At 33.5% G+C, this 72,089-nt stretch overlaps 6 protein-coding genes and 1 pseudogene across 7 annotated transcripts in view; 4 read left to right on the forward strand and 3 right to left on the reverse strand.

Annotated features, from left to right (window-relative positions):
* Positions 1 to 4,084: 4,084 nt before the first annotated feature.
* Positions 4,085 to 5,776, forward strand: LOC105952351 (uncharacterized). The gene is made up of 2 exons (XM_088819045.1): positions 4,085 to 4,094; positions 5,382 to 5,776. Exons 1-2 carry the CDS (start codon positions 4,085 to 4,087, stop codon positions 5,774 to 5,776), a joined length of 405 nt encoding a protein of 134 aa, XP_088675171.1.
* Positions 5,777 to 16,826: 11,050 nt separating this feature from the next.
* LOC148770204 (uncharacterized) lies at positions 16,827 to 17,878 on the reverse strand. The gene is made up of 2 exons (XM_088819046.1): positions 17,513 to 17,878; positions 16,827 to 17,408 (listed from the first exon to the last, which is right to left on the reverse strand). The coding sequence occupies exons 1-2, from the start codon at positions 17,876 to 17,878 to the stop codon at positions 16,827 to 16,829; spliced, it is 948 nt and encodes a 315-aa protein (XP_088675172.1).
* Positions 17,879 to 24,830: 6,952 nt separating this feature from the next.
* Positions 24,831 to 26,147, forward strand: LOC148770205 (uncharacterized). The gene is made up of 2 exons (XM_088819047.1): positions 24,831 to 25,197; positions 26,089 to 26,147. Exons 1-2 carry the CDS (start codon positions 24,831 to 24,833, stop codon positions 26,145 to 26,147), a joined length of 426 nt encoding a protein of 141 aa, XP_088675173.1.
* Positions 26,148 to 26,379: 232 nt separating this feature from the next.
* On the forward strand, positions 26,380 to 29,005 carry LOC105962688 (uncharacterized; annotated as a pseudogene). The gene is made up of 3 exons (XR_016031850.1): positions 26,380 to 27,814; positions 27,933 to 28,562; positions 28,657 to 29,005. The product of XR_016031850.1 is annotated as an uncharacterized LOC105962688 (transcript).
* Positions 29,006 to 42,353: 13,348 nt separating this feature from the next.
* On the reverse strand, positions 42,354 to 49,924 carry LOC105962732 (Nucleotide-diphospho-sugar transferases superfamily protein). The gene is made up of 10 exons (XM_012987057.2): positions 49,552 to 49,924; positions 49,411 to 49,462; positions 49,090 to 49,196; positions 47,884 to 47,929; positions 46,415 to 46,549; positions 46,206 to 46,295; positions 45,528 to 45,650; positions 45,343 to 45,426; positions 44,865 to 44,929; positions 42,354 to 42,919 (listed from the first exon to the last, which is right to left on the reverse strand). The coding sequence occupies exons 1-10, from the start codon at positions 49,662 to 49,664 to the stop codon at positions 42,733 to 42,735; spliced, it is 1,002 nt and encodes a 333-aa protein (XP_012842511.2). The 5' UTR covers positions 49,665 to 49,924; the 3' UTR covers positions 42,354 to 42,732.
* A 5,067-nt stretch (positions 49,925 to 54,991) lies between these two features.
* LOC105962731 (ubiquitin-conjugating enzyme E2 7) lies at positions 54,992 to 59,496 on the forward strand. The gene is made up of 6 exons (XM_012987056.2): positions 54,992 to 55,294; positions 55,429 to 55,531; positions 57,411 to 57,508; positions 57,617 to 57,717; positions 58,929 to 59,006; positions 59,177 to 59,496. The coding sequence occupies exons 1-6, from the start codon at positions 55,246 to 55,248 to the stop codon at positions 59,252 to 59,254; spliced, it is 507 nt and encodes a 168-aa protein (XP_012842510.1). The 5' UTR covers positions 54,992 to 55,245; the 3' UTR covers positions 59,255 to 59,496.
* Positions 59,497 to 71,753: 12,257 nt separating this feature from the next.
* Positions 71,754 to 72,089, reverse strand: part of ITN1 (Ankyrin repeat family protein) — a 3,690-nt gene continuing 3,354 nt past the window's right edge. Inside the window, exon 4 of the mRNA XM_012987055.2 lies at positions 71,754 to 72,089. This exon is cut by the window's right edge and continues 733 nt beyond it. Within this exon, the coding sequence (XP_012842509.2) occupies positions 71,992 to 72,089 (98 nt within the window). The 3' untranslated portion in view covers positions 71,754 to 71,991.

The raw sequence follows: 72,089 nt of genomic DNA on the forward strand, positions 1-72,089 counted from the left end.
TGTTATGGTATTCCTTCAGAATGAGCGATTCCCGGTTGGAACGTATAGCAAGTTCAAGCCAAATAAGTATGGCAAAATCCTTCAGAAAATTAATGATAATGCTTGTGTAATCGACCTCCCGGTTCACATGGGTATTTTGAAGATCTTCAACATTTCGAACTTGTACGAGTATCAGGAGGATACTCCACTTTATCTCGATACAAGCTCGAGGTCGAGCTCTTTCGAAGAAGAAGGGATTTATGAAGAGACGACGGAGGCGAAATTGCACGAGGCCAAGTTTTTCCGAACCGGAACGACGAGGTTGTTTAGGCCCTCAAAATGACGTTTTTGCCATTTTAGGAAAGCTTGAAATAATTCATAATTAATTCTAGAAAAATCGGATTTGAAATCTGCAAGTTGGGATATTTCCAATTTTCGGTATTCTATTAGATTTAGGAGTTATTTTATTTTATTTTATTTTTATGCATTTTTTTGGTAATTTTCTCGTTTTCCTAGTTTGATTAGGGTTTTTCGTTTTCATTAGTATAAGTAGTTACTATAAGGCTTATTTGTTCAGCATCGTTTATCATCAATAAAACTTCTGAGTTTTCTCTTAATTTTCTGGTGGATTCCAGAGTTCTCGTGTTCTTTCTTATTAATTCGTGCAATTAGTTCTCTACCGTACTTCCGTTCTGCGTCAGATTCCGATGAAGCCCGGTGGTGGGTTCAAGTCGCGGGGTCCATCCGACTCTGCCACGGCCGTAAGTGTCCTTGGTGAGTCGTGTAGATCTGACGAACCTAGCGAAGGTGGTTGAATTTGGTGAGGGTTGTGATACTCTAATTGTCCGCCCTACCGATATTCTAGCTCCGATCAGGTGAAGGCCGGTTTGTCTTTCCCAGTGAAACCTTTTTTCTCCAACATTTCTAAAAAATATAGGATTCATCTCAATCAATTCACTCCTCTAGCAATTATCCAAATGAGTTGTTTCTCAATCAATTCACTCATCTTGGCTGGTCGCGTAAATTTTTCTTTGTCCGATCCCGTGCCTCCTAACTCTTTCCGACCTTCCTAATATACAATACTCCAGATGAAGATCCAGTGGGAGATGGTTTTCGATCTGAGATGGAGATAGTGAACCATTTCTTCCCCACATGCTATTATGTGTGGGTCGCGTGGTTGGTTAATCCCTTTTAATGCGAGGCTCTCGCCTTGCAATTCCTACTCTGAGTATAACCTGTGGTGAAAAGTGTGGTAATAATGCAACCCTAAACATGTACCGTATATTGTTTACATATATTTCTTTATGTTTTGAACTTAATATGTGGGACCATATGTTTGTTTTCTTTGTGGATTCACAGAGACGAGTCTTTTCAACAAGCCGAAGGGAAAAGGAAGCTCAGAAAGTGTCGTATGTAGTCGCTAGTAGTCGCCTGGTTACTGTTGTAACGAACCCGTCGACAGCGTTGGTCTCTTTTCCATCCCGCAGCATTGTAGGTGATTTTCTCGAGCGTCCTTCTGTTAGCAAGAAATTCCCAACGTTGGGTTATTCCTGTGATGAGTCCGCGCACGTAAACGAGCTAAGACGGTGGAACCCTAGACCGAGGTTAGGAGTGTCAGGCTCCCATCATCCCTGCTAGCGCCCTCTAAATCGGAGAAGCAAGTGATAAAACAGGCCGTCGTTTCTTTAGGGCAGGTATAGCGGTTGTTTATTCCCCATCTCTCTCCTTTTTTTTTTTTTTGCATAACATGATCTGGATGTGATCTTCCTTTGGCGATGCAGCTAAAGGCATTAGTGGCAAATCGTGCTCTTGCTTTGAAATGCACTGAAGAAACGCCAGACATCGCTCCTTTACATGATGTTATGGGAAAACTGGATGACATCGCCATGAGGTTACGAGATTCAACGTAGAGCTCAAAGCTAGCTATGTGCCCCTAAATGAGGCTAAAGCCACTACCCAAGCTCATACCGAGGATTTAGAAGGTCGTCCTTCGACAGCTGACCTCAAGGTTATCGAGCTCAAAAAAGAGCTGCAGAGATCTCAGGAAGAGCTCAACCCTTACGGGACTGATGCGGTCGAGGAGAGGGAAATCCGACGAGTAACTGCTTTTCTACTTCCCTGCTACCCGAGAGTGGCGAACTATCTTCGAGAAGGACCATCGAGTTGTACTAGGGGGTTATGTCAACTCAACCCAATTTTTGGTATAGTGGAAAACGATATAGGTAGGTATATTGAGAATGAAAGCAGTAGAACAAATATGTGCTTTTAAAAGGTTTTTTTTTCTTTCCAAAAAAGTTTTGTATTCCATTAAATGCTTATGGAAGTATAACGGGGCCTCTTTAAAAACCTTATGGACCCTCACAAGGAAAAGAATACCCCCTACAAATGAAAAGGAACAAGCAAAGACCTATACAATCTATTATAAAAAGGTCCAAAATAGGGCTACTAAAGAAAGAGATAAAGACTACAAAGCCTAAAAAGACTAAATCTCGAAAATTGATGTAAGGCCCCCAGGCGGGGTGAAAGTGAAAATACACAGAAATGTCGTTCCCAAACAGTTGCCTCTTTGCACCAATTACAAAAATTGCATAATAGTCCCTAGGCGGGGGTATTTATGAAAGACCAAAAATATGAAAACCAACAGTAGCTCTAACGGAAATTAGGAACACCCAACTTGTCTCCAATATAAGTTTCCTTGGCCTCGAAAGGTAATGAATGTCTGGAGAAATATTCTTGTGTCGATTTTTGGAATACGCCCAATTGGCAAGACGATCAGCCACCGTATTTTTCTGACGAACAACATGCTAAAAACAATAAGAAGGTTTTTCACCTCCTGCATATACTGACGACGAAGAACGAATTCAAGCTCTCAAGCAACACTCTAAGTTCTAATAGCCATAATCGCCAAAAGAGAATCAATTTCCACCGTAACTTGAGAAATACCGAGAAGCTTACACAACCGAAAACCATGAACTACCGTCAAAAAATCAGCAAAATTATTCGTACCAACCCCAAAAAATGATGAAAATCCTGTAATCATTTCGACAGCCGAATCCCGAATAACCCCTCCTCCAGTACGTACATCATCTATAGTAGAGCCATCAGCCATCAATATTGAGCTTAAACTCCCCTGCATTTGTGCCCCGGTAGTGTATTTATGCCACAAGCGGGCTTCTTTTTAGTTCATGCTAAGGCACGAGATTTCTTCCCATTTCTCTGACATTGAGCAGAAGGTAGTCACATCCGCCGTCTATATCTACCCCATGTGGGGTTGTTGGTAAGCTTTATCAAATATAATGGGCAAGAAGAAATGGCTATGGGCCATTCTTGGACTTTGTGGGCTTTCATTCTATCTGGGCTTTAGGGCAATTGTGCCTGTGTCAATAATTATTATAAATTACTAAAATATAACTCCGATTAAATAGTTGATAAATCAACTTTAGTTACATAGTCATAAACCATTACTATCCATCGTCTAAATTTGGAAATTCATGTTTTTCACTCTAAGTATAAATGGGCACATCTTATGCACGTGTTTATTTTTTTATTTATTTACTTTCCAAGTCAATTATGTAATTCCATGTGATATTTAATATGAGTACTATTAAAATCCTTCTCATTGTTGAACCATGAATGCTATAGCAACAGTCATCTCACAAGGTTTCTCCCGTAATTTCCTCTTGAACATAAAGTTATGTTTTTGCTGTTAGTTTTTATTTTATTTTAATGGCCCATTAACCTTTGAATTTAAATTTATTAATTGTGGGTAATTCAATTATGGTATTAAGGTGATTTTATGGTAATTGATTTGTAACGTTGAAGGCAATAAAAGACCATGATGGGTGGGATTTGTCTTCTGCCGTTACAAATCAATCGTGGCCCACTTCTCTCGTCTATAAAAGAAATCCACAACTCTTCTCCTCAACTATCAGACGCAATTTGAGAATTCCATCAATTACAGAAATATTTAGTGAGTTGTGATATTAGAGAGATAGAGAGAAGAAGGTGTGCTACGAATAAAGTTCTCAAGGAGATTCGAAGGAGGCCTGGCTAGGCTCGGCTTGTAGATTGCTATCATCCTTGTTCATCGTCTCTATCGGAATCCATGGCGAACGGTATGTCGATAATCTCTATTATGTGATATTATATTCTTAAGATGAATTTGATTTCAAGATTCTGTGATTAAGGTTTTCCGCATAAAATTAAATAAAAGTCTTTCAATTGGTATCAGAGCTTTGAAATCGATTCATCTTAGAACTTAAATATGTTATATGTTAATCTTACGAATTTATGATTTCATAAAATTGAATTGCGATTATGATTATTATTTGTGTTTGGATATTAGTTTTGAGTAATTGGGTGATTATTATTATTCCTGCAAAATCACAACCTTTCCACGAATTAATGTTTTGACAAAAGTGTCAGAGACTTTGTGGGTTTTACTGTTCTATTTTTATTTATTTTATTATTATATCAATGTATTGATTTGTATATGCCGATTGTATGAATTGTATATGGCTGTATTGTGAGTGTGTGTGTGTGCAGCGTGTTGTGTGTGTAATATGATAAACACACGTGATATTTAATAAATAAATAAATAAATAAATGTCCTGGTTAAAGTTGTTGATTGAAAAACCATCAGTGGTTTAAATATATTTAATCAAAGAAATATATTATATTTAACAATTGGTGTATTTGTATGTTATAACTGCATAACAGAATTTATACTTTTGTAAGCTGAATTATATGCGATCTGATAAAGTTTATTGTGCATGTATTGAATTTTAATCATTCTGTGACGTACATCATTTTGTTAATGTATCACATGCCGTAAATTATTTCTTTTGCAAAATGAATTGTTATTGTTATGATTATTTATTCCATGACTAATTTGCAATTAAAGGTATCACTTAAATTAAAATAACGAGAATATTATTAGTTTTATATTTATGAAATTTACTAATCTCGTAGTTGTTAAAGTGACCTAGATTAGTAAAATCTAATAAATATAAGAACTATATGAAAGTTTAATCATTTACATGATATTAAAGATTATAATATTCTCAAATTGCAGTCATAATTAAGAAATTGAGACTAGGTCAAAGGATAGTCGATTTTAATTAATTATGAACTGGGTAGGGTATCATAATTTGTATTACTTAGCAATTAGAATTGTTTACCTAAAGGTAACATGAATAATTGACGAGTGAGACAAATTATGTTAGACCCTACTTAGGTGTTATAAAAGATCTTTTACACCAACATAGAGTGAACAATAGGTATGCTGTATTTCACACAAAGGCGAACTTGTAGTGATATCGATAGTTCATCTTACTTGACTCAAGGCCTTATTCGAGCATCCTTTTATCTTTACCTTATTATATTTGCTATATTTATTCCAGTTGCTATTCCTACTTCGTTGTACTCGCATGCTTCTGGTATTAAGACTCTCAGTGGGTCAAATTTCTCCGAATGGTATAAACAAATTCAATTCACCTTGGGTGTTATGGATTTGGACCTAGCATTGCTTACTGAAAAACCTGGGGAAATAACGGATGCTAACAGTGAGGAAGAAATTAGCCTAATTGAAGCCTGGACCAAGTCCAATAGGCTTAGTCTTATGCTTATTAGAATGACTGTTGCTAATAATATTAAGACTTCTCTTCCTGAGGTTGACAGTGCTATGGAACTGTTAACGGCTATTAAAGAACGCTTTAAATCAGCGGACAAGTCGTTAGCAGGGACACTCATGGCTGAATTTACTACCATGAAATATGAATTCAGGAACACATCCTGAATATGACTGATAAGGCTGCCAAACTTGGAGCTTTTGGCATGAAAGTGGAAGAGTCCTTCCTTGTACAATTTATCCTTAACTCACTTCCATCAAAGTTCGGCCCATTCAAAATCCACTATAATACTCAAAAAGATAAGTGGAATTTGAATGAGCTTAAATTGGTTGTGGAAAACTCAGATTTATGTTTAATTCAATAATAATTGGTTCCGGTATTTTATGTGATAGTTTATATAAAATATCTTTGAATCATGAGTTTGAACAATCATTATTAACCTCTCATTCGGAAGTTGGCATAAAGCGAAGCCTAAATAACGAAAATTCTTCTATCTTGTGGTATAAACGTTTGGGGCACATCTCCAAGGAAAGAATCGAAAGATTGGTAAAAACTGGAATTTTGGAAAATCTAGACTTTACTGATTTTCAAATGTGTGTTGATTGCATTAAGGGTAAGCAAACCAAACACAATAAAAGGGGTGCCACAAGAAGTAAAGAGCTTCTTGAGTTAATCCATACAGATATCTGCTCACTACCTATTCCATGTTTTAGTGGAGAAAAGTATTTTATCACCTTTATTGATGATCTATCTCGTTATGGTTATCTCTATCTAATTCATGAAAAATCTCAAGCCGTTGACATGCTTGAGGTGTTTGTTACGGAAGTCGAAAGACAATTAGATAGAAAAATTAAAGTTATACGATCAGATCGGGGTGGGGAATACTATGGTAGATATGATGAGTCGGGAAAAAATCCTGGCCCATTTTCTAAATTCTTAGAAAAGCGTGGTATTTGTGTTCAATACACAATGCCTGGAACACCACAGCAGAATGGAGTTGCTGAACGTCGTAATCGTACTCTTATGGATATGGTTAGGAGTATGTTAAGTAATTCAACTGTACCCATTTCACTTTGGAATGAAGCCTTGAAAACCGCTATGTATATCTTAAACCGGGTTCCCAGTAAGGCGGTCCCAACAACTCCTTACGAGTTGTGGACTGGTAGGAAACCTAGTTTAAGACATTTACATGTTTGGGGTTGTCCAGCAGAGGCTAGAATATACAATCCAAATGAAAAGAAATTGGACCCTAGAACAATTTCTGGATATTTTATTGGTTATCCACTAAAGTCAAAAGGGTACAGATTTTACTGTCCTAACCATACTACGAGGATAGTTGAAACTGGAAACGCCAAATTCTTAGAGAATCGTGAAGTTAGTGGGAGTCTTGAATCAAGAAAGGTAGAACTTGAGGAAATTAGGGTGGATATTTTACCATCTTATTTCCCTCAAGATGAAGTTACTCTTCAACCTATAAAGCGGGTTGAAACAAATGATTCGCCACTCCATTCACCACTTCATGAAGATGTTATCATTGGCAATACTGTAGAACCACAACAACCGGTAGCTTTGAGGAAATCTCAAAGGGAAAGAAAATCTGCCATATCCGATGATTATGTGGTGTATCTACAAGAATCTGATTTTGATATTGGTATTCAAAATGATCCAGTTTCATATTCACAAGCCATGAAAAGTAAAGATTCTAGTAAATGGATTGATGCTATGAATGAAGAGTTGAAATCAGTGGACTATAATGGTGTCTGGGATCTTGTCGAATTGCCTAATAACAGTAAAAAAAGTCGGTTGTAGATGGGTCTTCAAGACCAAACGTGACTCTAAAGGCAATATCGAAAGATTTAAAGCTAGACTAGTAGCCAAAGGTTTCACTCAAAAGGAAGGCATTGATTATAGAGAAACTTTCTCTCCAGTATCTAAGAAAGACTCTCTTAGAATCGTTATGGCTCTTGTAGCTCATTATGATTTGGAGTTGCACCAAATGGACGTGAAAACCGCTTTTCTGAATGGGGATTTAGATAAAGATATCTATATGGACCAGTCTGAAGGATTTGCAAAACAAGGAAAGGAACACTTGGCTTGTAAATTAAAGAAATCCATATATGGACTTAAACAAGCTTCTAGACAATGGTATATAAAATTCAATGATACCATTACTTCCTTTGGATTTAAGGAAAACACTGTTGATCAGTGTATATATCTAAAGTTCAGTGGGAGCAAGTTTATCTTTTTAGTCTTGTATGTTGATGATATTTTACTAGCAAGTAGTGATCTTGGTTTGCTTCACGAAACTAAGAATTATCTTTCCAAGAATTTTAAGATGGTTGATATGGGTGAGGCAAATTATGTTATTGGGATAGAAATCTTTAGAGATCGATCTCGAGGATTGTTAGGCTTGTCTCAGAAAGGATATATCAATTGAGTTCTTGAAAGATTTAATATGCAGTTTTGTTCAGCCATTAATAGCCATTAATGCTCCTATCACGAAAGGTGATAAATTAAGTGAAAAGCAATGTCCAAAGAATGATTTGGAAAAGGAGAAAATGAAATTGATTCCATATGCATCAGCAGTTGGAAGTCTGATGTATGCACAGACGTGTACTAGACCAGATATTAGTTATGCAGTGGGAGTACTTGGTAGATATCAAAGTAATCCGGGAATAGAACATTGGAAAGCAGCAAAGAAGGTTATGAGGTATCTTCAAGGAACAAAGGATCACATGCTTACTTGTAGGAGATCGGACCAATTAGAGGTTATTGGTTATTCAGACTCCGATTTTGCTGGTTGTGTAGATAGTAGAAAGTCCATATCGGGCTTTGTATTTCTACTAGCTGGTGGAGCAATATCTTGGAAGAGCGTAAAGCAAAGTATTATTGCTTCTTCCACAATGGAGGCTGAGTTTGTAGCATGTTTTGAGGCCTCGAGTCATGCACTGTGGTTGCGAAATTTTATCTTAGGGCTTAAGGCTGTTGACTCAATTGCTAAGCCTTTGAAGATATATTGTGATAACACCGCAGCCGTTTTCTTCTCTAAGAATGGAAAGTATTCAAGTGGATCCAAGCACATGGATCTTAAGTACTTGGTTGTTAAAGAAAGAGTCCAGAAACAACAAGTGTCAATAGAAAATTTAAGTACAACTCTTATGGTTGCTGATCCATTAACCAAGGGATTGCTTATAAAGACATATGAGGAACATGTTATTAGAATGGGTCTTTTGAGCAATCCATGATTTGATGAGTTGTGATTATGTAATTGACACTTAATTTATTTAATCAAATGTTTCTGTTTTTCCTGTTTCCTATTATGTGTGCACATATTATATTTGGATTTAACAGGATTTGTCCTAACAAGACAAAATTAAAGGGGCTATTATGGATTAGAATAGTAAGGGTTATTAGTGGCGTGATACATAGAAGGGAATATGATGAATGAATCATATAACCGCTATGATTCACATTCATAACTCAAACTAATTCTAGTATTAAAGTACTCTATTTACCTATTATGGTAATCACCTTAATTTTCTTTTAAAATCGTGATCACGTGTCAAATGTTTTGTATGAAGAACCCACCGAGTCTAATAATTTTTTAAACTTGTTTTTCTTAAACGGTTCAATGGGCCAAGTGGGAGAATGTTAGTTTTTATTTTATTTTAATGGCCCATTAACCTTTGAATTTAAATTTATTAATTGTGGGTAATTCAACTATGGTATTAAGGTGATTTTATGGTAATTGATTTGTAACGTTGAAGGCAATAAAAGACCATGATGGGTGGGATTTGTCTTCTGCCGTTACAAATCAATCGTGGCCCTCTTCTCTCGTCTATAAAAGAAATCCACAACTCTTCTCCTCAACTATCAGACGCAATTTGAGAATTCCATCAATTACAGAAATATTTAGTGAGTTGTGATATTAGAGAGATAGAGAGAAGAAGGTGTGCTACGAATAAAGTTCTCAAGGAGATTCGAAGGAGGCCTGGCTAGGCTCGGCTTGTAGATTGCTATCATCCTTGTTCATCGTCTCTATCGGAATCCATGGCGAACGGTATGTCGATAATCTCTATTACGTGATTATATTTTTAAGATGAATTTGATTTCAAGATTCTGTGATTAAGGTTTTCCGCATAAAATTAAATAAAAGTCTTTCATTTGCTCCATTTTCCTGAATCTGGATTCGAAAAAGAAAAAAGGGAGAAGAGCTTATTCAATTAGTTTTCTATTAAAATGAAAATGAAATCCATAATTCACATCTTATTAAATTATTTTATTCTGATATTGTAAAGTTACAGTTTGCATGATAGTCAATGAGTTGATCAGTTTGATTTTAATTCATTTATGGGTTTATTGATAACCCCCTTGTTCATATTTTCTAATGAGGTAGATCCAATTTTTTTCCCCTTTTTGAGATAGATCCAATTTTGCCAACTTGGCAAAATATATTATATAATTTTCCTTTAATACCCCTGTTTTATTTTTAAAAGGCATTTATTTCCTTTACTACGTGATTTTATATTTGCTGATACGTTGCCTAAAATCACGGAATAAAATTACGTGAGATCATTGGCCGTTATATCAAATCGTGTACAATATTTTTCGAAGGTTCTCTTCAGCGTTCCAGCGGTTCTTTATCGTCTTTGAAGATTTCTGCACCGTCGTTGAAATAGGATCGAATTTGAGCGTTCGTTGTTGGACGTTGTTAACCGGGTATGAATGCGTTATTCGTTTTTATTTTTCGCTCAATGTCTAGGATTGTCGATTACGGTGGTTAGAAATTTTAAGGGTTGTGTTGATACTTGATTCTATGAAGTAGAACGTTTTTTAACAAAATTACGTCGTCATATATACATCGTTATTTTTGGCGGATGATGTTTGTTTGGAAGAGGATTGACAGAGTTAAAAGAGGATGCTTCACGCGGATCGGACCAGAGTTGTTTTATATGAGCTTCGTAGTTGGTTTATGCAATAATCGGAATAATTGTCCGTTGTGGTCGAGTTCATGTTTTTGATCCCGATCGATAGTTGGTTTATTTGTTTATAACAGTCGATTTAAGTGTGCTGGGTAGTACATTAAAATATAGTTCGTAGTCTTTTTTAAATTAGCGTATGGATTTTGCATTTTAAGTTTATTTTTGATGATATTAATGTATTGTCATTCAAATGTATTTGCAGTCTATTTAATCATTTTTTAGTATTCTGCATTTTTAATTTTGTTTCATGATTTTAGGTTTTTTCGATGGCGAATTTCGTAAGGATTTTGTTGAGGTTTGGTGGGTTGGTTGCTATAAAGAGGTGTTTACGATGTAATGGCTCGGTAACTTCGGTTAAGTTTTAAACCGTTGTAATACAGTAGTATACTATTATGAATATCGTATGATACTACCATTATCATTTTATTATACTATTATGAGATTATTAATGTACTAGAGTTTTTTAACTCGACATATTGATTTTATTGTGTTATGATGTGTTTTATGTATTTTATCAAAACCCTAGATTGAAATTATGAGATTATTAATGTACTATTTTATTGGTTATGTTGGAATACTTTACGTTGGTGTTGTTCTCAATGTTCTTGTCATTTCAGTGGTATATTGTTTGTAACACAATTCATATCACTACTATAATCGTAATATACTATCATAGCAGATCAATGTACTATATTGAAATTATTAATATACTATGTGGTTGAATAATACGGGATCCATAGTCGATTAACGAGATCCATAGTCGAATTAGATGAATAAGATAGTCTAATACATGATATAAGGAAAATTACCCTAATTGATTAGTATTTCAAACAAACATATTATTCAGTTTTCATATATATTATTATTTTTTCATATATATCATTATTTACCCTAATCGTTTTCATATAATAAGGAAAATTACCCTAATTGATTAGTATTTCAAACAAACATATTATTCAGTTTCCATATATATTATTATTTTTCCAATAGTCATTTAACTAAACCCATAATCGAATTAGATACATGGGATAGTCTATTAAAAGATATGAGATACTCTATTAATTTTAAAACACAAATCCGCCGCCGTCACTTCTCAAATCTCGGGTTTTGATGATTCTTCGGCCCATAGTCGATTAACGAGATCCATAGTAAAATTATACCAGTGGGATAGTCTACTAAATGATATGGGATAGTATATTAATACAGATGTAATTCGACTATGCATCTCGTTAATCAACTATGGGCCGAAGAATTATCAAAACCCTAGATTTGAGTAATCCTATATTCGAGTAACCCTAGATTGGAGCAGTGACGGCGACGGCGGCGGCCAACGACGATATCACTTCTGGTGGATGTCCTACCCATCAATTGTTGCAATATCATTGATTTAGTGCTCGAATGCGGTATGCGATTATAACAGATCTGCAAATACACAAACGTGATAGTCGATTTAGCCAAAACATATCAACAAATCGATGGATGATAGCGATTCAGCGAGTGGCGACGACGTACCTACGACAGCTTGCTCGGAGTGCACGAAAATCGTCGTTTCACGGCAGTGCAGACGTCTTCCCCTTTCAATCGGCCGCACCGGGAAGTTGTTCTGGGAGGTTTTGCAGTTTATTCGATAGTGGGGTTTGGGATGATAGTGATTTAACGGGAAAATAGGAAGGGATTTGATTTTATTTCAAAAGGTAAAGTAACGGGTTTTGTGGGATTTGATTGAGGGTAATTATGTAATTAGGAAAAGTTTGGGTTGTTATCAAAATGGCAAATATAAATTTGGGTCTACCCCTATTATTTGAATGTTTAAGGGGGTTATATCTAATAGACCCTTCATTTATATCTTTAATGTTACATGTTCCATCATTCGTGACTAACAATCTTTACTTAGACTCAATAATTTTCGTATTAATATGTGCATGACCACTAATTATAAACTATTATTTGGGTTCTTGTGTCTAACGTTTCTGGTAATATTTATATTTTTTTTATGTATATCAATTATTTTATTTTTAAACCTCATTCTTCTCTTATCGTACTTTTTGTGATTGAATTTTGTTTGCAGTTTGCATTACGCAACAGTCGGTATCGCATCATTTTAGATTCTTAGAATTTCACTTATTAATAATAACGTCATTTAGATTGTATTGTTTTTACAGACCTTCTGTGTGAAAGATATATCGGGACCGGTTGTGATATCCTCTCATATCTCACGCGATTGATTTGTTCCCATCGGTTACTTTGGTGATATGCTCTTTGCTTTACTTGAATTTAGTTCTTTTTTAAGCTAATAGAAATCGGCACGTTTTTTGCACAGATTTTGTTAACTTTGCATTTGAGGTCAGTCGTACAAATTGCAAATGATATTCATAATGAATTATTAAAATAAAGTTCCGAATAAATTTTTAACTAAATCAACTTTGGTTACATGAATCATTATTATCCTATGTCCACATTTCAAAAATCATATTTTTTTTGCTCTAACTATAAATGGGCACGTCTTATGCACGTCATTAGTTAATTCTTATTTCAAGTCAATTGTGTTTAATATTAGAATTATTAAAATCCTTCTCGTTGTTACACCATATGAATGCTATAGTAGCATCTATCTCACAAGTTTTCTCCTGCAATTTCTCAGGAACATAAAATTATGATTTTGCTCCATTTTTCTGAATTTGGAGAAAAAAAAAACAGGTTTATTCAATAATTTTTGTTCTATAACAAAAATAAAATTCATAATTCACATTATGTTGAATTACTTTTAATCCAATATTTTGAAGTTAAAGTCTCCATGATAGTCAATAAGTTTATCGGCTGGTTCAGCGGCTTCGTTCCCACCGACCTCGTTTCCATTGTTGTTGTTTGCACCGTTGTTACCACGTTCATTTCGAATGTGATTGTAGAGGTCATCCAGGTACATTGCATAGTGCGGGTCGACAACTATGGGCGCATTTGGAAGTGGATTAGGTTGAACGTTCGCAGCGGCCTGTTCGTCATCCTCGCCATTGTGGATGACAACCGGGTAGTCTGGATCATAGCCCTCAACTCCTCGAAAGTCGACGGCTGGTGCGTGTTTCACATCAAACACGAAATGACAGTCTTCAAACAACGGAAACCCGTTGATCCTAAATGTCCTTTCCTCCACCGTCTCCTACACATCCCACAATTACGAAAAAACTTACATAAATAACATGTAATTAATAGACATATAATTACTTCCATTTAAAATATCATAATAATAACAAATAAATATTATGAGCACAATCAGTCTTGTAAACTAGAAGGTTTATAAATCTTAATACAAAACGAAAACTACATAACAAAACGAAATATGCATCGATATGACTAAGAATGAACAACTGACATTTTTATAAAGGACGATAGTATGGCTGAGATTAATGTGATTATAGTGTTTCATCCCACGGTTATGAAATCATTCATGCAGAATATTATCACATGAAATAACCCCCACAAATAATTTAATTTAATTCAAATGTCTACAAAAACAGTACAAATACTCCTGTCAACTGTCACCTTTCTTGTTTGCACATTAAACGTCACACCTGGCTTTGCAATGTACTCCTTAAATCGAAAGTAACGATTCCTAAGCCAATCCATCCTACGGTTAGTTTGAACGTCGTCGAAGTTGTTCGAGAACTGAAAGGCCAAGCTGATGTAGCATACGAACAGGCATTCGTCATACACTTCAAAATTATCCAAAGTTTCAACATCAAGTGCATACGAAGCCGCGGCATCCATAAGACATTCGTCGTACTCTAACGGCCAGGATTGAGGGTTAATTTCGTCCAAGCTTCGTTGATTCCTCGTACGGGGCCTCGGCATGCTATCAACACAAAACACAAAGAACGAAACCAATAAAATTAATTTGAACGTATTATACAAATGCTTACATATTCAGATCTATTTGCTTTACAGATTACACCAACTACAACCTTTTTTTCCTTGTGAATTCTTTGGAGAGGTTGTATTCTACTTTTTTTTTTAATTCTTTTTCATTAGTTTCGAAATTATGAAGCAAATAGGTCCTATATATTTAATTCACAACCACTACCATCGAAGTAATGACTTTTCGGCATTCATTAGGGCTGGAATATGAAAAGTATCAGCATCATTAACTCCACAAAACCAAATTAAGTCACAATTAATGCCTTGAACGGCTATAGCACTCAACCTATTAAATTTGTACTGAAAAGTCTTATTTTCTACCCATACCAATTGAAGCATTGGTCATCTTATGCCCTCACTTGTATTAATGTTGATTGATTGAGGTGTGGATTTTTTCATTAAATGAAGCCTCAACAACTAGATATATTTCGATTGCCTATATGAACAAATATGATTCAAACACTGTATTCGATATTGCTTTGTTCAGATTTTTAGAAATTTAATTAAAAGAAGTTGACATTCTTTTTGAGTTGTCAGATTGAATGTACCCGTAGTCAACTTCAACATTCTTTTCAGCAATTACTTGTACGTGAAGTATAACCAACACCAACTTTCAGTAATTACGGTTTCAATGCTTTCATCGGTTAGGGTTTCTCAAAATGTATGTTAAATACCAACCAATCAAGTGTGGTGGATTAAAAAAAAATCCCAGTGGTTGCAAAATACACCCGCATTTCATGGCACCAAAGAAGAAACCAATCTTTAGGCGCGAAGATTTCATGTACGAGCTGGAATGGAGTGAGAAGGTCGATGATTATTTCATCGATCTTCTAGCTGTGGAATCATATCGGGGGTGCTTTGAACGTGAAGGGAAAAATACGCTTGCCTTGTTTAGCTGCCAAGAGGCTCTTCAAAGTAAGTTCAACAAATTCTTCTCGTACAAGCATCTAACTAAGAAAGTGAGTATGCTTCGAAAAAGGTTTTATACCTTCCATTGGATCCTGACTCAAGACGGTGTTCGTTACAATCAAAAGACTAATATCATTTCAACAACTGAAGAAGCGTGGGATCGTATTTTGAAGGTTAACATTACCGTTATAAACATTTAATTTTCAATTTTATGAATATTTAATTACAAAAAAATTTAGAGTCCAAAGTTTGTACTTTAACCAGTTTCTAACATCTACATGGTTCTTTTCCCAAAATATTCAGATGAGTAACTTCGCATATTTTTACCGCGGTTCCGGAGAGCTTAAGTATAATGAATTGAAGTGTATATTCGGGCCCGACCCCGTGCAAGACCCCAACGCGGCAGAAGAAGTGGTTGTATTGCTATCTGATGACAACTTAGCCGACACTGAATGTGGCGATTGCTCCGGTTTTCCGGGTCGTGACGATGAAGTTGATCGGTTAGGAATTAACGCACATGCTTTCGAGGCAGTCGCCGAGCTAGAGTTTGCTAACATGCACCCTAACGAAAAGCATTCTGTCATAAACATTTCGTCGGACTCTTCGGATAACGTTGACTTCGATATGCTCGGTTACCTCAACTACGTTTCCGGCTCAGATGGCTCAAGAGACACTGAGTTGAGCACAGCAAACTCACGCCACGTTGACAATATTGCCGAGATTCATGGAACCTCAATACTTCGGTCAAAATCAGGGAACATAAGGAAATTCAACCCGTTCGGAACTCCCAAGAGCTCAACAGCCTCTAACAAGCCGTCTCCGGTAAAGTTCTTAACCCCAGCAAACAAATAAGGTGATTACAGATTTGGCCGGTAAAAAAAAAAATTATATATATTTTGCGCACAGACAAAGTCCAGTATGTCTTGTGTATTTGTATGTGTTTTATTTTTATGTTTAATTGTGTTTCGTTGTACGTAAGTTAGGGATTGTCTTTAAGTAATATGGTTCGGGGTTTGGATTAGTCCTTGTGAAGGGCTATAAATTACGTGTTTGTTGTTGGTTTTTTTTATCTTTTTTTGTTTACTCAGTTTCCAATTAGAAACTTGGCTTTTGTTATTGACATACCCCTGTATTGTTTTTGTTGCTATATTTGGATATTTGAAGATTGAAACTGTGATTTTATTACGTTTAAGAAAAGGCAAATTCCAAGGAACGAGTAGTATAGAATTGATACTATTGTTGCAACTGTAGTTAGACAACACAATTATATTATATAAAATATAGTAAACATCGTTGTCAAATTAGTTTTCGATCTATCGATATTAGATTACAAACTAACAAATAAAGATAATTCAACAATCTCAGACATAAGGGTGCGGGATGATTTAACATATATATTCAAATTTGGGCACGTTTACTAGTACCGTCCATCTAGAATCAACTGCACCATGTTGGATTTGTGCTCATCACTAAGGCAGAAGAATATATCTAAATCTTTGGCATTATCGCATATTCGGGAAGTTGCTTTGAGCCTCTCCTCGAAAGTAATATTCGGCATGTTTTCTAGGGCATCAAATACTCGTTTCCTTGCTGCTGAGACATCTTTCTCGAACCCCATACGGCTCACCAATTCGGCCATTTGGACCTCCATTTTCTCGAAGAATTTTGAGGCCATCTCGGCGTAGCCAGTATCGATGGGATCACTACGTGACCGTTTTTTATACTTTGATTTACTCTTCGCAGAAGTCGCCTCGTCAATTCGACCGAAAGATATATATTGAGAGTAATTGTCAGCATTTGAAGGATCTGTCAGCGGAACTTCCTCGTCATCGTTTGGCATGCTTTCTTTTCCTTTGTTGGAGTTCGACACCAGATCGTTAATTGCTTCAGTGAATGCTTCGGCATGTTCACCGGTTGCACGATCTTTGCCAAATATTTGCGCCCAATCCTTATAAAATGGCCACGATTTGTAACGCATTGAACGGGCGCTCGCATTCGTCTATGTTCATACACGTAATACCAATTGACCATTATGAATTGTATACAATTGTTATTATTAGATAATAGTGAAAACATTTCTCAACTAATGAGGAGAAGGGTTACCTTGATGTAATCCTGCCACACCTGGTCGTCAACGACGTCTATGGTGTTGTTAGAGTCATTCCAACCAAATCCCGACCTTGACAACATGGTGCTTAGTGCTCCGTAGTATTTTTTCCACACGTGTATCTTGGAATGTTTGTGAGGTGTTGCTTTAAGATCGGTCCCCGGAAATTTCTGAACCATAAATTGTTCAAGGGTTCCCAAAAAGCCGGTCTTAAAACCATTTTCACATTTCCAACCTCTCGACACAATATCTTTGAGCCCCAAAATTAAGGTTTGTTCTTCAAGAACTGTCCAACAACGCCTGCTGTTGGACACGTGGTTTTTGCTAGTACTACATTTTTTCGGGGCAGCATTACTATCCATATTACCTGAATTATATGCAAATTAAGAAACCGATTGTAGTGCTAAAAACACATTAATTCAGATTACACCAAGTCCATATAAAATGTTAACAGACTATGAATTTGTAAAGACATAAGAACCCATGTTGGTAGAAATAAACACACAACGAAATAAATTAAGTTTCGTAAAGAAAGAGAATTGTATTGACTATCTATCTAGACAATAACCACTCATTGTACATGCTAATCGCAATAGAATCCCGCCACGCAGTCCACTCGTCCGAACTCTCAACAGTGTTAATGTAATCTTCTCCACTAATAATGCCTGGGTTTTTCCGGAAAAAATCGTCTAAAGTTTCTTCCTCCGGATCGAAGTCGTTGGTGGTTCGTATAAAATTATGCAGCAGACAACATGCCATTACGATCCGGTTCTGTACCTTGATAGGGTAATATGTCGGGCTGCGTAATATGGCCCATCGTGACTTCAAAACACCAAAGGCCCGCTCGATTATGTTTCTTGCCTTCGCGTGTTTCATATTAAAATATTCTCTAAAATTTCTAGGTGCGGTTGGACCGTGCGCATAAGCATTGAGGTGGTATCTACAACCTCTGTACGGTGCCAGAAACCCTTCTCCGTTCGTATAACCATTATCAACCAAGTAGTAATTACTTGTAAAGGTGAAGGATTTACTACAGTTGTAATTGACTTTCACATGTCCTAGGTAATACCGAAGTTAACTTTAAATGACGTAATTTGGTACTCTACAAACTAATACTTACCCGTGGGGACTCGTAGACCATTATCTCGAGTTACCGCATCTCGAAGTATTCTACTATCGGCTGCAGACCCTTCCCACCCAGTAAGTAAGTAAATAAAGTTCATGTTATCATCACAAACAGCTAGCACATTGATCGACACATTACCCTTGCGATTCCTATACCTCGGCTTATCAAGATAAGGAACGCGACACCCTATGTATGTCCCATCTAGTGTACCAAGACAGCCCTAGTAAATAAGATACCATAATAAGGTGATTATTTAAACATTTTACGGTTGCGTATCATAATACTCAGATTATTTGGTTGGTATCAGGTTACCTTGAAGTGTGCAAAACGCTCATTTTCACAGCCGTCGTCGACAGGTTTTGGTGTGATTAACAACATTTCGTGTAACTTAAGCAAAGCTAGAAGGACGCGGTTAAAGTGCTTGCTTACAGTATACCCGGATCTGTTAAAATGACTTCGAACAACAACATTCTTTGTGTGGTGGGCTAAGATTTGAAGAAACATTGCAACTTGTTCGCGTATAGAGACATTTCTATTTGCTTTAAGACCGCCGACATTTTCTAAAATGTAACACAGTCGGTAAAAAGTTTGTATGTTCATTCTAAGGTTGTCACGACATGTTACATCGTTTAAACCAACTATTGAACGCAAATAGTTGAGGTGTGAAGGGGTGCGGGATATCAAACTATAAGTCCTGCTGTTATTGTTACAGCGAGACAAACAACGACGATTTTTTTGACCAAATACATGTATAGACACCAAAAAAAATAGCCTCGGATTAAACATGAGTTGGTGTAGAACAACTACATCTTCTTCTTGTTTTGAAAGATCCATCGCAAACCAACCTATCTCCTACATTAACATCAACACTCAAGTTTCAATTTTCGGTGTACAATAGCCATCATAGAGCCTGGGTGTCTATTAAATTATGCAAGCAACCAATTTAAGAATGTCTAATATTAAATTCTAAACTATGTTCACTGAGATATTAATCATACCACAAAATCAATTTGTTAAGCAAAATGAAACCCATAATCCAACTATAATCCTAAAAACCGTAAAAAAGGACACTCGACATTTGATTTCAGACTATAAGTGAAACCCATAATCCGACTGCAAACAAAACTTTAAATGAATACTTTGCTCATATTTGAAAATAACAGAAAAGTTCATCAATTCATCCTTGTAACAAAAATCATAATTAAGTGAAATGTAAAAGGGAAACCAAGCAACATGCTCATTTAGGTTTTCCCAGCATACCACTGGCATAACAGTTTTCACCCAAATTTCTAATGCTCGCATAAGCATATACACCAAAAAATCTATAAAACGCACGAAAACAAGTTGGGTAAAAAGTGGCATACCTGCAGATTTTAAAAGTGTAGAAGTGGTCGCGAACAGCTTCGAAGCAATTACCTAGAACCAAATGCGATGGTGTTTGTCAACCAAATAGTTCCTTCTATTATCAAGATAAAATATGAAGATTGTGCCAAAATCGAAAGGCATGAGATTTTACCTGGATAAAACTAGGGCACGGTGGAAGAGTGAAGAAGATGAAGATTGTACTATTTATACCTATTAATTTTGTAATTGATGTGTTTTCTAAGGCTATTTTCGACATTTCACACGGCCAATTAAATGGGATACAATACCTGATAATTAGTCAAGTCAATTTTGGCTTGACTAATAATAATTCAAATGGGGGATTAAAACGGTGGGCCCGTCAATCAAGGATAGTTTCGTCAAGTGAACCAAACATTGTACACAATGGTACAATAAATCCTATCCCTTCTAATACCCCAAACCAAAGAGGCCCTTAGACTTTAATTTTGCTTAGATTCAATATTTTCTGTATTAATATTTGCATGACAACCAATTATCAAATATCATTAAGTTGATCGTGTGTAATGTTCTTCGTAACATATATATTTTTATACATATTCTCGTTGATTTTATTTTTTTAATCTCATTATTTTCCTCTCATTCTTCTTATGATTGAATTTTATTTGCATTCAGCTCTACGCAACAATCGGTATCGCGTCATTGTAAGTTCATTACATTTCACCTGTTAATATAATTGTATTACTAATAATAAGAATAACGTCATTTGTATTATATTTATCAGTATTCTTCTTTACCTACCTTCTGTCTGGAATATATATTGAGATCAGCTGCGCATAGGATATTATCTCATACTTCACGCAATCGATCGGTTCCCATCTGTTATGTTGATGTACTACGATTCTCACCCTAATTTCCATCGATGCATTCTGGTGCCTAGTTGAAGTCATGTACATCATTATGATCACGTACTTAGCTCCGCACAATTACAGAGTAAGTACAAAATATTTTTATAAGATAATTATTTCATTAATAACTAATTAACAATTATATATATACATATTTATTTATTTATTTTATGTTGCTTGATTAAATTTTATTTAATCTATTTATTCATATGTTTTTGTTTTTTACAGTTCCAAATGATCAGAACACGGAATATAAAATGGTTTCCATTGCTTCTAAAATATGTTTTAGCCATGTTTGTTATAACGGTCGAATTTATTGTGTTGAACTGAATCAGTTATGATAGTGCATGGATTTTTGCAGAATCCTCTCCAATTTAATGTTGGAAAGATTTCATATTTTCAAATTCGAAATATGTGTCTTACCAAAATAATAAAAAGGCTACATTGAATTTCTAATGTGAGAAAATTTGATGATATATGCTCTTTGCTTTACATGAATTTAGTAAAAAAATTGTGCTACTAAAAATGGGCACGTATTTTGCACGTGTTTAGTTAATATCGCGTTTGAAGTCAGTTGTTTAATTAAAAATGAACGTGATTATTAATTATTGAAAATAAAGCTCGGAATATTTTTTAGACTACATATATCATCTTTGGTTACATCAATCATTACTATCCATTATCAAAATTTCAAAAAAAATAAAATTACTCTAACTATAAATATGCAATTTTTAATGCCCTTGTTTAGTTATTTTTTTATTTGAAGTCAGTTGTGTAAATGAAAATGATAGTTAATATTAGAATTATTAAACTCCTTAGGGCATCTTCCACCCATCTTTATTTTCTATTTTTTTCATCTAATTCAGGTGTTTTTAACCTTCCTACTTAAATCACTAAATCAGCATTACACTTAAAATTATGATGATTTAGTTTTAGTCTTCCATTGTTGTCAAACCACATATCACCATATTACCAAATCCAATATTTTCACCAATTTTTTTGGTGATGAAATTTGCTACTCCCACCCTACCACCATTTTACCAATTTTCTCACCAAATCCTATTTTTTCTACCAAATATAGAAATTAAAATAGGATTTGGTGTAATTAACGCAATTTTATAATTAGTATATAAAATTATTATATTAACTAATTTCATGTGATTACCAATTTATAAACATATTTATAGAAAATAAATTAGTGTTCAAAAGATAAATACGTTATTTCTTATTATTATTATTATTATTATTATTATTATTATTATTATTATTATTATTATTATTATTATTATTATTATTATTATTATTATTATTATTATTATTATTATTATTATTATTATTATTATTATTAAATAAATGTAAATATGTTTGGCTCTAATAAGTTATATGTTTAAACAATAAATATGTTTATTATAAAAAATCAACAAAAACATAACATTATAACGTAACATAATAAATTACAAGACAAATTATATAAATTAAATACACATAAACTACTTAGCAGGTTTTTTTTTCCTTTTCTAGCCAAAATATTTTTTTATTGATTCAAAGGGGCCTCGTTAAAACCTTGTTTGGCCTAACAAGGAAAGAGTACCCCTTATTTTCTAAGATTAATATTCTTGACTATCATAGTTCGAATTAGAGAAATGTCTATCGCCAGTAGGTTCGCCATAGTTGCATTCTCTGTTGTTGTTTGGAGATTCCGGGATGTAAACATCTTCATCACTTGGTCCACTTTCCTCTCCACTAAAATTCAAATTCCTAGCAGCTCCTGACCTGCTTCCCCTACGCTTGTTTCTTATCACTCCAGAATTGTTTATTAAAGGGTGTGAGAGTACTCAAATCCACTCTCATAACCTCCATATCTTGTTCAGAAGCCTTTAATTTCAGTTTTTTTTCCCTAGTGTCTTCTTTTTTCTGCTTAAGGCTTGCCAATAAATCTGAACGCACTTCTCTTTTTCCCTGCATATCTAAGTACTCTTCATGCAGTTTTTGCATAAGATCTTGGCTCTTTCCAACATTGTTCATCATCTCCTGCCACATGGGATTCTTTTTCTTTGTGAGTCTTTTTTTTTCGCTCATTTCATTCCCCTTGGTCTGTCATGTGAGTCACTATGTCCAAGAGGAGATGATGAACTATCTTCAAGAGGAGATGAAGTACCGTATCCAATGGGAGATGATGTACTCGGCTGAATAGGTTCAGCCCATTTCACGTGTAATTTTAATATTTTCCAAGCATGATCAAACTTACATGGTTGATTTTTGGGTTCGTTGATGATATATAGTTCTTTGGCCTCCGCAAGCTGTAAAGGTTAGTAATAAAAATGTTTATTGGGAATAAATTATAATGGACTATTTTTAAGTATTAATAAGACATATACTTACCATGCTTTCAGCATTGCCACCACTCTGGTTTCGAGCTATAACTTGATTAAGTGCTGCCCGGAACAATGTGCACGAAGAAACTATTTTGTCGAACCGAGGACTTAACGACCTCAAGTTTCTTTGCTCAAAATTGTTTACATGAACAACTTCGTGGTTGTAGTAGTATGTATTTTCGCCCATAAATCGTTTTTGCTCTGATATGTTCCGACCGCACTATCAGTTGAATGATGTACATATGCATTACAAAGAATCTCGTCCTCAATTACCTTGAATGCAAGACCCCTTTGACTCATTTTTTTTTAGAAATACTAATATTATTTGTCTGAAGGAAAATATGGTGAGAGTATGATTTTGAGTGGTGAAGAACATAATAATTGAATAGTATATATAAAAATAGTAAATAATATTATGAAAGTTAACGACACGATTTTGTGACAACACATTAATAGTTTATGCAAATTGAAATTACAATACACATTAATAGTTTCTGCAAACTGAAATCCAATACACATTTAAAGTTAAGGCGACACATTTTTTGCTGAATGAAAAAACATGAATGACAACACATTAAAAGCTACACAAATTCTACAGAGCCACAAGTTTCCTGCAACATATAGATGTTAGCAAGTGCTATGCATCCCACTAAATTAAATTGAATTATTTTATTAGTTTCTACTTTTAAAACCATCTATATGCTAATAAGTTTATCAAATTATCCGAATATTTTATGTGGTACATATAAATTTTTAAAATAAAGTTATTACTTTTTACTTTTGAAACGAATTGAATAAAGTATAATCTATTAAAGAACCTCACAATAAATTGTCTATTTTTCTCTCTCTTTTTGTTAGTAAATCTCCATGAGAAAGAGCCAAAACAAATACGTCAAAATTGCAAGAATACGAAGATGCAAAAAACAAAAATTATAAATAAAAAGTAACATATGAAGAGACAAAAACATGAAGCCCATATCTGAGATAGGGCTTATATATTGATTTGAGATAAAAATCATTGAGAAGAGTATGTCTTGCAATGATTTAGGTGGTAACTTGCAACTAGTATTCTATAAGTTAATGATGGTGAAGGTATTACACATCACACCATTACACATCTGACAATGAATCACAAAGCAGGACCATCTCACTATATTTCAAGCCAATCATCTTCATCATCTTCATCCACCAATGAATCTGATTCTGAAGATTCTTCAAACGAGTTTGATATTCAAACTTGAAACACTAATTATACATGGAATCTTACCATTCAACAACAACAAATGATGCAACAATATTATTTCTCGCAATCTCAGGATAATGTTACCTGGGGTGGGGCTGTTGTTGGCCAGGCATATACGGATCGTGGAAGGGAAGCTGGCGCAGTTCTACTAAAAAATGACTACTTTGGTGAAAATCCCACATACGACACACAATTCCGCAGGCGATTCCGAATGAGTCGTGATTTATTTCAACGAAATAGGGGGGCTTTAAAAGAACACTCAACTTCATGGAGGAAATCGTACGACAGTACAGGACGACAAAGTTTTACGTCTTATAAAAAATGTGTGCATCTATCCAATTTCTTGGTTACGGTACTTCTGCTGATTCATTTGATCAATATTTTTGGATTGCTCAATCAACTCTAATCAGATTTGTTAAAAAAAATTGTCGTCATATCGTCAAGGTATTTGGTGAAATTTATCTGAGAACTCCAAATGCGAAAGACATTGAAAAGTTGTTACAAGTTGCAGAATCTCGTGGTTTTCCAGGGATGTTGGGGAGCCTAGATTGCATGCACTGGGAGTGGAAATTTTTCCCAACCGCTCATGCAGGGCCATACCGTGGATGCAACAAAAAATGCACTATCATACTTGAAGCAGTAGCGTCGCATGATACTTGGATATGGCATGGATTCTTCGGCCTCCCAGGTACAAATAACGATGTTAATGTCCTCCAAGAAAAAAAAAGGATCATGGAGTCTTCTAATACTTTTTATTGTTGTATTGGCTCGCAAAAAAGAAGAGAAAATATCATGTGTTTGAGATTTGTTTTTCTTTATATATATATATATATATATATATATATATATATATATATATATATATATTTTTTTTTTATCTCAATCATTAATTTTTTACAAGAGTCATAGACACAAAAACTAAGAACGATTGACTAACGAAGTAGAACTTCCAAGCTTTGCAACAAAGGATCTTCTTTACTTTGCTGTCATACAGGGAAGAAGAAGAATTATAAGGTTTTTGAGATTGTTTTTTTTCTTTATATAATTTTTATCTGAACTAATTGAATTTTGATGCATCTTGTTGGTTTTGATATATATATATATATATATATATATATATATATATATATATATTATGATGAGTATTTATTTTTTCTATGTATTATGCCAATTTTTAAGTACTTAATATATTTTTAGCTATTTATTCGTATTTTTTATTTTCCGTTGAATCATGGGATTCCAAATAATACACAATTTTATATAGTTCTATGTAATGTACGTATATGTAAAACTCAATTTAAGATATGTTACCTGTTGGCTTTCTTGGAGGATTAGAAATGCATTATTTGAGATTTTCTTTTTCTTTATATATTTTTTATTTCATCGAGCAATTGTTGTTGTCGTTCTGGATGTATTGTTATTTCATTGTGTCATATAATTCCATGATCCGAGCTAGACTTTATTTATGCATCAGATTGATCATCCTATTACACAATATGCTAGCAAAATGGAGAAAACCCTGTAAAAGTGTTTCGAATGAATTTTCATTGAGCTTTGTTTGAATTTCCTTTCTATGCAGGTTTCAGGGATTGCATTATTGTGATAGGAGACTTTGCATTAATATGTAAAGATGGATAAAGAATGGGTGAAATTTGACAGGTTAAAGATTTCATTAACTCTAAATCTAATAAATTTTAATTATGTTTGATTTTTCTGTTAACTTTATTATTGAGTATTGCAACTTTATTATTGATTATTGTAGACGTGGAGAGAAATATCAGGAGGGAGCACGTAAGTTTGTCAATGCAGCTCATGCACGAGGAGATTCAGATATGATTGTGTCTTTGTTTCCTATGTAGAAACCTACAATACCACCACTTTAATACTGTGTATGAACACGTAGTCATAAAAGGCTTTGATCCTAACTACAAATTTTGGGTTTTACACGGTGAAAGACCAAGTGGATCAATCCATTATGATAATATTGAAACACCTGAGATGTATAGGATGTACAAAGACTTCCATTTTCAAAACGACGAATTTTATGAGGAACCAGAAGCAATTGGAGATACCGATTTTGATAATACAGTTAGAGAAGCAGAGACTCCATTATTCCCGGGATGCACAAAGTACACAAAGATGTCTGCCATTATAACTATGTTCAAGTTTAAAGCATCATTTAGCATAACTGATAGTGCTTTTGAAAGCATGATGCAAATGATTCGTGATATGTTGCCTGATGAAAATAGACTTCCAGAATCCTTTTATTTAACAAAAAAAATATTCAAGACATTGGAACTTGGATATGAGAAAATACAGGCATGCGTGAACGATTGTTGCCTATTTAGAAATGAGCTTGAACACGCAACTGAGTGTCCTACATGTGGTGCATCGAGATGGAAAGTTAACAAAAATGGCAGTGGAACTAAAAATGGAATTCCTGGAAAAGTGTTGCGTTATTTTCCAATTATACCGAGGTTGAGAAGAATGTTCGCTATAGCTGAGATAGCAGAACAATTAAGGTGGCACTCAACGAATAAGAGTACCGATGGAAAGATGAGGCATCTTGTTGATTCACTGGCATGGGACTCGATAAACAGGAGATGGCCATCGTTTGCTTCGGAACCTCGAAATATGAGATTTGGGCTTTCAACCGACGGTTTTAATCCTTTTCAGGATCGCTCTACATACAGTTGTTGGCCTGTGATCTTAGCTCCATATAATTTTCCACCGTGGTTATGCATGTCTAAGGAAAATTTAATGTTAACTTTGTTGATCCCAGGTCCTAGGCAACCGGGCAATGATATTGATATTTATTTGGCTCCACTTATAGACGACCTGAAAATCTTGTGGACAAATGGGATAGAGGTATTTGATGCATTTAGTCATGCGAGTTTTAACTTAAAGTGTATTTTAATGTGGACCATCAATGACTTTCCAGCTTATGAAATCTATCTGGATGGCCTACTAAAGGAAAATTTGCATGTCCTGTTTGTCGTGAAAATACATGTTCTGATTGGTTATCACATAGTCATAAGTTCACCTATATGGGGCATAGAAGATTTCTTGCTCCAGATCATCGATTTCTTTTCAAAAGAAGTTGGTTCAACGGGTATAATGAAAATACGAGACGACCTAAGATATCTACAGGTGAAGAAATTTATCGTGAAGTGAACGAGATTACGAATACTTGGGGAAAGACGAATAAGAAAAAACCAAAAAAGAGAAAGCATACGGATACAAATTCATTAAAAGATTCTTTATGGAAAAAAAAATCTGTCTTTTTCGAGCTACCATATTGGAAGGTAATATGAGCTATCATTTAAATTTTCAGTAATTTTTCTTCTATCCCTTTTTTTTTGTCTTATCATAGTTAATAAAATTCAATGCAACTTACAATTATTTATGTTTGTATTTTTGTAGAATCTCTTGGTGCGCCATAACTTAGATGTCATGCACATTGAAAAAAATATTTGCGAGAGTATTTTTGGTACACTTTTGAATCAGAAGGGAAAAATAAAAGATGGACTTAATTCTCGTAAAGACTTGGAAGAAATGCAAATTAGACGTGACTTGCATCCTGAGAAGAGAGGAAATAGATTATATTTGCCCGCAGCACCTCACGCTTTATCTAAAGCAGAGAAACTATTTTTTTTGCCAACGACTTTACAATCTGAAGTTGCCTGATGGTTATGGTTCCAATATTGCAAATTGTGTCTCATTGGCAGATTGCAAATTGATTGGTCTTAAGTCTCATGATTGTCATGTTCTTATGCAACAATTGTTAGTGGTGGCATTAAAGGGACTTTTACCTAAAGCACCAAAAACGGCAATTTTTAGATTGTGCGTCTTCTTTAATGAATTATGTCAGAAAGTCATAGATAGAGACAAATTAGAAAATCTTGAGGAAGACATTGTTGAGACTCTGTGAATGTTAGAAAGGTTTTTTCCTCCTTCATTTTTTGATATTATGATTCATTTAACCATTCACTTGGGACGAGAAGCTAGATTATGTGGACCAGTACAATATCGGTGGATGTACCCATTTGAAAGGTAAAGTATAATATGTGAATTAATGTCATAACAATTGATATATAAGAATGAAAAACTAATTCATATATATTATATTTTGTTTTGTTGTTTCTAGGTATATGAAAGTATTAAAATGGTATGTCAAGAATCGTGCACGACCTGAGGGCTGTATAGTTGAGTGCTACATCGTTGAAGAGTGTGCTTTCTTATGCAGCAAATACATAAAAAAAGCTAATGATATGGGCTCGAGGAATGCTCGCAATGAATAATTCGAAAGTAGTTTGTTGTTAGAAGGACGTCCAATTTCGAAAGGGCAACCAATTGATCTTTCATATGAACTTCTACAAGTTGCCCTTTGATATGTATTGTTCAACACGGAAGATGTTCAACCGTATATACAGTATGATTTTATTTTAACAACATTACTTTTAACTTTCAAACTCTTGTGAAAAATATATAACGCACTGCATAAGGAGGAACTTAAGAAAGTAGATCCTCGCTTGGAAAGAAATGAAGGGTTGTTGGAGAAGAAACACATAGATTCCTTCAACGAATGGTTCGATACTAAGGTTGGAAGTGTAACGCCTCACAATTTAATTTCTGAAAATTATAAAATTAATTGTGCATGTAGATATGTATGTTAGCTTCGTTTTGATATACAGTATGCATAAATCGGAATTATATTGCTCAAGTTATCAACCATTTTCTGAAACTGCACAATTTCTGAGTCATCTATGAATTATGTAAGAAATTAGATTTTATCTTGTTCCGAATCATGCGATTCTTACTGGATATGATTATATACTTATAAAACTGATTCTCAGCAAAATTTCATGATCTTTTGTTGAAACAATGATTTATTTGGTATTTTTTAAGTTGAATGCCCTGTTCTGAAATTCTGCTGGTAGTACTGTACTAAGTCAATCATTTCTCTTCCATTGATGAGTATTTTACAGAAATGTTTTACTATGGTATAATTCACATATATATACACGTTGTATGAAAATTTGAGAAGGTTTTGATTTACGGTTTAAGAGATATGAATTTTCAAAGTTGAAGTACCAAAGCTGCCAGATTTTCTAAAGTTGATACGATTTCTTTGTAGTTCTTTGGAATGGAGTATGTGGATTTGAATTTGATGTATTATGTGTATGGTTATCGTATGCTTATATGTTAACGTAAATGTATAACTGTGAAAGAGGTTATATGAAATAATATGATAATCCCCTTCTCTTGTATGTGATACGTGTTTGTTGAATGATATTTGTGATGATACAATGTCGATGAATTATGAATTTTTTTTATTCATGTTTTTATTGATTATGTGAGTTATTTGAATAAGAAACTCTAAGGAAGAAAATGGTTTGAATATGTTTGTTAGTATGGTTATATGTTTATTAATAAGTGCAAGTTCGATCTGACATGGTATAAGGGACATGGAGGGTGTATATATATATATATATATATATATATATATATATATATATATATATATATATATATATATATATATATATATATATATATATATATATATAAAAGTTACAATTATTTTGCATTTTTTTGACTTGTCTTAATATTTAACTTCGACAGATTAGATATCAAATTGTTTCACAAAATATCTCAACAACTCTTAGTTGGCTTGCACGTGGTCCATCCCAGCGGGCTACTTCTTATTCTGGGATGATTATAAAGGGTCTCCGGTTTCGTACCAAGGATAAAGAGACTACTACACAAAATAGTGGTGTCTCACTTAAGGCGGCGACAATTTGTAGAGTTAGTGCAAAAGACAATACAATGGTTAAAGAGAAAGTCACATATTATGGTGTTTTGACTAATATAATCGTATTGTCATATAGTGCATTTGAAATTTCATTATTCAAATGTGATTGGGCAAACATTGGGAATGGTATCAAAGTCGAGGATGGGTTTACATTAGTTAACCTTCATGAAGGACATACTCAATTTCAAAAGGATCCTTTCATTTTAGCATCACAAGCTAAACAGGTATTTTATTCTTAAGTGGATGAGACTTCTAGTTGGTATATCGTGTTGCATCCCCACCAAGAAGTTCTCAAGAGTGGGAAATGTGTGATCAAACTGAACATGAGTTATGTCCTCCAATTAATATATGCGGAATTCACAACAATGAAAATGGAGAAGAACAAGAGAATGATGGAGAAGAAGAAGAATATGCACGATTGGGTGTTGAAGGAGTGCTTTGTGAACCATAGTATTACTGAATTTTAACTTTTTCTCAGTCTATTTTTTTGTTTAATGGCTGTGTTTTAATATTTTGTGGTCTAATTTTTATTCAGGGACCTAGTTTCTGTTTTCAAAGACTTTTCAACTCACCTTTAGGTTGACTGTTATAATCTTATCTACTATTTTTTTTTTAAATTTAATGACTGGGCATGTGATATCTGGGGAAGGAGACTTGAACAACTTCTGGTAAGTTTATTCTATCTGGGGACCTCTTAAGTTGTGAGGGATTGTTTCTTGTGCTGTTATTTTTCTGCGTAAGATCATGTTTTGAGTATGGGAAAAAAGGTAATAATATCAAGATGGTTACTAAAAGTGGACAAGCATTTATATTCTAGTTGAGAAAAAAATCTATTTTGAAATTGCATATTACCTGTTAAGAAGACGACGATAGTTTTATATTAAAAAAATATAGCAAATAATCATGCTCTTAAGGCATAATATTAGAATTAAATTAGTTTGACAAAACTGGGGAAAAAGGGAAGAAATTTTGATGTCTTCTTGAACTATAATTCAGGGTGCATTTGGATGGAAGGATTTGGGGAAGGGATTTCAAATCCATAATAACAAATCCCTTGGACTTATTTGGATTGAGGGATTTGGGGATGGATTTCAAATCCACACCCCTCCTTTTTAGTTATGTTTTGAGCAATTGAGGTGGATTTCAAATGACTCCAAAATTGGAGTCATTTCAAATCCCTTCCCCAAATCAAATCCCTTCCCAAATCCTTCCATCCAAACGCACTCTCATACTATATTATTTTAGTTGACTAACTTAGGGGGTCTAATGCTTAAACTAGTTCGGTTTACCGAACATGTTTAGGTTAATATAATGAGGGCATTTACAAGAAAAATAGATCTTAGTTCTATTAAGTTTAATGGATTCCATAGGAAGAACGTGCAAGCACATGTTATTTACTACTTTGAATTAACATTACAAATTAATTAAAATAAAATCACCAAATAAAACTTTTAAGTTCTGCCGATTTCAATCCGAAAAAAATCGAATTTGGAACTGCGGTTTTTATTCCAATTTTTCCGACATTTTTTGAAATGGGACTTGAATTATATATTTAATTCCTAGAAATTCCGATTAGTTTTAAAAAATATCGAATTATTTTCGAACTTGGACAAAAATATTGTACTATAATGCAAATTTAAAAATCCCTCCCCCCCATTCTTTTTATTTATGAAATATTCTTAGAGTGACATTAGTCTTAAAGCAAACTATTACTAAACTTAAAATCTTTAATTGTATTGTGTTGTGTAGAATTCCAAGAAAGATGGTAAAAAAAAACAAAAGAAACGTGCACTTGTTGATGAATATGAAGATACCGAATATGAGGAGACTCAACTAGAAAGAAGTGGGGTCTTACCACAAGTAGTGTTGCAGCAAGAGAATGATGTTGTGCAGTCAACAGGAAACGCAAACAACACCCAGCCGACAAAGGATAAAATAAAGAAAAAACGCGGTCCAACGACGATAAATAAAGTTTCTAGAGGGCTTGTCGAAAAGATGCGAGTGAGTTTTAATTCAAACGGACAGCCATTCGGTACAAATTCAGAGAAATTTGTATCGTATCTTGGTGCCTTAGCACGTCAGCATATCCCAATAATCATAGAATGGAAGAATCTTGAGAAGGAGAATTGGAAAAGTTTGAAGAATGATATGTGATCCTTAGTTCAGGTAATCATAAATAATCATTTTCAGTATATTGAACATTATTTAGTTGGATGTTTCAATAACAAATGTTTTATATGCAGCAATCATTTGTTGTGGATGATATACACAAAGGCTTTATTTTTAGAATGATGAGCAAATACTGGAGGCAATATAAATCAAAAATTACAACACAGCTAATTGAAGCCAATGAGTTGTCAAATAGGACACGTGCATTCCAACTCCTTAAGCCTTTAAATGTGAAATCAAGCAAGGATTGGGATACTTTTGTAAAAGGAAGACTTACTGCCTCATTTCTAGTAAGTTTCTCTTTTATTTTCAGTTAGATATATTGTATATATAAATTTCTAATTATTCGTTTGAACATATTTTTCTCATCCATATATATATATATATATATATATATATATATATATATATATATATATATATATATATATATATATATATATATATATATATATATATTGTTGTTGCTGCTTTCAGGTCAAACGTGAAAAATTTAAAGAAATGAGAACAAAGAAAAAGATTACGCACACTATGAGCCGTAAAGGTTATGCTCGCTTAGAGAATGAAATGGTAATATTCTAAGCTAAAAATAAATAAAATGATGACCACTTTTGTTTAATTTTTCATTCACATATAACTGCTTATATCTTTTGTAGAAAGAACACCATCCAAATCCTAGTGAAATAACAAGGGTGGAATTATGGAAAAAAGATTACCAAAAAAAGAATGGTGATCCTGTCAATGAAGCTGCTCGTGAAATAATGGTAAACTAGAAGAATTATTTTTCTTTCACTTGTAACATGTGTTTGCATATATATGATTTTATGTGTTTTTTTATTTACTATTTTATTCACTTTTTTGTTTTTTTAATTATGACTTGCTAATATATTCGTGCTCTAATTTAATTGATGTTTGTACTGTACTGAAATCATGAATTAGAGTTGTTCGGTCTTATTTTTGAATAATATGGAGAACATATAGGGATAGTAAAATTTGTTGGTGCATGCCTAGGTGGTTGGATAGAATAATCATGCAGAATAACATTGGAAAAAAAATATTTTTTGTGGTTAAATAAATATTTTTAATTGTAAGCACTTTATCAATGTATTTTATATAATTAGTGAAAATAAATAAAAGTTTTGGGTTATTTAATAACTATATTGAAATGAAGGAGATGACATGCAAGGTACTGCCTTTGCCTTGTATCCCACGTTATTTATTATCTGCATAAAGTTTTCACATGTTTAAATTGCCATGTTTTACTGTATATATGACATCTTATTTTGTGCTACTGGATAGTCTAGTTTATTAATTTTCTTAAAACTATGTTGTATACTTAAATAGAAGAAAATAAACAAGTGCAATGAATCAAAGGATGATCCACCAATAAAGCATTTTATAGGAGACGGTGCTCTAGCACGAGTTTTGGGACCTGAAGCTCGAGCACGAGTTCGTGGACTTGGTTTTGGTGCTACCCCATCTAGAGTAGCTGCCACTGTTCAAAGTAATGCGGTAATCAAGGAGCTTCAAACTAAAATGGCTATGTTTGAAGCCAAGTTGGAATCACTTATAAAAGAAAATCAACAGGTGGACTATTATTTCTAACAAAGCACTATATTAAAGTTAGAAGCTTACACAATATGAATTTTTTAATGTTTACAGAATCCAAACAAGAATGATGAAGACATGATGAGCTCACATGTTGCTACCCCTCCTCGAGTTGGTACTCCTCACGTAAGTAGTGTTTAGTGATTAATATACAGCAGCATATTATTTAATATTTTAGACTAATCAGTAACCAATATATTGAGTCTCTCAATTTGATTATTTTAGTCAGAACAATGAAGTCATCCTTTACAAGCCCAACCTACGAGTCAAAAATGTGAGCTCTTACATTAGTATAACTTTGAAAATGAGGAAGAAGTTGTGGCTAAAGGGCATATTGCATCAGTTGATCCACGCTAAAGTTCACCATATCCCTCTTGGAAAAGATTGTTGGAAGGTGTGGGTTGACGTCGTTTTAAAAGATGTGCAATTGTATAGACCCAATCATGAATTTAACAAGCTCAGTGAGGTTCTTGGAAGTACAGTTGCATGGCCAAAAAGTTCTATCAAAATGATTGGATGAAGGTATTATTTATTTTCTAAGTAATTGTTTTGGTACATATACATATTATTTTGTTTTATTTATTTTTCTGTTTTGTTATTGGTACTTGCAGATTTGGAATATCTCGACTTTTCGCAAATTAAACATTATATGAAGACTCGGATAGAATTTGAGCTTAGCCTCTATGGTATGCGATGCCAAAAAGATCAATGTACATAAATTAGTTTAGTGACGTTAGTTTTCGTAATATGTTTTAAGAATATAGACTTATAGTTAATTAGGATATTATGGATAATTTTGTGACTTTTATGATTTATTCTTGAATTACTTGGTTTATTTTACATTTGAATTTTGTCAAAGGAAGATTGTTTATTTTGATAATGTAGTTTATTGGTCAAATACGTAAAATATATAATTCTAGTGGTTCTGATCATATCAAAAGTGTAAAAACAACATTTTACAATGTCCAGAGCATATCATTAAAAATATATTGCTAATGAATTAACAGCGTGCAGGCCATGTCGTTAATATATTTACAACAAGACGAAGAACATATTGTTAATGATTTAACAACAACATTCGTTAATATATTTAGAACAAGACGAAGAACATATTGTTAATGATTTAACAACAAGATGAGGAGAGTATTGTAAATGAATTAACAACAAGGCGCAAAACATATTGTTAATGGAGTAACAACAGCACGCGAAACAAGTCGCCGTAAACCTTATTACGAGTTAACGTGCATGTTGTTAATGACTTATAACAAGATGCCATCAAGAGTTGTCGTATCACTTATTACAAGTCGCTAAGGGAATGTTGGTAATTACATATAACATTTCTCACGCATTGTTGTAGATCTTCAACAAGTCGCAATTAACCGTTCGACAATGTTACATGTGCGTTGTCAAATATAACGATAATTTTACAACACGGCTGTCAACAACAGTTGGCCGCGTGTTGTTGATATCATTTGACAACACTCAGTGAGTGTTGTTAAAATACAGTTTCCTTGTAGTGTTAGTACAAGCCATTCGTGTACCCAAATGTGCCAAAGAAACTTATTTCTTACAGAAACATGAATCATATCGCAAAGATGTAGAACGAGCATTTGGAGTTCTTCAAGCTCGGTTTGCAATTATTAGAGGAGCGGCTCGATTCTGGAAGAAAAAAGACTTTCATGATGTCATGTTTGCATGCATTATTATGCACAATATGATAGTTGAGGAGGAACATAGTGGATATCTAAACGCCATTTTTTACTATATATAAAAGTTCACCCACTGTCCCTCTAGCTGAACTTTCAAGAGATATAAATAATACGAAATATGTTAGTTTTCTTGGTGGACATCGAAATTTGATAAATCAAGGAGAACATAATGAACTAAGAAGAAGGCTGGTAGCACATTTGTGGGATAAACGTGACCAACTAGATGATGTTGAAGATGATGATGACAATAATGGTGAATGAGACCGTATGCTAATAAGGGGTACTCTTTCCTTGTTAGGCCAAACAAGGTTTTGATGAGGCCCCTTTGACCTTCGAAATTATCAATGCAATAATTTGTTTTGGCCAAAAAAAATGTTGTAATGTTTTTTTTTTTTTTTAATCGTGTTGTAATATTTTTATGCATTTAGTTATGAAATTATTATTTACGTGTGGTTTTATCATATGTATAATAATTTACGTTGATTTTTAATTCATGTTTCAATAGTTTTTCTAAAATTTAATATGATTCTAAGATTATATAATCAATAAAATTATTACTTATAATCGGATCTATAATCAATATTTTTTGAAATTAAAATAGACTAAAATTATGATTAACATTAAATTTATAATTTTGTGATATATTTTGTGAAATACCATGGGAGACCAAACCAAATGCTATTCTCTATAAATAGAAAAATGGTGAAACATTATTATTTTATTGTTTATTGTAAAATTTGCTGGAATTGGTGGGAAACCAAATGCACTATTTCTTCACCAAAAGTAGTGAAATTATAGAATGGTGTACTAAGAATGAGAGATAAACCCATTTTTTTACCATCAAAAATAGAATTTGGTGAAAAAATAGTGATTAGATTGGAAGATGCTCTTATTGTTATTAAACTCCTTCTTGTGTTTATTTAATGTACTTTTTATATAAACCAAAACTAAGATCCATCATTCACATTGTGCTGAATTATTTTAGTTCAATATTGTAAAGTTAATTAATTTGCAACAACTAGAAGTGGACACGTGTTTTGTACTTGTTTGGTTAATTTGCATTTGAAGCCGTATGAATAGTTGCAAATGATATTTATTGTTAATTATTAAAACAAAGCCCTCAATAAATAATTTACTACATCAATAAAAAATAAAAAAGTGACATAAATCATTATTATCCCTTGTCTAACTTTTAAAAATCATCTCTTCTACTCTAACTATAAATGGTCACATCTTATGCTTGTTTTTAGTTAATTTCGTATTTGTAGTTAGTCACTTAGTTGTGTAGTTGCACATGATATTATTCTCGTTGTTGAACCATGAATCTTGTAGCAGCTCGTACCTCACCAAGTTTCTTCTGCAATTTCCTCTCGAACATAAAGTTACGTGTTTTCTCAATTTCCCTGAATTTGAATTTGTGAAGAAGGAGAAGAGTTTATTCAAAATGAAAATTATGTTGGAAATAAAATCCATAGTTCACATTATGCAGAATGATTTTAAGATAATATCGTGAAGATAAAGTCTGCGTGATATTGGTTTAAAATCATTATGCATAATGTACATTTAGATTTTATTACTATCTGCGTGATGTTGGTTATTACATTTAGATAAAAAATATCGAATCAGTTTTATTAGTACATTTAGATTTTTTATTTTGCATGTTCGGTCATTAATGTATGGATGCATTCTCATTGATTTTATTTTTTAATCTCATTCTTTTTATGATAGTAATGTCTTTCTTTTTTTTTTCTTTGCATTTAGCATTACACAACTGTCAGTATCGCATCATTGTAAGTTCATGACATTTTACTTATTAATAATTTTATTACTTATAATAACAACATACTTTGGATTGTATTGATTTAGTATTCTTTTTTGCAGACTTTCTGTCTGGAACATATATCGTGATCAGTTATGCGTGTAGGGTTTCCTCTTATACCTCACGTGATCGATTTGTTGACACCAGTTATGTTGATGTACTACGATTTTCACCCTAATGTAGGAGCTCTACCGATTTCCCCTGATGCATTCCGGTGCATAGTTGAAATCATGTGGATAATTGAGCGCACATACTTTTCTCTGTACAATTATAGATTAAGTACCAAACATTTTTTTTATCATATAATTATTTCAATAATAACTAATTAAAATGGGTGAGCTTTATGGCGTTTTGTTGATAAGGGCTCATTTTGCACGTATTTTCACGTATCTAATCCCCGAGGTTAGTTGTTTGTTCGTCCGAGTTTTGGCTATTTATATATGTATTATATTTTCTGTATTTTATTTCAGTTTTAGTTAAACAGCCGCGTTTTTGTCGATTCGAAACGATTTTGGAAGCGAAGCCGAAAGTAAGCCAAACATATGCAAAAGTGTATTGTACTGGAAATCCGACAGTGTTCGGTATTTCAAGCATAACTCTCGCATACCTCTGACTGAGCTGAATCAAACGTGAATAGAACGCCAAGTGCAAGGGCCTACAACATTGTGAAATACATTTTTGTCAAATTCGGTATGCAAAAGGGATAAAACATTGTTTGAAGTTAACGAAGAGACCATATCGTGATCCAGCATACATGTCGCGACATGGGGGCTCTTCCAACGCGTTTTTGGGCCTGGGTCCATGTCGTGATCCACAAAGCCAGATCGCGATACGCGATCTGGATTGGATTATTGGGTGGACGAGTGAGCTTAAGATATTTTATTTGCAAATAGAATGTCTTTCTTTATTTCATTTGAAGAGTTATATAGGGTATGATTGGTTCAATGAAAATAGTAGGTAAAATAGTGTAAAGGGGATGTAAAATAGTTTTCCTGTTTGCTTGATAAGTAAATTACTATGTAAAACAATTTCATGGAAAATTTGGAAAAAAAATTGCACTAAAACAAGGGAAATGGTTTCCCTCAAAAAATATGTGGAAAATGTGTCATTCTATCTTTCTCTACGTATTCTTCTTCTCTCTCATATCTCTCTCCTGGGTCACTCCTCCCCTTCTCTCTTTTAAGTCTCTCCTTTTTTTTTCGATAATTAAAATGCATTAATAAGGAAAGGAAAAGATATTTGTACACACATAAAATTTCCATCTTATTTTATATTTTGCTTTATTCGTTACATGACACTTTTTTGGGGTTAGAATTTATTTTAAAATTAAAAAATTATCTCTTTTTTTATTAGAATTTTAATTTGAAATAAAAATGTCCAAACAAAGCCTTGGTTTTTAATAACAATTCATTTGTATATTCATTTTACTTGGTATTTTTCTCTATTATTTTCCCTCAAGAACCAAACAAAACTAAGGAAAATAATTTTCCGCAAAATTATTGTCATCACTGTTTTTCTTAAGAACCAAACACAATTGGGACTCCAAAAGTCATTAATTTCCTTTTCCTTTGCATTTTCATTTTCCTTATTTTGAAATCTATGAACCAATCAGAGCCATGGTGTTCTTCATTTTCTTCTTCGGTTATCACATTTGTAAACTTAGTAAATCAAAATAGTATATCTTTATTTCATTTGAAGGGTTATATAGAGTTCTTCATTTTCTTTTCGGTTATCACATTTGTAAACTTAGTAAATCAAAATAAGTATATAATGATATTCTTTAATAAAATTGAAAATTGAAACTATATAAATTAAGTTCATAATACTCCACTTAAAATAAAAGAATTTTCTCATATGAATTTCTAGATATGTATATGCTTGTGATATGTCGTTGGAAAGTTCTTGAAAAGTAGTATTATATGAGATTAATCTTCTTTTAAAAATTATTTATACAAAGAATTGTGTTAGAAAAAAAATAAACTTAACTTTAAAGTAAGATTGTAATATATGAAAAGACACTTAGACACGCCTATTTTTTTTAAGAATAAGTTAAAGTATAATACACCCTCCTCTTGGTCATTAAGAAAACTAACAAAGATTAAGGATAAAGTAATAGGGAGCACATAAAAATTAGGGAAAATGATGGATATCCATAATTAAGTAAAATAATATACAGTAGAACCTCGATAAATTAATACCCGATAAATTAATAACCTCGTTTAAATAATAAATTTTTCCGGTCCTGACTTGGGGACAACGTGCTAAATTAATAATTCGCTAAATTTATAAGATAATACACATTCGAAAATTTTAAGAAGCCCCATATAATATATAAATTAATAATGCATAAAAATAATTCTTAAATTACATGGTACATTGCATATTTTATAGATCTATGAAGCCTTAATAGAATATAATTTAATTTTCGCTTGTTTCTTGTAGAAGTTCACATCACCATCAATCTCATCCCTCACTTTTCTGAACATGGTTAGAACTTTCGGTATAATTTTTTCATAACTCAACATAAATCGTTTTATACCATTACTGTTTTAAGAGCTTCTATTCGTGAAACGGAGTCTATAGTGCATTGAACGAATGTTACAATGAATAATATACACGTGAAAATTAAAAAAAAAATGTATTTATTGAAAATAATAATAAAAGTAATTTCATAAATTAGTAAGTTATTAATTAATGTATAAATTAATTATTATTAATTTATCGATAAGTTAATATTTCGCTAAATTAATGAAATTTTGATGGTCTTAATTGTATTAATTTATAGAGGTTTAACTGTAGTGTGAAATTAAGTAAAATAATATAGTGTGAGCTCAATTTATAATTCACCATTTGTAAACAAATTCATTTAATATTTTTTAAATTGTGTGACCTCCCTAAGCTTATGTTAATGTTCATTATGTTCTTTTTTGTCCATATTTTTCTCTTACTTTCTTTCTCTTCTCCTTATTTCTCTCATATCCGTCATTTATATTCGCCATTCATTTCTCTCTCTTCTTTTTTTTTCACGTGTTTTTCTTTTACTTTTCTTCTCCCTCTCTCCTCTCTCGCTCTTCTCTCTCTCTTCTCTCTCTTCCCTCATTTCCTCTTTTCTAGTTTGTTTTTCATTTATTCTTCTTTCTCCCCTCTTTCCTCTCTCCTCTCTCTCTTCTCTCTCTTCCCCATTTCCTCTCTTCTCGTCTGTTTCTGTTTCCTTTTTTTTTTTCTCTATTTCTTCTCATTACTTTATATTTTCTTCTACATCTCATTTTTTATATATTTTCTATTCTATGAAATTCATGTTTTCACCGGAGATGATTTTTTTACCGTGAGTATTCAAATTTATAACACCATAATATTTTAAATTAAAAAATAATATAGTGAATTAATGAAACAATTACAGTTGACAACCAATTTTTTTAGAGTTGACATCCGAACAATTGTAGTTGACTATCTAATTTTTGTAGTTGACTCTGGCAGTAATATAGTTAACTATCCATTTTTTATAGTTGACTACCATTTTTTATAGTTGACATCGTAAAAATTGTAGTTGACTATCTAATTTTTATAGCTGACTTTGGGAACAATATAGTGAACTACCCGGTTTTTATAATTGACTCTGGGTGTGGATGACTACAATATTTTATGATTTTCGTCATAACAATGATCTCTTCTTTGCTGTGGACCCTGATAAAACAAATTTCATAGGAAACAAATATTTACAAGTTAACAAATAGTGCGACCATAGATTTGTAAATCTAAAAACCAAGCTTGTTTTTTTTTTTTTTTTTTTGAGTAATTCAAGTCATTACAAGGGGAAGTAGGGGGGGGGGGGGGGGGGGGGGGACTCGAACCCTAGACCTTTTACCCTATTGGTAAGGCTAGGTACCAACTCTCCTAATGAGGGTTGGTAAACCAAGCTTGTTTACAAACTCCATTTTTGAGTAATCAACCATGGAAGAATTCTGAACTGTCGCATATGCTCGTCGCGTTTCTTTGATTTCGGCGTCACCGAAATTAGGGAAAATTTCAATGATTCATGTATGAAAAATAACATAATTAATCAAACAACTATTAAATCTGCAACAAATCTAAGTGAAAATGGATTGTCGATTTCAGGCTTGCCGTTGCATAAGATTTTTGTACGAGACTTCAATTTGTCCTTCGAAGACGCTGAGAAGGGTGAAAACATAATATATAAATTATATTGTAAAACTAAGAAATTAGGTTAATCGAAGTGGAGGGGAGCCATTAATGTATAGGAAACTACCTGTCGGTTTGCTAGCTTTCACCATTGTTGTCGGTCTGTATTTCTCTGCAATTCGCACAAATATCCGTTTTTTTCTTTTTGTGAACAAATGTAACAAACCAAAGTTTTGTTGGAACCGGAAAATGATCGTATATATTTTACATACTTTTTTGCAATTTTTCTGGAAGAAATATAGCATACTAGCAGAAATTTGGGGAGATATTATATTGAAGAAATGGTCGAAGATTTGTTGATTCTTGGGAAAACGATGGAGGGGGGCATTGCTATTATAAAATATGGGGTTTTTAGTAATTGAAAAATGTAATTGGGTTTAACCCATTTAAAGTAATGTTAGATGTTAGTCCTAATATTTTTTCTAATGAGGGGCTATGCCTCATTAATCCTAAAAATTAAGAAACAAAAATCACTCATACTTTTTTCGAAGGTGTACAATAAATAGAAAACACAAATAAAATAATTGTAAATAAATAAAAAGTAATAATAACATTAAAACGATAAGGATAGAATATACTAGTTCATTAACAAATACTCAAATGTATCTATTACTGTATTACATGCCATTAAGCAACTCTAATCTCTCTTGATGAAGTTTATAGGAATCAAATCAATGTCATACATAAGTACAAATTCCGCTAGTACCTTTAAAATTTTGAATTAACAGTCAAAAGTATACAATGGCTTTTGAATAAACATTAAATTCGGTATAATGGTTACAATTCGATCATGAGATTTTCCAGTGTTAATCGACAATAGCGCCAGTTTTCTATTTCAAATCAATGACTCGAGTAATCGACTATGGTGATGCAACACTTGTAATATATTATGTCAGTAAGGAATTACGAGTGAATTGTCCAAATGCCAGTTCTATAACCAAGAGACATGAGTGCCAGCTCCCACAACATATTAGGAATGCTAAACATATTAACCTTCGATCCGGGAATCTCAGACCAGTTTACCGAGATCTCGATCATGGGGATGCGGAAAAATTTGCACAAGTACACTAATTCAACATCAAAGCACCACCTGCAAAATGCAAAGGTGACAGATATTTATATACAAGAAAAGCTCAAAAAAAAAAAAGAGGGAAATAAAAAGAAAATGAAAAGAGGAAGTTGGTTTGATAGCACAATAAATGGTTATTTGAGAATTAGGATATGAATTAGGCCTCGTATGGTCGCCAATATCAATTTAGCCAAGATAAGATTCAATAATCTAAGGGAGTGGCTAAAACAAATACCGTTTTTTTTTCTCGCTTCAATACCACCAACATAAAAAATAAAAAATAAAATAGATAATGACATTATTACTCTTAATAAAAATCAATACCCCACACAAAATTTGTGTGGTATTGATTTTATTAAGGGTATTAATGTCATACCTATTTATTTTCTATTTTTTATGTTGGTGGTATTAAAGTGAGAAAGAAACGGTATTTGTTTTAGCGGTCCCCATAATCTAATGAAAACAATGAAAGGTTCAATAAATAATCTTCATATAAGGCAAGATAAGCCAAGATAAAATAATACTTTGGGTAGTTAATCATGGCTAATCTCCTTAACCAAACAAGGCCTCAATGGACAGTATAATCAAGGTTTTTCAAATGTTTGAGGTTTAGGTTTCAGGCTCGGAAAAGAATAAGAAGTGGGCCCGTTAATCAAGCATATGTAGGATATTTAGTCCAAACCCAAACCTTATTATTTCAAAAACCCTCCGGCTGATATTACCCAATTGTTTGTATAACCACAAATAAGAAAAACATAAGGTAATCACATTATACTATCATGGACAATGTAATCCGCGTCAATTCAATCAATCACATCAACAATCTGAAACAAGTCCTACGTGGGTCAAATTGTCTAGTTCCTACCGTTTCAGCATTGTTCCTCCACATAATACTAATTTTCTTTTTTATTCGTCGGAATGGCAGAATTGAACTAAACAAGACAAGTCGATAAAATAAAAGACAGTTCTATATATTCGTCTGCTACACATGTTACCTTACGAAACTCATGTGCGAAACAAGATTACAGCTGTCAACCGTTATCGAGTATAGTTTAATGATAAGGTGACAATTCATTGCAACATAAAGCCAATAGTTAGTAAAGAACTTCTGCCATGTTCAAGACCTATAATTTAATCGTTTCTTTTTTCCTTTGCAACAAGTTTGTCAGTGTTTGGTTCTATCAACTAACTGAGCTATTTTCGTTTTCTTGGATGGACTTCGAAATTATTTGAAATTCCCGATCCAGCCAAATGAAAGTGTATCCAGTAGTTAGAAACAATAAGGGCTTTTCAGAAATTTTCACCTCCCTACTTATATACTTCAACACAATTGCAAACAATCTTTATATATTGTAACTTGTACTTTATTCTGACTTCCTTGTTCCAGAAAAACAAGGGTACTGCCTAAAGAACAGCCTAATCTATTAAATAAGTACTTCTTGTCTACCATCTTTCGGTTATTATTATACAGTAAATCAGTAATATTAGAACACTAGAGTTTTCATTACCCTTGTAAAACCATCCTATAAGCAAACTCATTGTTTTTACGATCAAGAAAACTAGAGGTATAGGACTGTAAGAGAAAATTCAATTGATCCAGTCTTTCAACCAAACTCAATTTACATAATCATTTTCACGGATAAATTCAAGATAGCCATCCATTTAAGCATGCACAACACAGATCGAGTCAGGTTGATGATAAAATTCAGTTAGTCATATTAGGTCAGATCAAATCCCACGTCAAAGAAAAAGTTATAGTCTTATAGAACACAGACTAATAAGGTCTCGATCCGGTTCAGTGGTAAAATATTAATCTTTTTGTTGGAAACGAATAGCAAAACTTAAAAATAATAAAATAAATAAATATGAGAAACAGAGGAAGTATATCAATGCTGCTGTTTCAAGTTTATTTGCAATCGTACAGATATGAAAAGATACATTAAAGTCACTGAAGAGAAATATTTACCGTTTCAAGCGGATGTTTGTGAAAAGCTTCCGGGCAGCAGCTCTCGTGAACATTTTAAAACCACACTGAAACAAGAAGTGCAAGAAGAAGAAAATCAAGAAATAGTAAAACAAAACCTCAACTTGTAGTCTTTAGGGTTGCAATTAATGATGTAATGGCGAATGTTTTACAAGCATTTTATTTTATACATAATACTTCAGTTAAAACTTCAAAAAAAATAAGACGTATTCCAAAATTAGAAACCAATGACTATAATGTTTTGAATGTCTCCTAGCATTAACAACAAAGAACGGATGCAATAAACTAAAGGCATCAAATAACTAAAGAAAATATAGAAGTAGATGCATTTCCTCATCACCGCACAGCACATGCAAAAATAGAGACAAACAGATACAATAGAGAACAATAGACGCATGCCAAAGTAAACAGATAGTGAAATCAAATAATGGGATTCAAGAAGAAGTCAATTTTGCATTACCTGCGTGTCCCGAATTCCAGGACCAGCAGCCAACAGAACAACCAAATGAAATCCCTTCATCAAGAAATTTCTATACCATTTCCTCTGAAAAAAATGAAAGATCATTTATAGAGATTAACCAAAATAAACACATGTAACAAAATATCACAAAGCACATAGAAAATGAATATGAAACGAGACTCAACTGTTGCTAGAGCCTTGTCCTCGAGATGTGCACGTGACCCAAAAGCAGCAATTGGGACATCTGAGATCCTTAGAGTTAAATCATCAGCTGAAGAGTTGCGCTCCTTCAAAGCAACTGCACGAATCTGATGCAGAAAATATCAGTTTAAATTACAGGAACTAGGCTCTCAGATCAGATGTAAACCAAGATGAAATGCTGCACAAAGAACGTATTACGTATGGCTCAGTTCGGTTTCTTTGTAAGAAACATAGTCAAAAAATATGCATCAGAAAAGAAAAGGATGTGCTTGGATTAGATATCATTTTTCAAACAGGTCAAATTTGATATGATATGTCATCTCAAGTAGGGTAGATGTGACGTATAACGGTGTCAAATCATGAAGCTGATCATCCGTTCATTATACAAAAGTGATAATGAATATACGAAATGATTACATATATAATTGATTATATGATACTTTGAGCGGTAGTAGGAAACAGATGTGTGTGTGTGTGTGTGAGAGAGAGAGAGAGACGGTGTATACGGAATGGACTTTGAGGTAACAAACTCCAATATTTGAGTTTGCACCCAAAACAAGAGTGCAAAGGTGGATCAAACCTCAATGTTCGTCATTCAGATTTGGATTTGAGCTTCAAAAGTGGAAATCAAACAGACACAAGAAGTCAAAATCAATACCAACCTGGTTTTCGAGTTTGGCAAGGTCGGTCACTTTAGTTGCCCCGTCAGCATCAAGCATTAAAAGTAGTTCACCACGTGAGTGGAGCATGCCCTGTTTAGAAATGCTTACAGCAGCAGAAAGGTTCAATGATTTGTTATAGAACAAAATCAAGCACATATAAATAACACATCAAAGTCTCTACGTGAACCAATTGTTCAGAATTGACTCACTTTTCTTATAGCTTCTCCTTTCCCATAGTTCCGTCCTAGAAGGAGCACTCTTACATTTTCTACAGTGTATCTCTTTACAAAGTCAAAAGCAACTCTTTTTGTACCATCTGCACTTCCATCATCAACAATCACCACCTAGTCCCAACATTTATTCATTAGCAAGATGCAAGTAGCTAAAAATCGATGAACAATAATATTAAACTCATTTCCCACATGGGCACAAAGTGTAGGAGCATTTACTATTTCGACAAGATTTTAAAGCTAAAAACAAGGGAACTTGAACCAAGTTACAGCAATGAAATGAATTCTCCACAAAACAAAACACATCAACTGTGGAACAATCAACACCAATTTGACGGCAGTCAAATACCGATTTGAGTCTTAACAAATATGTAATTTGATGATCACCAATCACAAGAAATAACTATTTGGTTAAAAAACTCAATCATTGCCAAGGATAGAATGCAGGTATACTATAAGTTGGGGGATTGAAGTTTGCCACACAATCAGCCTCCCCTCCCAGTTGTAACACCAATTGTACGACCAGATTCTACAGTTTTGCTGAAATCTATAACCTATGTAGGAGGGTTACAACATGCAAATTAAATCTTACAGATTCCATAGTGGCCAAGATCAACTTTTTTACAGTCCAGCTCAGGCTTCAAAGGAGATAATTATTAACATACAAGCGAGCACTATTCATGCATACATGAATTGAAAAATATCGTTTCCAACAAGACTATCTTGGCATTACATTCAAGGATAAGAATGCATTGATGTGAATGGCGGTCGGAATTAGAATTAGTTCAAAATTAGCTGCATTAAATTACTCTAGTATTTTCCTATAATTAGCAGTTTATCGACAAACTTTAGCAAATTTAAGAATCATCGGATAAACTTGAGCTGTCCGGCTTATTCTGTAGGGTGCAGAACAATCGGAAGATACGTATACTTGGACCATAATATTTATCCACATCGACAATAATGCACAGACTACAACAACTCCTAACTATCACGGGTAAAAATATCAAATTTCTCTATGCAAACTCTAGTGTTGCAGGGGAAAGAAATGCACATTTTCAGCTAAACAGTGTAGTTCGATGAACATATATCATTTTAAATTCAAGCAATAAGTTCTCTCACGGATTGGTTACATACTCAGAAGTATAATTTCTTTCATTTCTTTTTTGTTGGCACATTCAATTCTAGAGCCAAAACCCACTAGGCAGATCCAATTGAACAAGTCCTTTAAAACTTGTAATTAGCAGATATATAAAGTTTCAAGAAAAAATTAGGTGACCCTTTACATTATCTATATGCCATCTCATGTTAACATTATTGTATCTCACGCATCTGAAACTTCATAGGGCCAGAACATCCTCTTCTGTGATAACTATGTCAGAGACTCAACTGAAAGGAATTAATATCTTACAGCAACAATACAGATAGAAGAGCAGTGTCTATAATACCTCGTACGTAAATGACTTGTCCTTTGATGCCCGTTCTTGAAGATAACTATAATTACCAAACAAACTATTATAAGAAAATTTGTCAAACATATATGCTGAAGTTTTAGGAATTATCATCATTATATGAACAACTACATGCACACACAGATTTCTAAAAGGAATATTTGAACAGATATTCTCACTGCATTTTGCAGGTATGTGTTTTTGTGTAAATAATGAACTGTTTTAGGGCTCAAAAGGAGTTAATATTTGACACTTCCGCCAATTAAAACACATCAACAAGTTGAACCCTAGCCATTATCTTGAAGACAATAGATAGTACGAGCCTACTTGAGAATATTTTAGACAGAGCTTCCATTTCCATGACAATTAAAGAGAGTATAAATTACTTGCTCCGCTTCTTTTTAGGTGATGTTTAAGGATGCACAAGAATTAAGGAAGCTATTAAATATCCTTTTTTTTTAAGGGAAAATTCGGACAAAATTACCCATTAATGACTTTTTAACTTGAAATTATAGAACAACTCATAATATGAATATCTTTTCTTCATAATTTGTCATTTGGAAAGAAATCGAGGGGTAGTTATAAACAGTGTTAATCTTTAAAAAATAAGACATTCAAGCTCTCTTCCCCTTCTCCACTGAGGTGAAAACTGATCACAATAGATATTCCTCTTACAACACAACCAAATAGGGAAAAGAGAATTAAACTTCCTACATGTAACAACCATTTTTGTTTTAAAATGTTCGTAAAATAAGGCTCTTAAATCATTTTCTAATTGGCTATCTAGTTCTTCGCCTTAATTAATATTACTCAAACCGACTTCACAGTTGAGTTTGTAACTCAAAAGGTCCACACAGATACTGGAAATAAAATCAATAATTAAAATCCTTCGTAAGTTTGGATCATTAGCTTAATAATCTTGAAAACCTTTAATCTTCATTATTGCTTATATCGTCTCAACAAACTAACACAACAATTTACACGGACAGTTATTAAGATACTCAAGTTTGAATCGCTTAACATGGTTGGAACTCCTTTAATTCTAGCAAAACTGTCGAATGACAAAAAGTTGATATGCATTTCCAAGTACGAATTGATCCAAATTAACGAATCGGGATCATATTATAATATGTGAACAACAATAATAGCCCCACCGCATTTTTGCAATTAAAGATGAATTTAAATAAGTATTGATGTATTTACTTCAATGTTTCGTCGAGATATCCCGGAAGCCGATGCTCTTCGTTGTATGCTGGAATTATCAAAGATATGTACTTTTCAGCAGGATCAAGTATATTAGGACAAGTAACCTGAAATAAAAGATTCAGCACATTAATCCAATCAAAAAGCATTTACACATGTTCATCACGGGCACGGAAATACAGGATTAAGTAGGACTATTCAATCAGTTTGAATTTCCAAAATATTAAATTAGTCATCAAAACAATAAATTTACCCAGAAAAAAAAAATGAATTAAACAAACAGCATCGATATTGCAACAAAATTGGATCTTGGATGCTTACCGGTTGCAATGAATTTGGATCCTCAAACACGGCGGGCGCCTCAACATTACGGCTAAAATCGAAAAGAAGAAAAAAAAAACATTAAAAAAAACTGCGAAAGGGAAAAAAAAAAAATTAATAATAATGGGGGATAAATCGTACTTGTGAGTATACTTTCTTCTAAAGGTAGCGAAAACAATGGCCGCCAACAATCCGATTGAAAGAGCTGAAGCGAAGATCGATAGGAATTCAATTAACGCACATATGAACCCCATTTTTTTTTTTTCTTGCAAATGAGAAATCCAAACAATTCGCAAAAATTGATTCAGCAACTCGCGGAATCACGAATCCAATTTGAATAAATTAGAGATTAAATCAGCCTATTGGTAAAAAGAAGGAAAGTTAATCTGCCCGTGTAGCTCAGTGGGTAGAGAGCACAAGACCCCTGGTCTAGGGTTTGAAACAATGAATTATTTCTCTTGCCTAACTAATTGTTAAATGTTTACATGGGCAAAATTAGGGGAAATTCCCCACTAGATCAAATTATTATGATGGCTCCAACTCTTTTCTTTTTCTTTTTTTTTCTTTTTCTTCTTTTTATTTTTTTAACAAATAATAAAAACCAAATGGGGTTTATTACTCAGTCATTTTTTTTAAGTTGCAATAAGAAATAATTTATTTATTGAGAAACCCTTTATGTTTTTTCAAATCCTCTCGACCTCCAAATTTTATGACTTTTCAAATCGTCATTTCTTTTTCGATAGTATCAGTTAGAACACAACAATTATTTATACGGACGAAATCGATCTCGATACTGAGGTAAAAAAACATGTTTTAGTCGAATTTCGACATTTTTTATGCATTACATGTAGGATTACACGAAATGAGACATTTCATTTTGTGTAATCGTGCACGAAATGGACAACATATTTTGTGTTTGTGTCATTTTATATAGAATTACACGAGATGAGACATTGCATTTCATGAGATTCTACACGAAACTACACGAAATGACACTAAAAAATAATATGTTGTTCATTTCGTTTAGGATTACACGAAATGCAAAGTTTCATTTCGTGTAATCCTACACGAAATCACTAATATTTTCCTTTTTTTATTACAAATATCTAACTAGTTTATCTTTCTTCGGTGCAACAACAATAAGAAAGAGACAACTTGTATTTTGATTATGTTGTTTTGGAGCCGCACGAATATGAAGATAATGATCACTTCTTCAAAGTTAATATTGTGTTCGATAGTAGGGAAAAATTAATTAAGTGGACGAAAGAAACTACAGTCAATCATTCTCATCGATTGATTTGTTAGTCTAGAAGGGACAATAGACAGTATTTGGCGTGTGAAAAATATGGACATGGTCGAAAAATGAATATTTATGTGGAAAATCCTAGAAACACTATATCAAAGAAATGTGGTTGTCTGTTCAAATTAATCGGTAAGCAGTCAATGTTTGATGAATTATGGTGGCTGATTGTTAGTAATGTGAATCCCAACATCATGCCCCGTGGACGACCATTGGAATTTCATGTCCTCTAGGAGATATTTGGAAAATTTATGGAATGGAATGCAAGGGTGTTAACACTAAGGTTTCCCGGTCCCACTTGCATTTTCTTAATTTGTTGGCAACATATATATAGTAAATTTATTGGTTATTTCTGAGTCGGTGACTAATATCTTGCATTAATACCATTGGCGTTATTTGGGTTTTGTTTCTGATTCATCTAATTTCAATAGTCGTATTTCGATTTTTTGGGACCACAGTTTTCGTGTTCGGTTATTATGAGTATAAGGTGTTGCATGTTCGGCCTATCTCTGGATTATTTGATGCTCTGTTTTTTTCTCACTGTTGTTTGTGCTAGTTATTCTTGGTTTGAGTAGCGTATTCTTTGGGATTCGTTTCGTGATATTTTTTAGATGCTTGGAGACACCCCTAGGATTTCTGAGGATGATTTCAACTTTATTTTACTTGAGTCGGAGCATAATAGGTTTATTTGGGACAGACGGTTGAACATGACTGAATTTGGTGATATTATGTAAAACTGTGGTTTATCGGATGCTGGTTTTTCAGGGGCTAGTTCTTGATTCACTTGAGAGAGTCCAACAAGTCTTTTGGAGAGGTTGGACATAATTTTCTATATTTCTGTCTTGTTGGATTTATTATCTTTCATTCAAGTGACTCATCTTTCTCATACCGGGCAAATCGTGCACCGTTATTGGTTTTGTCGGCTGCTTCATTGTCTATGCCGCCTATTTCATTTTGGTTTTCAGCATATGTGGATTCATGTCGCCAGACAGTGGAGCGGGCTTAATGTTTCTCGTGTTCTCAGACGGGGATGCTTCGATTGCAGACTAGGTTGAGAAGAGTGAAAAAAAAACTTCAATGGTGGAATTGGAATGTGTTCAAGGATGTTTTTAAGAACATTGAGCGGGCCGAGAATGAGGTTTAGGAGGCTGAGCATGCATATGATTTGGATCGCTCCCCCGAGCACTATACGATTTTGAATAAGGCCATGGCTGAGCTCACTCTTATGCTACATATTGAGAAGGATTTTTCTAAGCAAAATGCAGCGTGTACATGGGCGACTGATGGGGAAAGGAATTCCAAGTTATTTCACTCGTTGGTCAAGAAGAAGAGGTGTGTGAATCAAATTTATTTTATCTCTCTGGGTGAGTCAATTCTTTTCTTAATATTCTCAGGAGATCATGGACTGTGGTGTCGAGTTCTTTAGTAGACTTCTTATAGATGATGATCCTAGTCTGCTTCCAGTTGATGAGTCATTGTTTGGGATTTCTATGAAGGTGGAAGAATGCATGCAAGCTTTACTACTACACTATTATACTTATTCATAAGGTGAATTTTCCGACTGTTTGGTCCGATTTTCGCTCGATTAGTTTCTGCAATGTGACCAGTAAGATTATCACTAAGATCCTTACGAGCAGACTGGTGCCTCATTTTCCCTATATCCTTTCTCCATCTTAGAGTAGGTTTGTTCAGGGTCGGCTCATTAGTGATAATATATTGTTGACATAGAGATGGTCCACTCGATTTCGGCTCGTTGTCAGAATCCAAATAATATTCTTAAGTTGTACATGGCTTATGATAGGTTTGAGTGACGTTTCTTATTTCGTGTACTCGAGCTCATGGGGTTTTCGGTTGTTCCCGTTGATATCATTCGGCGTTGTGTTTGTGTCAGTTTTGTTTGCTGGCCAACGAGGAATTGACGGGTTATTTTACTTCGACTCAAGAACCCGCTCTCGTCGACTCTCTTTGTTCTATCTGTTGTTATCTTTCCAGAGGTCTTGAGTACCTTTACCGTCGTTGTCAATATGTTTTATTCTATTGGTGGTGGTATTCCCATTTCTCATTTGGCTTATGAGGATACTGTGTTTACTTTTACCGCTTGTTGTACTTATGGTCTGAAGAAGTTAAGAGATTGTCTAAATTGTATATATCGTATTTTTTTTGGCCAAAATATTTTTATTCCACTAAATACTTTTGAAAGTATTAAGGGGCCTCGTTAAAAACCTTGTGGGCCTACACAAGGAAAATAGTCCCCTATAAACGGAAAGGAATAAAAACAGGACAGAGAAAGTCCTATACTATCTATTACAAAAATGCGCGAAAAAAGGGCTAAAAAGGAAAAAAAAAAAAGTACAGACTACACTACCGAACAAGACTACATTCCGAGAATTGCTAAAAGGCCCCCAAATTGGGGTGAAAGTGTAAATACACTGAAAAGCTGCTCCAAAACAGTTTCCTATTGGCACCAGTTCCAATAATGGCATCAAAGTCCAAGGATGGTGGCAATTATGTAAAATTCAGAAATAGGAACTCCAAAAAGTCCAAACCATACAATAGTGAAGGTATGTACACCCAACTTGTGTTCCAAATAAGCTGCCTTGACCCAAAAAGGTAATGAAGACCCGAAAAAAAATTCTTGTGTTGATTTGTGAGTATACGCCCAGTTGGCAAGACGATCAGCCACTGTATTCTTCTGACGAACAACATGCAGAAAACTATGCGACGAAGCCACCACATGTATACACTGACGAAGAACGAACTCAAACTCCCATGCAACACTCTGAGTTCAGATAGCCGTAATCGCCAGAAGAGAACCACTTTCCACCGTATGGCAAAAGAAAAATTTGGATAGGATTCTATAAGATATCCTCCTTCAAAACTGGACGTGAAAATTTCCTTTCATCCGGCTCAAGTAGGTTACTAACTAAATAAGGGAGTTCTCGCTTTCAAATTATAGAAAACCCCAAAGCAAAAAGATCTACTCCTTACTCAAGTTCCCAGTGAAGACCAAGCAAGATTTCATCGATTCCGCCTTCTTTTTATTTATTATTATATTTTGATTTTCTTAATTCGTTCATTAGAAATACCGAGGCTCTAAGCCCACAAGCTACCACCAAAAGTTCGGCAAAATTAATCGTACTAGCCCCAAAAAACGATGAAAAAGCTGCAAGCACTTCCCCAGCCAAGTCCCGAACAATCCCTTCTCCAGTACATACATCATCCTTTACTGAACCATCAGTGTTGAGTTTAAACTCACATACATTTGACTTTTGAGAAATCCCACTTGTACCAAGAACATCTCTTTGTCGAGGGCTGCACCATACGTATAAATCGTACTTGACCAGCCCTGCGTGACGAGCTCTGCACCATACGTATAAATCGTATTTGACCAGCCCTGCGTGACGAGCCCGACCTAAACAATATTGATATAGTGAGTAGTCGAACGCAATCGTTCCAACTTTAAATGTGCGGTATCGTTACTCCACCAACTAAATTCCTATTTAAGTGTTTTTTTTAGAAAATCACGACAAACTACATAAATACATCAAATATACATCTTTCTCACACAATAAAGAAAAACAAAAGAAAGAAACTAATATAAATAAACACAATAATAAAATTCTTCCTAGTTATCGTAGATGGGAATTTTTTCACGTTTCACAACTCTTAAAATAGGACAATTACACAATTAATTATTCTGTGTATGAAAGAGAAGAAAAAAGAAGAAAAATCAATTGAAAATTTCTCCAAAATCATGTAAAGGTTTGACTTACGGGGCATGCTAAATCCTACACTAAAATGTACTAAATCCCACACATAAATTAAAAAAACATTCTCTCTCTACTCAAATTTTCTCTAACTTCTCTCTAAAATGATTTTATCCAAGTCACTCAAAATTCATTATTTTTTACGTGAATAATCATAAAAAATGAGTTCTATTTTATTTAATATTTATTCAATTTCATTAAGCATTTTTAATTATTCAAATTCATATGAGTTCGATTTTTTTCCTCAAATTCCAACTTTATTTTAGTTTGAACATGTGAAGATTTTTGTCGAATTCGAACTTGAAATGCTAAGGATATTTTTAGTGTGTGATTTTGTGAAAACATTAGGGAAAAAAAAGAAGGATCGGGAAGAAGAAGAGATGATTTTAGAAAAAAAAATATTTTTAGTTACGTGCATGATTTAGTAAAAATAGTGTGGAATTTAACGTTTCAGTTTTAGATAATATCTCAACCCGACCCGAGTGTAAATTCATTGAACTCTAAATAGTATAGTGCGAAACAAAGTGTAAAAAGCAAATGCGAGAAGAAACGCCGACTCATCCATACAATAATCTCTCTCTCTCTTCTCTCTCTCCTCTCTCTCTCTCTCTCTCTCTCTATATATAACAACTGCTTTTTCGTCTGCCTTACACACACACACACACACACACCTTCTCTGCCCTTCTCTCGTCTATCACAGAATCTCCTCCAAAATCTTTTTCATTTTACTTTTAATTTTTACTTTTCTTTCAATTTCTTTTTTCGCCGATGGGTTCATCCTCTCAAGCCAGCCTTCTTCTTCAGAAACAGCTTAAAGGTATATATTATTTCTGATTGCGATTGGGAATTAGATTTTTTCTTTTTGTGTCGGTGAATTGGGGTTTTTGTACCAATTATTAGGTTTTTGAGTTAAATCTCGTGGGTTTTATGATCTACGCTTTCTCTGTACAGATCTGTGCAAAAACCCCGTCGATGGATTCTCGGCCGGTTTATTGGACGAAACCAACCTCTTTGAATGGAGTGTTACCATAATTGGCCCACCCGACACTTTGTAGTGAGTATTTCTTCCTTTTTTCTAATTCAATTGGGGTTTTCTGTTTTCTTAATTCGGATGAATACTCAATTATTTATTTATTTATTTAATTTTTTTTCGAAATTATGAATCTGTTTTGGTTCGCCTTTGAATGATCTTGGGCTCTACGATTCTGTATTTAAATGTAATTTATATGTGAATGTTTTTTGGTGGTTTTGTTTAGTTGAATTAGGAAAGCTAGGATTATTGGCAATGTCCTTATTTATTACAGGGTTCCTTTTTGTGCATACTCGATGCGAAAAATTAGGCTTTGGTTGTAATGGGGCGGCGGGCCCACGCTCGGTTTCATGAAATCTTTTCATATGGTCATTGTTGAATTCAGTACTATCTTTATTTGTTTGGAACCATGTATGAATTAGAATCTCTAAAGATTGAAACTGGATTGTGTATGACTTTAAACATACATCCTCTCGTAGGCTAATCGTGGTCATTTGTCCGGGGATTGCCTTCACAGGTGAATATTGATTCCCTCGTTGGCTATGTATTGACTATTTGATGGAGTGAAGGCTTCAATCCGATTGTCTTTTTTTTAATAGAAATTAAGTGTGAAAAATTTAAACTCACATTGTGGAAGGAGAGGATTATTACACATTAACCATTAACTGCATTATCTGGCCAAGATTCCGGCTATTACGCAATTTTCAGGCCAATTTTTGTAATCTTTTTGCTAAGAACTGTTAAAAATCGTGCGTCAGTTGTGTGACGAACCAAAAATTAAACTCTCATAATGTAAGCGGAGGATTAAACACTTTTAGATTTTGAACTTTTTATGAGAATTATTTGGTTACGAGACATTCTAAATAGTTAATAAACAAATATGAGTAGAATCAATTTAGTAGACATCCCACCAATTGTAACTATCTCCTTGATTTGCATTCATACTGCAAATAACATGAATAGTTGTATCGGCAGAAACTATATTTTTCCTTTCTTTGGATTTGAAGAATGATTCGTTGATTGGTGAAAATTTCTAACGTCCTTCATCTCGTTTTCTTTTACATGATATTTAATTATATCAAGAAGTTTTCAGAGGTTTTGCGTATTTTATTACTAAGAAATTCCAAGCTTGGAGTCTGGGAAATTTGTTGGGGTATACAATAACAAACATGTTTTGATTGGAAACATTCAATGTTTTGATAAATTTAGAAATTCCTTTGTTTAGTTTCTTATTTAAGTTCTGCTGGTTGTTTCAGTCATTGAGGGTACTAACATTGAAAGGGAACAAGTATACGTTGAAATTATATGGTATTAAATTAAAATCCTTATCCCATGTAATGAAAATAAGATTGGATCTTAGATACTGCATTTGCACAAATTTTTACGCTCCAATAATAATTGGAGATCAATTTCAACCATTAATCTTAAATCTCAATTGTCCAATGAAGTTTTAGCACAGAATCAATTGAGTGACAAAATATATTGATTATCATTATCTTCAAAGAAGTAATGAACTCTGGCATCTGATCCCTGTGTTGATGTTTTAATCAAATTTTAGCTTAGTCATGTGTTATGTGATATATAAGATTGCAATACTTATCTCGAGTTCTTGCAATTAAATGCATATGCTAGGACTCGTATGTAATATATATCATCAAACCTATGTTGTATGCGTGACTGTATAGTATATATATTTTATATATAATGTGTAATGTTTATACCATATATAAATAGATGTATTTGTGTGAGAGAGAGATGCTGTCTAAGCAGATAATATAACGGAGAAAGATGTGCTATGTAGACGAAGCTTGAAATAACATGTGGCTGCGTGAATTCTTTATCCGATATCATTGCATGTTTCGAGTTTTGATGATCAATTGTGTATTTAAAATGATGGATGCAGTGAAGGAGGTTTCTTCAATGCTATAATGAGCTTCCCCCCCAATTACCCAAACAGTCCTCCAACAGTGAGGTTTACTTCAGATGTGTGGCATCCCAATGGTTTGTACTCTCTCTCTCTCTCTCTCTCTCTCTCTCTCTCCACTAGCTTGATAGTTTTCATTTTAGCCCTTGTGAATTGATTTAGAGCGTTGATACAACAAAATGCAGTTTATTCTGATGGAAAAGTTTGCATATCAATTCTGCACCCACCTGGTGATGATCCTAACGGGTATGAGCTTGCTAGTGAGCGATGGTCACCAGTCCACACGGTATGCTCATGAATTAGTTTGATTTACTATTCCCTTTTATGTTTCTGTCTCTAATATATTTTCTGATTATAATTGCTTACTTGTCATCGGCACTTTACTAATGCTTTAACCGTGCAAACCTTCTCTTTCTAATCTTGTAAATTAAACATTTCTGATAGAATAGAGACGTTGCAGTGAAATCTCTCTAATTTTCTTTTCACAATTAAAATTTCATCAAAGTTCGTTGCTGGCCTTGATTGGCAGGCATAAATGCCTTCTTTTCTTAAACAAAAATCTGATTGAAGTTTAGAATATGGAAATATAAAATCTTGGTTTTCATATTATTTATGATTTTAGGGGTTAAGGCAACTTGAAGAGTTATAAACATTAGTTTGCAATTTGTCTCGTGTTTGACCTACTCATAGTTCCATTTCCTGTGTGAAAATTACAACTTGCAACTTGTAAAAGAAGTTTTTGCAGTAAATAATTTAACAACAAGAACTCCCATTCACTGGTTCATTTGTTACGAAATTGGATGGAAATATTTTCTCGTGTACATGATACAGTGATCTAAAGTCCATGTTGACCAAAGCATATATTTCCTTTTCTTTTAGTGTTGCGAAATTCTTGGATTTTGTTTCATTCTTTTGTCCTCTCTTTAAAGTTCGAATATGCTGCAATAAACTAGAAACTTCTTATAGCTTATCAATGGAGAAACCCATGAGGACCCATGGACTGACTTGAATCAATTTATTTCAAAATATTTCTTGAATTTAACCAATTTAAGTGATACATGAGCTGTATAAGCTCTTAAGTTTTATATTTATTGTTCTAATCGCTGATGAATAAACAGATTGATTGTAATTAGTTTGGGATATGGAATTTATTTGTGTCATTACTGATAGAGAATCTCATGAACCCATTAACCAAATTGACATTAAGCCATAATTTAAAGATGCAGATTGAAGAGTTCTATATGAGCCATATTTGTTTTGCAAGCATGGTTTGGAAAGTTGTGAACTAGTGCCAAATAGTTTTTGCCTAGTATTGCTTTATAAAGGATTAGTTTTTCGATTATTCTTTGATACTCTATTAATGTATAATAAAAGTTTTTTTTTTAATATTTTTTTTTTCTAAATATTTTCTTGCTGAAAATAGAGTATCTGACTATCATAATTGCAACACAAGTATTCTGCCTCAACTTAAACATGTGCGTGGCTTATGATTTTCAGGTTGAGAGTATAGTTCTAAGCATCATATCTATGCTTTCAAGTCCTAATGACGAATCTCCTGCTAATGTCGAAGCTGCTGTAAGTGCAAATTCATTACACTCATCTGAAATGATCGTTTAGTTATTGATTTTTTTTATTTTTATTTCCTTTAGTATTGAGAATACTACTTCATAATTGTGTTTTCCCTTTCCTTGTAAGTTGATAATTGATACAGTACCTCTGTGTGTTTTTGTGGTTGATTAATGCAGAAGGAATGGAGAGAACGAAGGGATGATTTCAAGAAGAAAGTTAGTCGTTGCGTAAGACGATCACAAGAAATGCTTTGAACAAAAATATCCCAAATGCTGCTTCAAGCTTAAGCTGTTTTCTGAAAAAAAAAAAAATGAAAAAAAAAAATCTCTGGTTTCAACTGGAGAATTTGGCTTCTTTTTTGTGTTACCATCCTGTGCGGACGATGCGATTTTATAAGACCACATGATATGTTTTCGTAATGGATCTACTACTGTGTTAGAACCTAATCATATTGGTTCATGACTGATGAAATTCTATGGGGAAATAGTTTTTTGAACTGTTGCGGTTGTTCATAAACTTGGTAATTGTCCTCGCTACCTTTTCCATCTACTATTTTTGGTTCGTTTTTTTTTTCTTTCTGATAAGTTATTTTTTTGTTCGTTTATCGCATGTGAACTGTGAACGAAAAACATGTATTAATTTGAATTGCAAAAAAGTTTTCATAAAAAATCACAATTCCATAGGGATCGTTCAGTTACTTATATCGGATTAGTTTGGGGAGACGACACTTATATCGAATTTGTTTGGATTAAATGAGAGTAAATAAAAAATTTTGCAGTTCAATTTTGGTATTACATATAATGGATTAGTTTGTAATATAGATGATTTTAAATTAATTTTCTACCCATTCAGTTAATTAGTTAGTAAGATGTTTGGTAAACTAGATAAGATTTTGTATTAAATCTATTAAATTCTGATATTATATGTAGCATGTGTATAAAACCTTTTAGTTAACAAATTAAATATGTATCAATTTTTCCATAAACTTCTTATAACTTCTCAATTCCATTTCTATGCCACATCTGCATATCATCCGAATTATAATTTAGTTTGTTGTTCAATCACTCACGGAAATCTTTCATCTGAATGATAATTTAGTTTGTCGTTCAATCACTCACGGAAATCTTTCAACAATTATTAGGGGCGAAGAAAGTAGAAGTTACAAAATTTGTTTGCCATAAATTCAACCAAATTTGTCCCGGAGTGAGAGCGGAGTAGCCTTTGAACACCCGCCCAGTGTTTGCCGGCAAAAGCCAATGGTGAAAGTGGTCGAAATTTTCAAGTAAGAATTATTTCTTCAGCAATGAGGGAGGGAACAAAACTTTGGGTTCTTTTCTCCCAAACGGAAATCTATATTTTTCTTCGCAACCTTATTCTTCACTTTATATTTTATTGAAAATGATCTTTTCATGTTGTAGTTTTACATCTTCTCCAATATTCGTATTTGTGTCTAATATATGTTGCACTGTATAGAAACTGATTATCTTTTTCGTAAGTTTGTACATATATGGCCCCACAAACAACAATTCTCAATGATATTACACTGGAGTGCTTTTACTATTCGACTTTGGAAAGTTCCTATCAAGACCGATCAAACTGATATTAATAGCATCAATATGGTCTTAGCCGATGAGCATGTCGTTATTCATTTACACATTTATTCTCTTATGACTACTAAAATTTATTCACGTGCTTATTGATATTGTAGCATATGTTTTTTTAGGGAAAGAAAATTCATGCATCTATAAAAATGACTCAATTTTGATTTTTTTTTAAAACATTGATTTATAAATAAAAAGACAGTCATTTGCTTCATTGGCTGTCTCGTGGTGCTTTAGGGTTTCAAAACACTAGTGTTCATTAATCGCATTTTTTGTAATATCTTTGAAAGGAAAAGAAAATGCCCTTGTCATCTCTCCTAAATTATCTGTTGAATGTACACTCTCCTCTACTGCAACACACGATCTATAACTTTTGACATCAATTTTTTTCATCAGTTTTTCTCTATATTTCTTATACTTCTCAATTTCATTTCAATGAAACATTTATATATCAACCCGCATTTTAATTTAGTTTTTCGTTCAATCGCTCACATAAACCATTCAACTATTATTAGGGTGAAAAAAAATTAAACTATAAAATCCGCTTGCCATAAATTCAACAAAATTCATCTAGGAGTTAGATCAGAGGAGCCTTTGCACATCCGCTCAGTGTTTGCCAGCAAAAGCCAATTACGAAAGTGGTTGAAATTTTTAAGTAAGATTTATTTCTTCAGCAAAGAGGGAGGAAACAAAACTCTGGGTTTTTTTCTCTAAAGCGGATATCTATATATTTCTTCGCAAGTTTATTCTTTACTTTATGTGTTATTGAAAAATGATTTTTTCCATGTTGTAACTTGACATCTTCTCCAATATTCGTATTTGTTTGTAATATGTTGCACTGCATACAAATTGATTTTCTATTTCATAAGTCGTACATATATGGCGCCACAAACAACAAGTCTCAATGAGATTACACGGGAGCACTTTGACAGTTCGGCTTCGAAAAGTGATACGATCCTCGCAAGCTTAAAGATGAAGAATTGGAAGAAACGAAAACGCGTGAATTTAATGGAGTTGTTCCCATTTGAAATGACGCAAGTCAGTGCAAGTGATTTTCTTGAAGATTCTATGGTGTGGAATGGGAATAAAAGAAAGAGAGAATTTATTGGACTAGCCGAATTCCATACATCCGAAATTCTCATTCACATCATAAGCCACTTATCGCATGTCTGGTTGTTGTGATTGAAAATGCTATCACACAACACTCAAATATCTACAACTTTGTTGTTTTCATCGGAAAGAGATTCGGACTGGAAGATGAAAGAAATCAATCTTGAAGTTGCTGCACATGCACAACCCAACATCTACTCGAGTTATGAAGAGTGCTCGTGGCGTCGACTTATAGTTCTAGAGGTTATACATTAATTATGAACGTTTTTATATTATTGGTAGTTTTATTTTATTATTTTAGAGTCTTTCATGGTTAGGATTTGCTATGTTATTAGTTTCCTTATTATAGTTTAGGTATGAGTCATTTTCATTGTGAAAATGAGTCCTTTTAACATTTATAAATAGGTTGCCTATTTGACTTTTTATTATTTAATAATTTGAGAATTATTTTCTCTAGTTCTGTAAGAACTCTTCGAACATATCGGAGGATTCCATGCGTTCACCCCTACTTATAAATCAATCTTTCACAATTGATCGAAGGTTCTCGTCTCTCTATAGGCAACTAGTCGCGGCTCCAGCTCTTTAATTCTTTTTTTTTTTTTTGATGTTTGGATCTTGCTTCCGCATAAGGTATTGGGTCTCGTAACAAGTTCTACGGGGTTCGTATCAATTGGTAACCAAAGCCAACATCCAAAACAGGTTTCGTCTATCTTAATTTTTATTATTGAGTCGGTCTTTGTTCATGTCGTCATTGTCTTTGTTGTTTTCGTTTGTCTTTCTTGAGTCTTCTAGTTTCTTTTCTTCTTCTCTTCCATTGTGTTCTTTTGAGTCCAAAAAAAAAATTTGTATATATTTTAATAGAACATTTTAAAAAAAATATTTAAAAAAAAATCAATAAATAAAATAAATAAATATCCGATCTTTGTTTATGTTTAAACGTTAATTCCAGCCAAAGTTAGGGTTTATCAGTGTCTATATATATATATATATATATATATATATATATATATATATATATATATATATATGTCGGCAATGGAAAGATGCTACCAGTCTCTTTTCAAAGGACTTGTTACCCAACTAAAGGAACTACGCAAAGATCAACATGTTCGAGGGACATACGTAAGACGTGATGCTCATCAACCTGTTATACCTCATCGTGATAAGGAGGTTTATGATGATGGAAGTTTCGGTGTGATCACTTGCAAATGATGAAATGAGATTATGGGATGAGGGTCCAAATTGGATAAATCGAGCAAATGTATTTTGATCAAGAGGGAGATGGAGTAGATGAAAACTACAGCTCAATCAAGTTGACAATACCATCTTTTCAAGGTAGAAGTGACTCTGAGGAGTACATTCAATGGGAAGGAAAGGTAGAGCTCGTATTCAATTGTCATTACTATTCCGAAAAGAAGAATGTGAAGCTCGCCATCAAAGTGTTCGTCGACTATGCAATTATTTGATGGGACCAATTTGTCTTAACTAGATGCCAATGTGGCAAACCACCGATTGATGATTGAGAGTCCGTGAAGGCAGTTATGAGAAGAAGGTTCGTTCCTTCACATTATTATAGGGAATTAAAGTAGCAGATCTTGAGGCAAGTTACAAAGTTAAAAGAAAATAGTTCATCGAGTTGGAAATCACATAGAAGATCTTCTACGAGCCCAAACAAAAGAACCATTACAAAAAGCCAAAAGAGAGGAACTTCCAGGATACAAAGGAGAGTGTTTGAATAAACCATTCATGAGTTTATAGTCGGACTATGAAGAAATGAAGAGAAATGGTGATTCTTTACCATTACTTGAAAATGATGATACTCGTAATGCTTTGGAGGATGAGAGCGTTCTAGACGATATGGGAAGTGACGATGCACCATTTGAGGAAGAAGTAAGTGAGCGTCTTGGTCTCGAGTCCGAGGTGAAAGAAAATTACCAACCCTCGCCACCACTTAAAGAAAAAAAATCGGATTCGAGGGCGAATCCTTTTGAAGAGGTGGAATATGATACAAACCAGCCATGCACTGAAGTTAATGCCGAGCTAACCAGAGTGCAAACTCCAATTGTGCATGTTTGGGCATATGGTGACGCAATACATGAAGATGATCTTGTAAGTATACTGTACCCTGAAGGTGAATCTTATAGTTCGATTGTTGGTGGAGTTAGTTGTACGAATATGGAATCTTGTTGCATTGTTCACAAAGAAATAAGTACGATAGTACCATCAAACAAGAGGGTTAATCATGGAAAATATTTTCAATGTACAACTTTTGACATTGGTGTGGACTAGAGGACGATCCTTTTAAAGATGGAGAATATGATATGATCCTCACAAGCTCAAGGATGAAGAATTGGAAGAAACAAAAGGGCGTGAATTTAATGGAGTTGTTTGCATTTGAAATGACGCAAGTCAGTGAAAGTGATTTTCATCAAGATCCCATGGTGTGGAATTGGAAGAAAAGAAAGAGAGAGTTCATCGGACTAACCGAATTCCATACATCCGAAATTCTCGTCTATTTCTGGAAGTTTTGCCCTTCACGTCATAAGTCAGTTATCGTATGTCTGATTGCTTTGATTAAAAATTCTACGGCACAACAATTAAATATGTACAACTTTATTGTTTTCATCGGAAAGAGATTCGGACTGGAAGATGGCAGAAATCAAGCTTGAAGTAGCTGCACATGCACAACCCAATGTCTACTCGAATTATGAAAAGTACTCGTGGCGTCGACTTAAAGTTTTAGAGTTTATATATTAATTCTAAACGTTTTATATATTATTGGTAGTTTTATTTTATTATTTTAGAGTCTTTTATGGTTATGATTTGCTATGTTATTAGTTTTCTTATTATAGTTTAGGTAGGAGTCATTTTTCTTGTGAAAATGAGTCTTTTTTGCATTTATAAATAGGTTGTCAATTTGGCCTTTTATTATGGACGAATTTTGATTAACAAATTGAGAATTATTTTATCTAGTTATTTAAGAACTATTCGAATATATCGGAGGATCCGTGCGTTCACCCCTACTTATCGATCAATCTTTCACAATTGATTGCGGCGTCTTCACATACGAAGGTTCTTGTCTCTTTATAGGCAACGGGTCGCGACTCCACTCCTTTGATTTCTTGTTTTTTTGGATGTTTGAATCTTGCTTCCGCATAAGGCATTGGGTCTCGTAACAAGTTTTACGGGGTTCGTATCAGTTGGTAACCAGAGCCAACATCCAAACATGTTTTGTCTATCTTTATATTTATCATTGAGTCGGTCTTTGTTCATGTCGTAGTTGTCTTTGTTGTTTTCGGTTGTCTTTCTTGAGTCTTCTAGTTTCTTTTCTTCTTCTTTTCCGTTGTGTTCTTTTGAGTCCAAAATAAAAAAAAATATATATTTTAATAAAATATATAATAATAAAATATTTAAAAAAGAATATTAAAAAAAAATAAATAATATAAGTAAAAAAAACCGGATTTTTGTTTTTGTTTAAACTTTTCTTCCAGCCATATATATATATATATATATTTATATATATATATATATATATATATATATATATATATATATATATATATTTATATATATAAAGAAAAAGAAACAAAATTGCTTTGATCATGTCCGAGAAGGCTGGTTATAAACGAGAAAGAATTGAGCAGGGTAGGATGTCGGCAATGGAAAAACGTTTCCAGCATCTATTAATAGGACTTGAGGGACTCAATGATCAAATGGAAGGAGTTGAAGCCCAATTATATGAACTACGCAAAGATAAACATGTTCGAGGGCCATACGTACGACGTGATGTTCACAAACCTGTTATACCTCATCGTGATAAGGAGATTTATGATGATGGAATTTTTTTTTGGTGTGATCACTTGCAAATCATGAAAGGAGATTATGGGACGAGGGTCCAGATTGGATAGATCGAGCAAATGATATTTTGATCAAGAAAGAGATGTAGTAGATGAAAATTTCAATTCAATCAAGTTGAAAATACCATCTTTTCAAGGTAAGAGTGACACTGAGAAGTACATTCAATGGCGGGAAAAGGTAGAGCTCATATTCAATTGTCATTACTATTCTGAAAAGAAGAAGGTGAAGCTCGCCATCAAAGCGTTCGTCGACTATGCAATTATTTGATGGGACCAATTTGTCTTAACTAGGCGCCGTTGTGGCGAATCACTATTTAATGATTGAGAGTCCTGAAGGTAGTTATGAGAAGAAGTTTCATTCCTTCACATTACTATAGGAAATTGAAGTAGCAGAGCTCGAGGCAAGTTACAAAGTTAATATAAAATAGTTCATCGAGTTGGAATCACATAGGAGATCTTCAACGAGCCAAACAAAAGAACCATTACAAAAAGCTATAATAGAGAAAATTCTAGGAGACAAAGGAGAGTGTTTAAACAAACCATTCATGAATTTATGGCCAGACTATGGGGAAATGAAGAGAAATGGTGATTCTTTACCATTACTTGAAAATGATTATACTCGTAATTATTTGAAGGACGAGAGCGTTCTAGCTGATATGGGAAGTGACGATACGCCACTTGAGCAAGAAGTAAGTGAGAGTCTTGATCTTGAATCCGAGGTGAAAGAAAAGGGCCAAGCCTTGCCACCACTTGAAGAAAAAAAATCGGATTCGAGGGCGAATCCTTTTGAAGAGGTGGAGGATGATACAGTCCAGCCATGCACTGAAGTTAATGTCGAGCTAACCGGAGAGAAAACTCCAGTTTTGCATGTTTGGGAAGATGGTGATTTAATACATGAAGATGATCTTATAAGTATACAGTACCATGAAGGTGATTCTTGCAGTTCGATTGTTGGTGGAATTAGTAGTACGAATATGGAATTTTGTTGCATTGTTCACAAATAAATAAATACGATATTACCATCAAACAAGAGGGTTATTATGGAAGATATTTTCAATATACACCTTTGGATATTGGTCTCGATTCAAGGACGATCCTTTTAAAGAGGGAGCGTATGATATGATCGTTACAAGCTCAAGGATGAATAATTGGAGGAAATAAAAGCACGTGAATTCAATGGAGTTGTTCCCATTTGAAATGACACAAGTCAATGAAAGTAATTTTCTTCAAGATTCCACGGTGTGGAATTGGAAGAAAAGAAAGAGAGAATTTATTGGACCAACCGACTTCCATACATCTAAAATTCTCGCCTAATTCTCGTTGTTTTGCCATTCACGTCATAAGTCACTTATCGTTTGATTGCTTTGATTAAAAATTCTATGGCACAACACTTCAATATCTACAACTTTGTTGTTTCGATCGGAAAGAGATTTGGACTGGAAGATGGCATAAATCAAGCTTGAAGTTGCTGCACATGCACAACCCAACGTCTACTCGAGTTATGAAGAGTGCTCGTGGCGTCGACTTACAGTTCTAGAGTTTATATATTAATTCTGAACGTTTTTATATTATTAGTAGTTTTATCTTATTATTTTAGAGTCTTTTATAGTTAGGGTTTGCTATATTAGTAGTTACCTTATTATAGTTTAGGTATGAGTTATTTTCCTTGTGAAAATGAGTCTTTTTAGCATTTATAAATAGGTTACCAATTTGGCCTTTTATTATGGACGAAATTTGATTAATAAATTGAGAATTATTTTCTATAGTTCTTTAAGAACTTTTCGAACATATCGGAGGATTTTGTGCGTTCACCCCTACTTATACATCAATCTTTCACAATTGATTGCGGCGTGTTCACATACGAAGGTTCTTGTCTCTTTATAGGCAACGGGTCGCAGTTCCACCCCTTTGATTCCTTGTTTTTTCTGGGATGTTTTGATCTTGCTTCCGCATAAGGTATTGGGTCTTGTAACAAGTTCTACTGGATTCGTATCAGAAAGTTCCTACCAAGACCGATCAAACTGATATTTATAGTATCTATATGGACTTAAATGACGAGAATATTGTTATTCATTTACACATTTGTTTCTCTCATGGATACTAAAATATATTCACGTGTTTATTATAATGTAACATATGTTTTTTGATGGAGGGAAATTCATACCTCCATAAAAAGGACTTAATTGAATTTTTAATATGTATATATATAATCATTTGGTTCATTGGCTGCGATGTGGTGCTTTGAGGTTTCAAAACCCTAGAGTTAATTAATAGTATTCTTGGTAATATCTTTGAAGGAAATAAAAAAATGATATTCTCATCTCCCCTAAATTATCCGCTGAATATACATTTTTGAAAACTGCCAACATACGACCTATAACCTCTGACATCAACTTTTTTCATCAGTTTATCTTTAAACTTATTATAACTTCTCAACTCCAGTTCCATATCACATCTGTATTTCAACCCGAATTATAATTTAGTTTGTTTTTCAATTGCTTACATAAATCTTTCAACAATTATTAGGGCGAAAAAAATTGAAGTTATATAATCTGCCAGCCATAAATTCAACAAAATTCGTTCGAAGTGAGAGCGGATGAGCCTTTGCACACCCGCGTAGTGTTTGCAAGCAAAAGCCACTGACGGAAGTGGTCGAACTTTTCAAGTAAGAATTATTTCTTCAGCAAAAAGGACCGTAATGCCTTTTGTAAGTGTCCATGATGGAGAAAGGAGGAGGAGTCACAGCCGCACTCAAACATTTACAAGAGAAATGATCTATTTCACTTCTCCACCGTATGTTTCACACGAAGATGTGGCCGGTCCTTCCACATACCGAGGATGTGGCCGGCCCTTCCACATTTCCTTCTTCATTTACTTATCTCGATTCTACTTATACGCTTAAATTTCGACCACATTTCCTATGGTTACACTAGTAACTCCATAACAACTTGCTATGAACATGTATTCAGGGAGTGAATTGTTGGATCCCAATTTAAGATACTTACATGGTGACAATTATACACATATGCATTTCAATGTTTCTCCCGTTTCCTATCACCTCCCATCATCTCAAGGATATTCTACCAAGAACTATGTTGTCGACACTATGGAAGAAGATATTCCACAAGAACCAGTGGGTAGAGTGCGTAGAAACAGACGTTCGGATGTGGGACCACTGGACATCTTAGACGTCATTGATGCGTTTTATTTTCAGTGTTTTCCATTTATGTATTTCACATATTTTGTTCTATGTGTTTGACATGTTCTGTTTTATATTTGACATTTCTATATTTGACTTCTATGCATCCTTATTTTTGTGTGATTTTCTTTTTAATTATTTGTGAGTTTATATTTTAAATTTCCAATTTAGAAAAAAATAAAAAAATTAAGAAATTAAAAAAATAAATAAATCAGATTTAAGAAGAAAAAGAAAGACGAGTTTCAAATGTTTTGTAGCATTTGACATTTGTGCGGTTTTTTATTTATAATTATTTGTAAGTTTAATTTTTAAATCTTCAATTTAGAAAAAAATTAAAGAAATTAAAAATAATTAAAATCGATTTAAAAAAAGATGAAATCACATGTTGTAGAGGCGATTTCACTTTTTTTTAAAGGGAAGATAGAGAAATCACCTGTTAGAGTGGCAATTTCTGAACCCGGTACAATCGCCTCTCCGAGAGGCAATTTTATATGTCGGACAAGGCAGAAATCGCCACTCCAAAGCACGATTTACATCAATTTTATAATTCGAAAAAAGAACACACCATTCTTGTAAATTATTTTCACAGTTAAACCATATATATAAATAACCCCTAAGAACCCATAAACTCATTAGGCTTAGAATAGACATGACCACCAGTTCGGTTAGAACCCGAATCGGAACCGAATCGGGGTCAACAGTTTTAGAACCGGACCGAAACTTGAACCGAAAAAATCGGTTCGGTTCTGGTTCCTCATTTTTCGAATCGAAAATTGATACTTAGAACCTCGGTTCTAACCGTTCGAACCAGTTTTTCTTCTTTTTTTTTTGAAAAAAAACAGAAAATATTAATATCCTAGGGAAAATTAAAAAAAAAGTATTTACCAACGGTCAAATTAAACAAAAATTTTATTAAGTATTTTAAAAAATAACTTCAAGTATGTTTTAAAAAAAAGTGTTTTTAAATATTCTTTCCACTTTTTAAAAAAAAATTAAAGTTTTTAAAGTATTTTTTAAGTTATATATAAAGTATTAAAAAAAATATTATTTAGAACCGGCCAGTTCTAATTAACCGGAAACCAAATCTGAACCGAATCGAACCGTGGTCAAGTCTAGGCCATGACCCCTATTTTGTCATTTGGTTCATCCGCTCCACACCCGAGAGTCCGAAACTGTCCAATTAGTCAACCAAATCCAAAACTTGGTCAAAATCGGTCAAACAATTAATTGAATTACAAATTCGGTTTACTCCACTCTACGAATTGATTATTCAACTAAAAAAAATGATATTTAACTACACATGTGTGATTATTTAAAATTGAAATATCTCAGACTGGTTTTTTTGATAGATTTATTTATTTAATTAGTTACAATCAATTTTTATTAAAACAAATTGATAATAAATTCTTTTTTACTATATTTTTTTTAATCAGCAGTTGAATCGAACCCATCGATTTTGAACCGTTTGACCGTACGTTTATATCGATTAGGGATTTGGTAAGTGGGTTGATTATTAAAACAATGAACTCGTCGTCGTCGTCGTCGTCGTCTGAGTGCTTAGTGTTGGCACTATCATCGTGCATAATTACGTTACGGCAAGTATCTACCATCTCTTGGGTGTACAATTTAAATCAATTTACACGGAACAACTCTAATCCATCCTTTTTCTTTTTTTTTTTTTTTTTTTTTTTTTTTCTAGATGAAGTGATTGATACGTGAGAGGAAATTTATTTGCTTTTTAGTTGCATTTGATAGAAATAATATGAAAGTAAATATTTTAAATGTTTTGAAAACTTTTGTTTGGAGGAATTTATTCTATATTGAAATTAAAATTTGTAATTATCACTTTGGACATAAAATTCACTTGATGTGGACACTATAAGAGCAACTTTAATGCTAAATATCAAAATTGAATTATCAAATATGCATTTGATATTTGAGATAATATTTTAATATTGATTAAAATTCATCTACTCCAATCATGGTTATCAAATAAATTATTAATTTGAAGTTTATGGGTGATTTTATTTGCAATTGTCACATGTCAACTTGTGATTCAATGTTTAGATAGTTACATTTTTTATAACTCAATTTCCAGTAAGTATGTTTACATCCCAATAGGTGAATTATGAAAATATAACCTTTATTTGATAACCCCATTGAAGTTAAAAAAAAATATATTATCTAGTGTGTAAATGTTGGTTAAATGTTTGATATCATGTTTGATAACTTCATTAGAGCTAACTTATCACAGTTGCTCTAAGCGAAATCAAATATTTTGCCTCTAGAACAACTCCATTGGTAAGTATAATAAACTCGAGTTATCAAATATTCATTTAAAATCTACCCACTCTAACTATAGTTATCAAATTCATAATCAATTGAAAGTTAGTGGGATGTTTTATTTGTAATTGTCACATGTCAAGTCATTATTGGGATTTTGGTCTTTAGAAGGTCACTCTTTTATAACTCAATTTTCAAAAAGTATTTTTACACCAAAAAAGTTGGATTAACAAACTACATACTCATTTTGATACTTCCACTAAAGGAGATTTTTTTAGTTTCGAGGTATCAAAAAAATGATTTATGTATTTGATAATCCATTTGATGCTCCCACTGTAGTTTCTTGCTTCTTTTAAGGTACGTTTGGATTGAATTATTTCAAATTAATGAATTTGAAGGGAGTCCAAATAAGAAACTTGAAATCAACCACACATCCTAAAAAACGAACAAAAATGAGAATTACGAGTTTGAAACATTTTATCAAATGACTCAATCCAAACAAACTCCTGATTTCTGATGTACAATATTTATCCAAAAAAATTCGTAACTCAATCAAATCATGGACGATAAAATCATCAAATATTTGACATTTTCGAACCCCATTCATAACTCTCATTCGAAATTATTCTCCCATCAAATTCAACATCCTTCAATGTAAAAATGCAAATTCTTCGTTATTTTAATTATTAGATCCATCGAAAGCACAAACACAAGATATACCAAACGAGACGAATCGCAAGTTTTCGATACACAATTGACTCATTTCAATGTGTAGAGACATAGTCTAAAAACACAATCCTCCCCATATTTGCATCTATAAAAGCTTCTATCCAATTGTTGATGGAAGTATTATATATACATACCACATATAGCATCATCATATACCAAATAAAGAAAGTCGTCGTATTCGGACATTACAAAACGAAGATTCCATTCTCTCACTAGAGGGCGTAAATGCGGTCAATATCCGAGTTAGAAAACTCGGATTGGTGCCACGAATTCGACCCGCTACGAGCATGCATCTTCTCTCTCTTCCTCA

This window comes from Erythranthe guttata, chromosome 6, assembly GCF_056151865.1.
Source record: "Erythranthe guttata isolate IM_541 chromosome 6, IM_541, whole genome shotgun sequence".
Lineage (NCBI taxonomy): Eukaryota > Viridiplantae > Streptophyta > Magnoliopsida > Lamiales > Phrymaceae > Erythranthe > Erythranthe guttata.

Coding starts and splice junctions, on each gene's coding strand:
- LOC148770204 (XM_088819046.1), bottom strand. CDS start 17,878: ATGGATAGTAATGCTGCCCCGAAAAAATGTAGTACTAGCAAAAACCAC. Junction 17,409..17,512: donor TGTGGCAGGATTACATCAAG/GTAACCCTTCTC, acceptor GTATGAACATAG/ACGAATGCGAGCGCCCGTTC.
- LOC105962732 (XM_012987057.2), bottom strand. CDS start 49,664: ATGGGGTTCATATGTGCGTTAATTGAATTCCTATCGATCTTCGCTTCA. Junction 49,197..49,410: donor ATCCAAATTCATTGCAACCG/GTAAGCATCCAA, acceptor CTTTTATTTCAG/GTTACTTGTCCTAATATACT. Junction 46,296..46,414: donor AAGGAGAAGCTATAAGAAAA/GTGAGTCAATTC, acceptor ATTTCTAAACAG/GGCATGCTCCACTCACGTGG.
- LOC148770205 (XM_088819047.1), top strand. CDS start 24,831: ATGTGTGCATCTATCCAATTTCTTGGTTACGGTACTTCTGCTGATTCA. Junction 25,198..26,088: donor TGGATTCTTCGGCCTCCCAG/GTACAAATAACG, acceptor CTTTCTATGCAG/GTTTCAGGGATTGCATTATT.
- LOC105962731 (XM_012987056.2), top strand. CDS start 55,246: ATGGGTTCATCCTCTCAAGCCAGCCTTCTTCTTCAGAAACAGCTTAAA. Junction 55,295..55,428: donor TCTTCAGAAACAGCTTAAAG/GTATATATTATT, acceptor TTCTCTGTACAG/ATCTGTGCAAAAACCCCGTC. Junction 59,007..59,176: donor CTGCTAATGTCGAAGCTGCT/GTAAGTGCAAAT, acceptor TGATTAATGCAG/AAGGAATGGAGAGAACGAAG.